Genomic DNA, 60,948 nt, shown 5'->3' on the forward strand with positions numbered 1-60,948 from the left:
TTGACAACTTTGTCTACGTCGTAGGAGGGCAGCACCTGCAGTACCGGAGCGGCGAGGGAGCTGTGGATATCTGCTACCGTTACGATCCGCACCTGAACCAGTGGCTGCGCATCCAGGCCATGCAGGAGAGCAGGATCCAGTTCCAGCTCAATGTCCTCCACGGCATGGTGTATGCCACGGGTGGGAGGAACCGGTCAGGGAGCTTGGCCTCCGTAGAGAAGTATTGCCCCAAAAATAACGAGTGGACTTACGTGTGCTCCCTGAAACGCAGGACGTGGGGGCACGCTGGAGCCACGGTAGGGGACAAATTGTACATATCAGGTGGGTATGGCATTTCAGTAGAAGACAAAAAAGCCCTGCACTGTTACGACCCTGCTGTGGATCAGTGGGAGTTTAAAACCCCGATGAATGAACCCAGAGTTCTGCATGCCATGGTCAGCGCAAATAATAGGATTTACGCTCTGGGAGGCCGCATGGACCACGTTGACCGTTGTTTCGATGTTTTGGCTGTGGAATATTATGTGCCTGAAACAGACCAATGGACAACGGTGAGCCCGATGCGTGCAGGTCAGTCAGAAGCTGGCTGTTGTTTACTAGAAAAAAAGATTTATATCGTAGGAGGGTACAATTGGCATCTGAACAATGTTACGAGCATTGTGCAGGTGTACAACACAGAAACGGATGAATGGGAAAGGGACCTACATTTTCCAGAATCTTTTGCTGGGATAGCATGTGCTCCTGTTATACTCCCGCAGGTAACCACCCAGAGATAACTATGCATGACGGCGTCGGCCTGTGAAGTCACCTCCTGTTGCATGTTATCAGGATGCTGTGGTGTTTCTTTGTTGTTTGCAAATGGTATTGTGCATTTTGTGGGTGAGGGAAGGAGAAAAATAGCTTGCGTTCCCTCCTCCATAAAGTCCCTCCTCCTCTTATGTAGTGTTCTGGCAAGCATGTTTCATCAGAAGCACTTGTCAGCTAGTTAGACTTCACAGATGTTACAGCTGGAAAAAGCCTTTCTCTTTTTTTATTTTTTCCTTTTTTTTTTATGGGGGGGTGCATTTTGCCAGTTTTTCATATTTTTAACAATGTTATACATTGCAAACATTGACAGCTCAGGAGTAACTTAAGTACTGTGGTTTGTTTAAAAGAGTTCAGGTGTGATTTTTATTAATAGCTCCGAAAATCATTGTATGTTGCTTTGTTGTTTTTTAGCAAACAAAGAAACCAAAAGCTATATAACATACTGACCTCCAGAAGCAATAAAGGGACAGTGGGAGCTAGAAGAGCTCAGGTGCTTGGATTATGAAAGCATATTCTTGCTTTTCAAAGGTGACTTTGTTTTTGCCTCTCCTCCTAAAAGGGGAATATTTATCCCTGCACACCTCTGGTCTCTGTTGGTTCTTCATTGCTTGTATTACGCTGCAATTCCAGATCCCTTCCTCACCACCCCCAGACAGCACCGTGATGCTCTAGTCCAGAAATTCTCCCTTAATCGGGGCATTCAGAGTTTGCAACACTAAAGCCATGCCGATAGCTTGATTACATATCAACAGGCATGATTTTTAAATTTTTTTTTTAATAACTGCCAAAAATTTATTTGGCTTCACTGGCAATAAGAGGTCTGGAGCTGTTCGCCTGGGCTGCCCCACTAAAGCAGAGAGCCCCCCCCCCCCCCCCAGTTTCTGGTTTGGGACCCCGTTGCCTTTGCCTACCCCATCGCTGCACCAATACGCATTCATCCGAACTCTTTTCGTATGAAAAGAGTAAAGGAGGTGGGTGCTACTTGCTCATAAGCTTGAAGGTTTTCTCCCTTGACTTGTAAATAAGACACTTGGCATCATAATACGATGGAAATCCAAGTGGAATGGGTTTTTTTTGTTGTTGTTGCCAGTGGGTGTTTTAAATTAAGAGATTCATTTTAAGATGACTCTGTCATTTTTGTAAAAATCTGTGTTTACTGCACAGAATACTGTTACTTCCTGAACTTTCCTTCCTTCCAAGCCATTTTTTCTAATTAATTTGACTGATTAATATATTGAAAGTTTCTCCTTCTATCAGGTATTCCGTTTCAAGGGCTTTGTTTTGTATCTGTGTAAGTTTGATTTTGATGTATGCAGTCTTCTTTTTAGAGAAACTGTTGCATTCTGCTGTTAAATAAATACTGTGCTGTAACCTTTAGAGACAATATGTAACGTCTGTTTTGCTAATGAATCATTGAGCAGGTCTGTGTAAAGCATGAACTCCATACCTCGGATTCACTGAAAGATATTTTTTCTGGAATAATGAAATTGAAGCACCTTTGGATATTATATGGTGAGAGCACATGCACTCTCAGTTAAGCTCTGCATTCTAAATTTTAGATAAAATGATGCATATTTTCATCTGTTCCTACCTATTTGCTGGTTTGCCAATAATAAATTAATGAAAAGTACTTGTTGTTGTATAGTATGCTAAAGTCAGTGGGCAAGCTCTATGTTCTAACTCTTAGGCAGTTAATTTACTCCATTCTCTGTTCATTTGGTCTGGCATAGAAGCCAGAAACACTGAAGAACAGTCTTGGCAGATAACAAGCAAATTTTGAAAGGATGAAATGTAACTCAATACAAGCTTCAAAGTTACAAAATAATGGATTTTCTTCTTTTAATGCTTCCATATGTTTATTGAAAGGGTCCTTTCTTAGGTTAGTAACAAATAGAAGGTTACTTCCTTTCCTATTTGCAGAATACCATTCATCCTCTGATGAGCGTGTCATTCCTTCATCATTGCCTTCCTGAAATACTTAAGTATTCTTCCCTATTTTATTTAAATTTTCCTACCAAAAGGATTTCTGTGGCAGCAGTTGATGCTTTGGCTGTTCTCTAATAACCTGAGTTTTTTTGAACACGCAGCCATAGTGCTCATAACCCACACCACATCAGATGGCGGGAGAACCCATGCAATGATCATAGTTGGCATCTCTTTGTAAGGAAGCGGTGCTTTATTTTTTCACTTCAAGCTTCTAAGGTACGTGTGTGTGTCGGGGGGTAAAGGGCAAAAAAGAAAAGAAAAAAAGCAAAAATGAAAAATGAAAAAGCGTGTTTTGTATTGCTTTTAAGGTCAACCTTGCAAAACCAGACTTCACCTCTGTATTCGTTCTTACTGGAATGGTGGCTTTGCAGGTAGGAGGATACACAAAGCCGTTCTATAACTGTATTTAAAAACAGAACAACTGTTGCCTGCCATGCAGCGAACTAGCCTGGTACTCGCATTCCCATTCCCTGGTGCTGCGGAGTGGGAGCTGGGAAAGGCTTCCAGATTCTTTCGCTGAGGCTTGCGACAGAGCACTGCTGTGTACCACCTCTCTTTGTTACTGGAATGTTCTTTTTATAGCAATATAAATAACTATTTTTCATAATGTTAGCTAGAAATATTCTAGCTGTTCTATCGCAGAGACTGACTAAAATATTTGTGGAAGTGCATATCATCCATATTGCTAATAAAATTTGTTTTATCCCTGTGAAGTATGTAGTTGTGGTTCTGGGCTGTTCTGTGCGTAACCCATCCGTTATTCTGAAAACAAATGGGTCTGATTCTTCTGCTCTATTGCAACAACTTGACTGCTTAGATGAGGGTCTTCACATAAATATCTTGTGCTTTGGAGCCGGGATGAAGAAAACACTTTATGGGATGCCCCACATGAAAAGCAAGTGGTCCTCTTCAAGAATGAGCAAAGCCACATAAATGTTTGATTGCACACGGAGTCATTTATTAGTCTCGGAGCAGCAATAAACGTTATAGGGGTAAACCTGATTTGGTACAATTTAAAATACCCTTGAACAGATGGGGAACAGTAAAAGTGCAGCATCATTAGTTCTAGGTATTTGCAGAGTATGCATGTCCCATCAGGGACTCCTGTCATGGCCAGGATAATAGCTTCTGTCTTTTCTGATGTTTTATGGGCCAGAAATTGTACTTAAAACTATAAAGAAAGAAAGCACTAGAACTCTTGGCAGGGTGCAGAATAGCTAGAGATTGGGAATGTCTGCATCCTATTAATGGTGTCATTGACCCTTTTCCAGAGGGTCTTTCGGCTCGGCAATCTGACTGTCGTTTCTCCCTATCCTAGAACCTTGCTAATTCACGCAGACGTGTCCTAGCTTTTATACCAAGGTCTTGGAAGTTTAATAGCAGTGGAAAATTTCATTTCTTTTGATTTACAATGAATGAAGGCACTCCTGCTAGCTCTTAGTACGCTGGTGCTGATTTAAAATGATGCTATGCAACAGAACTGCTCGGGACCTCTTGTAAGCCACATCAAACCCAGTCAGACGTTTCCACTTCCATGTCTGTGATAAGGTCTTTAGTTGCTGAAACTCTGCAAACTTTAGGGACATTCATCATGCTAGGATTATTGAAGCCAGACTACTGTCAGAATAAATAAAACATGTTTCCCAGTGCAACTCTAATTATGATTTTTAGCCAGTTGTGTAATGTGCAGAACTTTATTTACAATAAATCTTCCAGTTGCTTGCATAAATGAATGAGATTTCATCACTTGTGACTTAAGGACCAGGAAAAGTTAATGTGGCTGAATAAATTTACAGTCTAGCCTGGGTGTGTTGGCATGTCAGGCGAGTGAGGGAGCGGAGCCGGCTAGCGTTGCCTTCCTAAGAGGGCTCAGCTATCTTGAATTTCACCTGGGAGCATATATATATCATATAGACATCTCTCCCTTCAAGTTATTTTTTACAAAGACAGCTTAGATTCTACTTTGCATTTTAATGGCGAGTAGGCACAGTATCATCCCACAGACTCCAGAAATTTTTGTTTCTCATTCCAAACTAATAACTGAGTTTCAGTATACACAACTTTGGCACTTTTCAGTTTCATATTTCAACTTTAGGGAGTTTCACAGAGCAGTTTTACCATTTATTTGTGGGGCAGGTACAATTTCAACTGCTCCAATGTTGAACGTTCCATTAAATGAATACAAAATGTGCTTTCTGCTTGGAAACAGCTGCTGGTTTAGCGGTGCAACCTGAAATTACCCTCAGATTGTAAGAAAAAAGGGTAAAGATTTAGTTGAGGGGGATGGTGGGGGCCTGCAGGAGGGGCAGCATTGGAGTAGTGTGTGCAGTTTGCAATGGAAAGTAAGAAAAGCTGTTAGAGCAAAAGTTTTCAGAAGGTTTTATAAGCTGTAGAGAGAAAATCAAAGGTTCTTGGCTCGGTCCCTGAGGCTTTGCAGTTGCTGTTTCACACCCAGGCCCCTGTCACGTAATTAGCTAGAACTAGTTTATATGGCTTCTTAAAAAATGAAAATCTTTTCTTGCTTGTTTACGCAGGCTAGCAGCCAGTCTGCTCCTGGCTACACTGCTTTATATCTAGAGCAATTCCTTTGAAGTCACTGGAGTTGCACTACATTAACACTGGAGTATCTGGAGCAGAATTTAAACTTTTAGTCGTGTTTAATATTTTTGATGTATATTTTCCTGTCACAGTGCTTTGAAAAATGTACTAAAAACTATTTTACATATGGTTATCTGACATTTGTAATCAGGTTGCTAATCTGTGTCTCCCTACAAAGTTTGTAATTATTAGATTTAAATCCATTCTTCCCCCCCCCCCTGTGGCCTGGGGTCTTATTAAAACATGTGATCCTCCTTACAGATGCAGATTTACTCTTTGGCAGTATCTATACTTGCGTTCAGTATTACTGCCTTAAGGATAGTGGTTTACAACTGGATTTAGAAGGAATGTATGAATTTTACTGAGCTTTGGAAGAGACAAATTTGCCCTGTGGTGCAGTTAGCGTGTCTGGACCTTAATTTTGCATGCTTCAGGGTGCTGGTGTGGTGAAAGCTTCCTTGTGCCAAAAGCGTGTACTTGCTATTCTTTAGGAAGAAAGGGAGAGCATGTGTCATGGAAGGGGGGTCAGGTTTAGTCCTCGGATGAATAGAGACGCTCTCCACGTGCAAGCACATGTGTGTTTGCCCATGAGTTGTGCGGGCTGGGGCAGCTGTCCCATGCTACTTGCAACAGCCTTCCGCCATGTTCTGTGGGGTTGCACCATGCTTGGGGCTTTTTCTTGTAGCATCCAAGTCTTTCTGAAAGCCTGCTGCATTCTGTTGGACTGCAGCTGTGCTGTTACAGTGGGGGTAAGAGGAGGAAGGAAGAGGGTCCCTGTCCTTCTCGCTTTTATTGGTAGTAGTAGCCTAGAAATATGTCCACCCATTGTACCATGAAGGACCATTAAAGCAAACCTTGATGCCTGGCCAGATGTTCGGCAGGTTTTCGGCTGAAGGCTTATAGCTTGCAGTGGAGAACCTCCCGTTTTCACAGTAAAAACCAAGTTGTTACATTCCTTCTGAGGCTTTTTCGGGACAGCAGTTAGAGTTCAAGCAAATGACTCACTGCTGCTATCCAAGAAGCCTGAAAGGAACTTCTTAGAAACGCACTTTTCTTGAGACACAGACCCTTCGTCTGCAAAGCCCCAAGGCTCGCAAGCAGGGCAAGGCACCTGTGAGGCACTTCAGGGGGTATTTCAGTCTGGTGTAGAGTTTGCTGTTAAACGTACGTGTAGGTATTTTGCTGAAATAAGGTATAACCATGTGTTGGAAGTTGCCGTGTACTGATGCGTTGTGCTGAATTGCAGCCTTAAAATGGCTACAGCCAGCAACCAGATCTGCGCTACAGACTTTGCAAGAGAAATCTGCCAGTGTCCCTGAAAAATAAAATTTCATTTCTCTCCTGTCAAACTGTCCCATTTGGCAGGTTTATCAACACAGCTTGTTTTGCTTCAGTAGCAGGAAGAGGGAGGGAGAAAGGAGGTGCTTCTACTTTGCGGCTACAAAACAGTTTGCAAGCACGATTGTACTGTAGAAGAAATGCTTTGCTGTTAGGGCACGCTGCTGTTCCTGTCCGGAACAGTCCTCATAGCAGTCATAATCCAGAGCAGTCCTTGTAGCGATGTAAGCTGTGCTGCATTTGCACCCCTTGTTCATTTGGTGTGCAAATGCGATCTGTGTGCGTCGGGCAAGAGAACAGTTCAGTCCCAGAAGCCACAAAACAGGGACTGCCGTGGAGGTTGCTTAGTCTCCTGCTGAGAAATCGACCTTCTGTAATGCTCCTACTTCAGAGTGAAATGACTGAAACTCGGGATGTGCCTGAATTTGGCTGGCATGTTTGTCTAACTGTTCATCAGGGTTTCATGCAAAAATTACCATACCTGCAAAAAACCCATACTGAATTCTCCTCCGCCCTTAGATAGACTGATTTATTTTTAATACCTTCAGCAGGACAGTCGAGCCTTTAACTTGTAGGTAAACATCTGTCCCAAGGCATGGAAATAGCAGAGGTTGGTTTTGCGCTGGGATGTGAAGTGGAGGAGTAGGGAGGTAGTTGACTCTGTGGAGCCTGCTAGCCACGGCTGAAGCTCATGGTTCATGGTGTTGTATTTCTGCTGCTTTGCAATTCTGCTTGGTTATAGTAGGAGAGAGCAGGACAAGGCCTGATGCTTGTGTGGTTTCACACCAGGGATTTTTGCCTACCATAAAGCTGTTTTAATATACACGAGTGCTCAGAAAATGTCAGCAAAAGAAACCTTTGGATTTTTAATCTGTCACTTGTGACCCTTTAGGCACGCATCTCTGAAGCTGAACCATGAGATTTAAAAAGAAATTATTTTCTGCTACTTTATATATAGAATATCACCAAATTCTCTGAATTTTGATTTGACAGGCGGCTATGGAAGGAAACATCTTGCTCTCTGACATGCTTCTCTGTCTGATCTACAATTTGATTTGCGATGGTGTAATCTTATAGTGGTAAAAAAATATTTCCCGGTTTCCTGTTTGTTTCAGTAAAGTGCATGATTCTTACCGGTGCCGCACTTCTTAGTGCTGACTGTGAATATACCTGCATAGAAGACTTTGCCTACCATCCAAATGTTATCTTTGGAAAGACATAAACTAGCTGCCGCTTTACCGGCTCACCACATCACCTTAGCATCACGGGAATACTTCTTGCTTCAGTGTGGCGTGAAGCCAAGCCTTGATTCTGGGAAAAATAACCGTAACAGAATCCTCTGTGTGGTTGCCAAAGTATTTCAGAGCACCAGAAGATATGACTTGTAGAAATAAGAATAATATCTTCTAGTAGTCAGTGTTTGCTTGCTTTCTGTAATTGTAGAATTGACAGGGAATGGTAAAGAAACTAAACTGGAAGGATGACAAGGGAATACTGGTACAGACAGCAGAACCAAGCCTTCTATGCAGCTGTAACTTGGTTTGCTTGGAGTTCGCGTCAGATTTGATGAGTGGTGCAGAGAGGGTAATTCAGGTGCTTTTATCTGCCCTCGGGAAACAAGGATATCTTAAAGAAGTGGTCACAGATTCAGAGTGAAACAAGAGAATGTTTTCCTGAAATACATTCCTGAAAGCACAATTTGGAGCTCAGTTCAAAACAGCACTGGAACTAGGGACTGTGGACTTTGCAGGGTATTCTTCTCTGAGAATAATGGGAACTTCGTTGCAAACGTCAGCAGGAACGTTAAGTAGGAAGTGAGAAAGATCAAAATCTTTGTGTCTGTAGGCAAAAAAAAAGTCAGCTTATTTGTCGATCAAGGCATAATCTCATGCTGTCTGTTGTGTAAGTTCTGCAACCTCGCACCTTCCTCTGAAGCCTCTAAGGGAAAATACAGAAGTAGCTGGATCTCTTCTGTCCGAGCAATTCCTAAGGACCTGGAGGATAACAAACAAGCAATAAGTAAACACGAGTTCCTCCCTAAACCCGCTTGCTCTCAGGCTGCATCTGCTCTAAGAAGCTGCAGGTTGCTCAGTGAGGAGTTGTTTGCAACAAAAGCAGATGTGAACACCACGGCCCCGTCCTCCAATGACTCTTTGTTTGCTTCAGAGCAAAGCTCTGATTCTCAGTTACAAGAAACTTTTTCATAACACGTCTGGAAGGCTGGGGGAGATAGAGCTGCTGTCTCGGGGGATCCCATCACAGCTTTCTAGTGAGATCAAGTTGTTCTCACATGGCTCCATATGTGCTCAAGGTGAAGACGGCAGGAGACATAAATAATACTTATGGTATGAGCTCATCATTTTGTCAAAAGCATGGCATATCTCCTTCGGTGGAGGAAGAAGGAAACCTGGCACTCGCCTAAAATGTCTCCTTGCCAATGCCTTAATGCAGTCAAGATTTACATTGTCTGCTGGGTCATGCACTTAGCAGCCATTCGGATCCACCCACACCCCAAAAAGTGGAGCTGTGAGTGGGTGAGACATTCCAGAGGCAATGCAGCAAACACAAATGTTGTATTGAAGAGAAAGAAGTTTGTTATGCAAACTGTTTTAAAATCAGAGAATTTAAGAACAGAAGCAGGGTCCAGGTTGCACACTGGAATTTCATCTGATAAAGCTGCACAGGCAAAACAGTAAGAAAAGGAATTTTCTTAAGGGAGGAAGCTGTAACACACACACACACACACACACCCCCCCCCACCTCCCTGGCCATCTGCATTCCTTCCCTGCGAACCAGGAGCTGTCAGAGGGGAGATTTCACTGTCTTCAATCTCGGGAGATCCAAGAGGGTAAAATCTATCAAGTTTCATCTTAGGCACTTAATCTTTTGGTGCTACAGATGAGGCAGAGTGGCAGCTGGGTCTCTAGATGTTTGATATTACCACCTATGGTATAAAATCCAGGATAACTCAACAAACTATTTATCATCGTCTCGCTTCTTGAGCAAAACCAACACGGATAATAGGTATCTTAGTGTTGAATCTTTATGATTTATATGCTTTTAGCATGACAAGCCAATTTTGCAGGTCATACGCTGTTCATGTGCGCAGCTAGAGGGTATTTAACTGAATATGTGTGCCGGTTGTTTATTCCTGGTGAAAAATGCAAGAAGTGGTTAGACTAACATCTGTCAGGAATGACAGAGGAAGGGCTGATCCTGGCAGGGCCTAGATGATCTTTTAAGTCCCAGCTCTGTTTTCTGCGATGGTATCTCATACCATGTTATAAACTTCAAGTGCAAGCTGGCAACTAGAATTTAGGGTAGGACGTGACTTTGTGGCTAATAGTAATCCTCACAGTTGCTGAACTAAGTTTCATCCATCCATCTCTAACAGTCTTGCAGTGGTGGATAATTATAATCTCTTATTTTTATGTGGGCGGGAAATGCTTATAAATGACTGGTAAGCTGACTGAACCAAGGCCACAAAGGTGATCAGTAGTGGAAGTGAGAACAGTCTTGATTTCTTTGATCTGATAGTTTAACCATGACAGGATTTGGTTACTGGAGTAAGCACCATTCAGGGGCAGAGCAATGCACCAAAAAAGGAGAGTGTCCACTTTCTCTCTGTCGCTTTGTAAAAAAAAAAAAAAAAAAAAAAGCGTTAAAGGGCAACATGTGGGTATGGGGAAGCAGTACTGTCAGGATTTATTACTGCCTAATGCGTGTGTCCCGCATATCACAGTGCTTTGCACTCATCTGACGTTAACACAGCTGGAATCAATGCATAAGCCTAAGCTTATGTTTTGAAATGGCTGTACTCCCTAGAACTGCCCGCTCACATCCCAGCAGGGTCATCCCCGCCTGTCATCCCGTCCCTGTGGCAGATACGCTGCGTCCCACACACATCACTGGCTCGGTCAGTCAAGGTCCTGACTCCGTGGGGAGGGGGGAGCAAGTCTCTGGTGGTGTTGACGTCGAGTTGGGGTTTGCTGGGAAGAAATCTGCGTCTGCGGAAGGCCATGGGAGAGGGAGCAGGGTGGAGCTGGATGTGCTCGCAGGAGTTTGGCAGCAAAGAGTCGCTTGTGTGGGAAGACTGCGCCGTTTTGTTTCTGCATAGTTTAGAACAGAGCTGCGGTAGCATCTTCTGCTTTGCTGTACAACACACCTAAATGGTCTGGGAAAGCAGGAGACTCTCACAATTCCTAAACCTTTCTTGGAAATAATGCCTTTACTTGGTATCTTGGGATTTCTGCTGTACAGGTATGGCTCATCTTGGAGCTTCACATATCTTATCTTCCAGGAAGAGGCAGCAATCGGAAGAGTAGGAGCTGTTGCTTTCTTACAAGACTTGCTAATGAGTTTGTAAGTTGTTTCCCTTTCCCTTTCTCTGGCTGCTGCACATGCTGCTCCCTCCCTCCCAGCACTAGCAGGTGGAGGAACAGGAGCTGGATCTTAGACAGGAGCTGGACCTTTGTCACCTCATGCCTCAGCAGGGCCCGACTGGATCCACCTGAGGTGCTGGGACAATGGGTTCGTTCAGGAAATTCTCCTGCCTCCCATTTTGTGAAGCAGAGAAAAGCCCCTTTGAAACAAGCCCGCTAAGCTCTCAATGACTTAAAAAAAAAAAAAAAAAAAAGTAAAATTGAGGATTTAAATTTGCTGGTTACAAAATACCTGGGGTTTTAGAGGTTTGGGATTTACCTCCCCCTCAGGGGCAGGCCTGGCTGTTGGTGCGCACCCCGGGGCTCAGGCCCCGCCGCATTCCGGCGGGAAGCGCCCTCAGCCGCGAGGCGCGGGGGCCCACGGAGGCGGGGACACCCGCCAGCACCAGAGGGTGATGCCAGGGCCCTAAAGGCGGAGAGCCCGGGGGACGTGGCGGCGGGGCAACGGCAGGACCGAAGGGAACGGGAACCGGCCCCGGCGACGCCGCCTCAGCGCGCCCGTGGCGTCGGGGGAAGGCCCCGCCCTGCGCACGCGCGCCGCCCGCCACCGCCTCCCGCGCGCACCGCCCGCCGCCCCGCGCATGCGCCCCTCCGCCCCCTCGCCGCCCCCTCCCGCCCCGCGCCGCCGCCGCGCAGGCGCCCTGCGCCCCCCCGCCCGCCCGGCCGGCCCGCCCGGCGCATGCGCCTCGCCCCCTCCGGCGCGGGGAGGGGGATGCGGACGGGGGAAGATGGCGGCCTCGAACAACCCGCGGAAATTCAGCGAGAAGATCGCGCTGCACAACCAGAAACAGGCGGAGGAGACGGCGGCCTTCGAGGAGGTTATGAAGGACCTGAGCCTGACCCGCGCCCACCGGGTGAGCCGGCGTCGCTGTCCCTGCGGCCGCCTGCCCGCCCGCCCGCGCGCGCCCCCGGTGGAGGCGGGGGGGGGGGAGGGGCGGCGCCCCCCGCGGCGGCGCCCCCCGCGGCGCCCCTCGGTCCGGGGGCAGCGGCGGCGGGCGGGGCGGCGGGCAGCGCCCCCTGGCGGGGCCGGGAGGCGCCCCCCAACCCCCCCCTCCGCCCCCCCCCAGCCCCCCCCTCCCGTTTCCCCGGCATCGGGCCCGGTGCCCGCCGTGGGCCGGAGCATCCTCCGGAGAGCGGCACCTGCCGTCGGGCGGGCCGGGCCGGGGCGGCGCGGCGCGGGCAGGTGCGCGCCGGGGGGCGGCGGGGCAGGGCCTGCCCGGGGGCGTCCTCGGTACCTCCGTCGGAGGGGGGGGCTCTGCCCGCGGCGGGCCCCTCACGTCTTCACGGGTGGGGACTCCTCAGGGCTGGCTTGGGGGAGATCCCCTCTCCCCTGGGATGGGTCTTGAGGGGCGAGTCTCGGTTCCTCGCCCCGGGTCTGAGAGGGGTGTCTCGGTTCCTCACCCCGGGACAGACCCGGATCTGAGGGGAGGGGTCCTTGTTTCCTCACCCCGGGTCTGAGAGGACGGGTCCCGGTTCCTCACCCCGGGGCAGACCCGAGTCTGAGGGGAGGGGTTCCCTGGTCCTTCACCCGGGTCTGAGAGGACGGGTCCCGGTTCCTCACCCCGGAACAGGCCCGGATCTGAGGGGTCCCCCCAGTTCCTTCACCCGGGTCTGGGGGGGTCCCTGGTCCCTCACCCCAGGACAGGCCCCGGGTCTGAGGGGGAGCCCCAGCTCCTCACCCTAGGGCAGGCCCTGAGGCTGAGCAGGGGGGTCCCACTTCCCACACCCGGGTCTGAGGGGATGGGATCCTGCTCCCTCAGCCTGGGACAAGCCCAGACCAGGGCGGGGGTCCAAGCCTGCGGGGCAGGGGGTGCCAGCCTTGCAGCCGCCTGCTGAGGAGCGCTTCCCTCGGGGCCCTGCAGCATCCCCTGCTCCGTCAGGGGCAAGCAGGGCAGCCCAGGCCCCAGGGGAAGCCCTGGTTTCCCTGAGCTGCTGGACTCGGTGTCACTAATGTTGTTCGTGTTATACTCTAGTTATCATAGGTGCTAATTGCTGCGCTTCCAAATCCTCCTTGTCTTCTGATGTCTCTGCAAAGCCCATCAGCAGAAATTCCCGGCATAACAAATGCGCTTCCAAACATCAGAAGCCTTTTCTGGTTTAGATACAGGGATATCAGAGCTTTTCTCTATGATCATCCTCTCACCTGCTTGCTTGTCAACGCTTTTGTTTTTCTTTTAACCGTTTAAAGGAAATTTAGGATCTTGTTTGTGGCTGAACCTTCACAGGAATGGGAACAAGTGAACATGCAGTTGGATTTGCAGTAAAATGTTTCCTCTGTGTTGGGATAGGTTAAACATCGTTTCTGGATTGGTGCTGCTGCTGGTCAGGTGTAAGAGAAAGGCACACTGCTTCTGTCAGCTCCTGCTTGGGAAGGTGTGAGGCCAGAGCTTTTTTCGTGCTAAACTATTTGCTGATGTTTCATAGAGGATGCTGGTAGAGTTACTGTTAGTTGAGAGCAGAGTGAGGGCAATATAGAGATGTTTGCTGTCGCTGGAGTCATCCTGTTTCTTGCAGCTCTGTCGTGCCTGTGCAGCTCCATAGCGTGGGGTTTTGCCTGTTGGTGGTCAGTCCTTGGCTGCTGCTTGAGAGCTGGGCGTTCTTGAGAGAGAGATCGTTCTTGAAGTCTGCAATTACAGGTTGTCCTTCAGTTAACTCTTAGGTTTAACGTTCACCTTCCGCAAGATAAGTCAGAATCCTGTTTCAGTTTCTACTGAACCTGAGTGTTCCTACCCCAGGTTTTGCAGACGGAAACCCATCTTGTTTTCAAGAACCTGGTATTGAGAAAAGGACCCAAGATGAATAAGTTTTCTGAGGATTCTGGGTACTGAAGTGATGGAAACACTGACCAAATAGCTGAGTAAAATGTCTCCTTTGTAGACTTTTTCTTCTAAATTCCATGATTTCATCTATGTTTAAAATGCAGTATAAAAGCAAAAAGGGGTTAAGCACAACTTTGCTGTTTGCTCTCATTTTCATTTGGCAACCAACACTTTGCTGTCAGTTTGAAAACGCGTTACTCAGTTTGTGGAAGCAGCCCAAAATTTCTGTTGCCTTTTCATTATTAGTAATTGTCTTTTTGCAATGTTTACAGTTTTGTCTGTTTTATTGTTAGTTACTGGTCCTAGCAGAGGCAGAGAACTACTGTTCCACCATTTCTTGTGCGTACACATGCTGTTTCTGAGCTTGCTTTCTGACTTGGTAATCTTCCGCCTATTTATACTGTTCAGTTCATCTGAGATTTTAAAGTCATGATAGGTCTTTCTTGCCCAGGACAAAACAGAGCATGATATTAACTCTTTCTTTCTCTCATGCCCTCACCATTCAATTGATTAAAAAAAATAATAAATCCTTTGAAAAAGAAATTGCTTTGGTTTCAAACATGTTCCCCTATGCTCAGGAGCAGCAAGGTGCTGTTTTTCAGCTGGCAAATTCAAGAATGCATTTTAGCCTTTCTGGGAGACACAGACCTTGCAAAGAGTCATGGAGGTGGGTGGTCGGTAGAAGCACTGGAGCTGCTTAATTGTCTTGTGAGTGGGACCTTCGTATTCATAATCCAGAGATTTCTGTGAGTCCCATAGTAACAAAGTGGGTGAGAAGAGGGGGAGGTTTTTTCGCTGTGACATTGACTCTTTATATTTTGCTTGTGGTTGTGCTCCTTTCCTTTTTTTATGTGAAGCATGAAATTTTAGAACTGCACTGATTTCTGTGTTTTAAGCATGGGTTGTTTACTAGGGCCCACTCTCAATTTCTCTTGTAACATAGCCCAGTGATGCTTGCTGCGTTGCATGTATTTACTCATACAAGGCTGTCGCTGCCCTTTAAAATTGTAGTTAACAAAACATTAACATGCAGATAACACAGATAGTGCAGATCTTTTCAATGTATGACTCTCCATATGCTAGAAAGTCTTAAGAGTTTTAAAGTAAATTTGGGCATAGCTTGTGACCTGCATTTTAAAGGTGGGTCTTGTTCAGTTAGAGATGTTCTCAGGTTTCTAGGATTGGGGTTTTTTGTAATATACATTGTTAAAGTTACTCAGTTTTGAGGGATTTCATCCGGGGCTGTGTTTGAGCTCCCTCTTATGGACCTTGCGGTCTTACCTTAAAAAAAGAAAAAAAGCCCCCCCCCCCCCCAACCCCTAACTCCAAAACCACACCAACTAGTGCTGTCTCCCAGCCCCACCTGCCTGGAGAGCTGCGCTGATGCTACTGGAGTGAAAACAGGGAAGAAAACTGAGGTTAATGGTGATGTTTGGAAACATTCTGCAAAATTCCAGCACCGCTATACAGTCTTCTGCACGCAAAGACCCCCATGCAGGCAGCTTGCAGAAAGTGCCTCAGTGAGCCACTACTAACAGCACTTCTCAAAAAGAGGGTATTTAGTAATGACCTGTATTCCTCAGTGATACAAAACTTATTTTCTGTGTTGCCAGGCACATAATTTAATGCTTTGTCAATCTGTACGATGGTGCTGTGACAAGGTTTGCTTGCATATTTTTAGGTGCTACCAAAAGTTGTGTATGCCTGCATTGCTTTTCTGAGTTCTTGAAAGCTATGTGAAGAGTCAGTGTTTCTATTTTAAACCTGAATATTTTTAATGTGAAGATCCTGTTTTAGTTTATTTTTTTCAGATGGAATATATTGTAATAGCATAGCTATCCATAGGTGTCCATTTGACTGAAGCGAAATTAAATAAAATCCAAGTGAAAGCCCCATAGTTTGTGTTTGTGTGTATGTGTGTGTGTTAAAGAAACATACACAGGCACACACCTCCCTGTAACAAAACTTGTACTTACATATGAGACAGTCAGTCATTTACTTGCTCCTACTGGCTGTGGAAGAACTCAAAATGTCTCTTTGTACATTCACAGGTCATTGTTCAATGTAGATAGGATGCAAAACAGTATTTAAACGCTTAGCTAAATCAGGAATGCTAATCTGTGGTTGTAAAAATGAGAAACACTAATGATGATACAGTGTTGCAATGTTTCCTAATGTCTTCAGCATGTTTTTATTAAATAATTTGATAAAAAAGGAATTCCTGACTATGTAATAGTATTTTTGAATGTTGGAAAGATATTAAAGAAATGCATCAAAATCAGGACTGAGCCATCCAAGCATGGAAGTTAATGCTTTCAACTGGAAGTAGTTTTGTTCAAGTTAATAGTATCATGAGTTTCTCTCAAAAGAGAAATGTTAGTTTTTCAAGTTCTAGCCGGTGTTTTTCTTCTTTGTTACTTTCCCAGACAGGGTTCGGGCCCTGAATGTGCACATTTCCAGACAAAGAAATAGGTCGCTTAGGCTTCATCTGTGATCTTCCTCTAGTTTCTCTGATGAAGCAGGACACAGAACCAAGTCAGTTGGTTTCCGTACCACCAGACACGCTCCCCACATCGCAGTGTCTGTACCACTGGCAGTGGGCATCTTCATTCTTGTGACAAACACAGGCTGAAATAATGGTGCACTGTCATTAATTCTTTGAAAGAATTATTGTAAATCAAGAGAGTGAAAATGCAGAGGTGAGCTACTCGCAGGCGCACAAAGAATCTCTTGTCTGTGTGCCCCACGCGGCTTTCCTTAACTCATCTGAGCTGTCCAAGGTAAACATACAAATCGGCTTCTGATACGCCATGCTGGACAACTCGCATACTTCAGTTAGCAGTGTGACGCTGCTTCTGGTAAACCCAGTCAGGTTTTTGTTGTGGTTATTTTTTCTTTTAAGGAGACAATGACATTTTTATTATTATTATTACTATTCCATCATTGCCCTGCATTACAGCTGCTTGTTTCAGCTCTCAGTCTTTTTCTGTGCAGTGGCGAAGTCCATCTGTTTTAATGATGTAGCAAAGCCATGAAGGAGCTGTAGGCACGTGAAACTATGATTGTACAACCTCTCTGTTTCAGTGTATTAATTGTAATTCACAAGATGAACATGTGGAACTCAGCTCAGTGTGGTGCATTTCAGTTTTCTTTAGCTTCAGCGGTGGAGAGCATTTGCAGTAATTTGCATTTATAGAAGCTGCTCATTTAGTAAGAGAATACATTCTCAAGGTTATGTACAGTCAGCTCTTCCAACTCTTTGAGGGTGATTTGGGGTTTTCCCTCAAAGAGAATTACTGAGCTGCAAAGCCATTCTTGCAGAGGTGAGCTTTGCCTGGAGTTAAGATCCTGAAAAGTTTTACATCCAGATACTGATTTTCTTGGTTTTGTATTTGCAAATTGAAGTTTTGATGCCTTTCAGTTATAGTTGCCAATATAGGAGCTAAAAACCTCCTGTAGAAGTTACAGACATGGCAAAAACATCAGTCAACAGGAGGAGTTGTTGCTGTGATGATCTGAATTATGTGCTGGCATCAGTAGAAGGGCAGAGGTAAACGAGTGTTCTGTGCTTAAGTAAAGCATTAGACCACAAAACAGTACAAGAGGAGAATATGTTATACTGAAAAATTATTTTAGTAGCAGTGTGGCTTAGGCACAAGCTTTCTTCAGTACCCGTTAGATGAAATGGAAAAGAGCGGCTCTTTACACAGTGAAAAAAAAAAAAAAAAAAAAAAGAAAAAGAGGGGGAAACCCCTAAGCCCTGGAAAGCCCATAATATGATTGTGTAAGGATGTGGTGTTGAAAACCATTTTTAACTGTAGTTACGTTTCTCAATTGGATTACTTTTTATTTTAATTTTTTTATTATGTAAACTGCATTTTTATTTTCCTAACCATCTTGCATTACCTGTGCTGATTTTGAAACAACATTTATTTTAATCTGTTCATCCAACTGCTCCTTCTAGCACTAACCATGTTTTCAGTTTTATAATCAATTTATTGATGTCATTGATTTTAGTTATGAAGCATTTACCGTCCCTTATCAAGATCAAGACCCTGATTCTTTGCTGAGGCAGCAGCATTATGCACATTTAAGCTCCTGTAAGCTTTTCAGTCAGTGCGAGCTCTGGCATGGCTCAGCGGTGGGTTGCATCAGGATTGGCCATATTAAATCAAACCAATGGGTTTGGGTTTGTTTTCGGTTTGGTTTTTTTTTGTTGGTGGTTTTTTGTTTTTTTTTTTTTAAGGTGAGCTTTAGGCCAGGCAGGTTCCTGCTCTGACTAGCTGTGTAAGTTTTTCTGCAAGAAATGATCAGGTATTTCTAGACACTTTCATTGTAGCAATAATAAAATACTGATTTGGCAAAAAGTAGACATCTTCTCAAAAATGATCAATAGAGATTTAAACAAAATGTCTTAAAAGCTAAATATTTTTATTTGGTTTCTATTATCTATCTCTAATTGCAAAGGAGTGTTTTCTTGGGCTGTGTTATCGTGGTTTTGTTAGTCTCCCTGACAGCATCGATCAGTCTCTAATGGTATGTTCCACACTGACATCAGTATTTTTGTACCTGAGGTAGGATCTGAAACTCAAGTGTACTTCAGGGCACTTTTCAGCAAATGTAATACTGTATCTTAAAAAAAATAAAGAAAATAAGCTTTTCCTTGTTAAAAATAACATTTCTGGTTGCGATGGCTAAAATTTTACCCCAGTGTTTTTGTAGACATGCTGGAGTAGCTGTTGCTTTGTAGTTGAGGGTATAGGGTAGCAGACAGGATTGGAGTAAGTGGGTGAAAAGAAGCAAACTGTCAAAATCTGGCAGATTTTTTTGCGTGTGTGAACATCAGCTTGCAGCAGTGTTCGTTTTGTGACAGTGACTAGTTGCGACCTCAGTGCTGCTTCCCCTTTTTTCTTTTGGTCTAAACTAATTGCGTTTCAATAAACAAACGCGGTCCCAAAGGTTTCGGTGTAAAATTGAGGTGGTATTCAAACTTGTGAGCCTTTGTTTAACTCATTAGCCAAGATCAGTGTATCTGATAGTGCATAGGAGTTAATACTTAAAATGTCACTTTGATTTGTTTTAAATCATTTGCGTAGCATGTTCAGTGCTGTGTAAGTGATATCCAGGAACAAGATTTCTGTCAAGATCTCCATTGGTACTTGTCGAGCCAAATCAACATTGCAAAAGTGCATATTTGTTGACCAAGGATGTTTTTGTATGATCTCATTGGTACTTTATAAATTATAAAGTTGTAACTGAGTGTTGATAATAGTCTTGTTTTGCAAATTATTTCTTGGGGACTGAAACTTCTTCCCCTTGTACCAGAACAAGCCTTTGCAATAAAACAACAACACACACCCAGAAAAAAATGGGTCTTAAATAATGAAGTAGAGAAAGAAATGATGCATTCTGGCTTTAGGCTTCAGTAATAATTCTGCAGCACTTCACAATCCTGTCTAAAAGTCTGTATTTTACAGGCAGATGTTCTCAATGTGTATTACTTTCTTGCCTGCTCGGTCCATCGCTTTTCTTGACGACTGGGAAAATATCCTCTGTGATATCCCTGCTGGGCTACTAACTTGTGTTTTTTAGTATGGTTACTTATCACTACGTAGTAGTAAGATGTGTTAATGGCAGACTGCAGTTCTGTTAGATGAGTTTTCAATTAATTCTGATACCCAGCTATTACTATTTATGTTAGTATTATTTCCCCTTGGACAGCCGAGGTCTCAAAGGGGAAGGAATTTGAATTGATTTTCCAAAATACGTGTATTTCCAGGCAGATGGTGATAGTTCTCAGCTCAGAAAGCATATCAGTTATTTGTGACCTGCCTTTCTGTACGTCAGTGCCTCTTTTGACCTGTTGTAGAAGCAGCATCTTGTAGCGATATGAAGCTGTGCAGAAGATTTTTCTAGCTCTGGAGTCCTTAAGTGGTGTTTCGACATCCGTAAGCTGGATTAAGGGGGGAAAAACTCGGTGGCAGAAGGGAAGACGAGTGATTGTTTCATATACTGACTTCTCACCTATTCTGTGCAGAGTCTTAATGGGGATTGTATTCATGGCATCTGTTCAGCAACCGCTAATTATTGGAGTGGTGTCACTGGGTTTCTCTTGGTTTTGTCTGTACATGCAATGAGCAAGGATTGTCTTTTAATCACAATTCCATGAGAGCCTGTTCCCCCCCTTGTCACCTCTGTGGCTTTTCTCCATTAGTGAGGGAGAGCAAAATAATATCTTAAGTATTGTTAAAGTTTCCATCAGCCTACTCAGATTCAAATGTCTTATTGACCTTCTCATTGTAATTAGATTTTTCTTTTGTGCAGTGAATGATTACATTGTAAAGCCTTTTGCATTCGAAGAATTTTGACTCTAATGGCAGATATTTTTAATACCTAGGGAATTGTCTGGTGCCTCATGAGCTACAAACAAGTTCTTGAGCTGTAATAGAAGGGCTTAAGGTTGAGCTGCAGTGGGAGGAATTGTTGGGAGGGAAGAACATGCTGCAAAGGCCATGGTGGTTTTGGGGACTGGTGAAGTGTTATCTTGGTCTCATGGGCTGAAGGTCAGCGTGAGATGGCTTTCTCTGCGTGTGCACCATCAGGAGACTCGGCAGCAGCTAAATTGTGCATTTATTCTGTACAAATAGGTTTTTAATGGAACCAGCTGTGCTTGTGGCTGCTGTCAGTGCAGAGTTAGGTTCTCTCCTGGTCGCTGATAAACTCCAAAGAGTGCAAACATGCCCTGCTTGTCGCCTAATTTACGAAACTTGTAGGGTTACATAACTGAATTTTCATTCTTCAGCTAAAAATAATAAATGGAACATAAAAGCTATTTTTATCTTGCTTAATGAGGGCATCTCTGCTTTTATTTCATCTTTTCTGAGACATTTCAATAGAAGGAATGGGGTTGGTTTAGGAACTTTTAGACTGGTCATTCATTGTCCATCGTTCTCTGAAGTCTTGTCCATCAACCAGCAAAGAGAGATGTTGGCCTGCTCAGAATGAGTGTTTTCTTTAAAAGTACCTTGTTAGCTAATAATGATTATTAAAATTAAGTAGATTTTGAGTGTGTTATGCTAAATTTAAATACAGCAAAAAGAATTCTTTGCCTTCTGGATATCAAATAATCAATAAGCTTCAAGTATGAGGCCTCTCTGATGTATTACATTGCATTATCAGCAACATACATGCCTCCTTCTTTTTGGAAACCCTTTCAGAAAAGAAGGGTGGCATTTGCAGAAGTGACATGGGATCTGGTTTGTTTTTAAAAGCAGTGCAGATTGGGTTTGGTTCATATTGTAGCTTAGCTTGGCTCTCTGCCTGGTGATAGAGCAGAACTCTGAAGAATAGTCACTATTTTAAGTCTCTAGTTGTGCTGTATCCTGTTTTTACTTGCTACTCAGTTGTGACTGTTAAATTTTAAACAGTAAACCTTTGTTCACCAGAAATAGCAAAGTGTTTTTAAACACAGAGTGACAGCCCATGTATTAAATGTTACTATTTATTATTTGTCATTATTACTTTATTTATTCAAGTTCTGCGAGGTGGCCTCTGACCAGTTCTTTGCCCTCCAACCCCCAAAATATCAAATAGTTTATATCAGTTCATGTTTTGGAGAAAGTTAGATGCAGCTAATGAGTGAAGAAGTGCCACTGTTTAAAAGTTCTGCTGGTGTGAAACAAAGAAATAATAATTTTTAAAATTGCAGCATTAAATGCTACTACCTTCTTCCCTCTCGCCTCCTTTCTCTGCAAGTTAAACATTCTGGTTTGTTCTCTTCGGGTTCACAAGAAAAAGGATTTTTGATTTCGAGTGTAATGTGGGTTTGGGTGGTTTATAAAGTGTAAGTGTACGTTAGGGGGTGAGAGCTTTTCACTTTCACATGAATTCTAGAAGACATCTGGGGGTAGAGGTCCGAGTATGTGCATAATTTTTATAACCCCGTTTCCTCACGGTTTTATAGCTGAGGCAATCTGGGGAGTTGGTTGCAGCTCCTGAAGGAGAATCTAATGGTGCCTTGGAATTTGTAGATGACTCATAACAGGACAAAACAATCCAGTTAAGCGATTTGAGGTCTTAAATAATCTCTCCAACAGGAAGGTGAAGAAAACATGAACTCATGAGTAATAATTGGCTCTCTCAGAGTGCTAGAAGTGCAGTGATGGCTAGTTGGCAGGGATTCAGATGGTTCCTCTTTGAGCTTTGCTGATCAATATATTTCTCAGCTCTTATGAATGAAATTTATTTGACTGGACTGTAGTGCTTTTAACAAAGCAGTATTACGGTTACCAGTTGGGAGAAGTTTATTTTAAGTTGGTTTATAGCAGTGACATGTTGCGCCTCAGCTGCGTGGGATAGGGCTGTATCTAATCTTTTTGGGTTTGCTTTTCCTCCTGTTCTCTGCTGATCTTTTTGGGTTTGCTTTTCCTCCTGTTCTCTACTCACTACAGGAATCGGCCAGGTGACAGGACAGTTTTTCGATGAAGAAGAGCCTGCCATAACGGCTTTCTTTCCATTTTGTGGTGCAGCCATCTTTGCCTTGGCAGTTCTTCATGGACATGCTAGCTACAAAGATTAAATGGTTTTAGATAATCCCAAAAATAAACCGATAGGAATACCTCCCTCAAATGACTAGCATGGCCATAGAAACTGGAGAAAAGAACTTACTCCATCGTCTCCTTTCTCCTTTTTGAAGCACAGAATCATTCAGGCTTGCTTTAATTTTGTAGGGGCTTTTATGCAGCTGCAAGGAACTCACGCAGGTGTTCAGTAGTTGTACACCCTTTGAGACCTCACAGTTGTACTGGTAAGCAAGTGGAACTGCAGCATATATGTAATACTATCAGGTAACCTTTAAGCTTAATCAGGTTTGTAAAATTTTAAGTTAGCTATCTTGCTGTCCCTGTTCCTCTGAGTAGCAGTTTCATTACTCTGGTGATGAAAACCCCTTCTTCTGATTCCCAGTTTGTTTTTTCACGGCATCTGGAGAGAGCTCCTGTTTCATGTCAAGCTCTGGCTCCGTGAGATGGAGGGGGAGGATTCTGCTTCCCCTCCCCTTTGTGCAGACCCTGGCCCTGAGTTCCTGTGAGCTGGGACCATTGACGGGCTGTAGCAGAATCCCCTTGGTTCTGGTTCTTGAATATGTGGCCTTCTGTTTTGTTGTTAATTTCTGAAGTCTTTGAGAAAATTTGGGTATTTCAGTGCATTGGGAAAACCCTTGATCCTTGAACAGTATATTTGGTAGCATACTATAGCTATCCACTGGTAAAAATCGAGTGCTGGCCTTGCGTTTGCAGCTCTACTATGAGTAGAGAGTTGGTTGTGAAGTGTCTCAGTGTGGCAGGAACAACGCCATTGCTCTTTTGTGGCTGCTAAATTCCAACATATTACAACAGATTCCTTCCCTAAAAGGCAGAAAAAATGGATTTCTTTTTCTTTTCTTGAATTTTTCTTCTTAATGACTGCGTTGGGCTGGCCTGCAGAGTTTTTCTGTTTGTGTCCTGACATGTCCGTGCGATAATGGAACAAATGCTTGAAAACGACTTAAATGATGTTATGTTGATGGAAGAGTAAACAATGATGTAGCAGTTCTAAAAGCATGGGTTCAAATCCAGTTCATACCATATGTCTGAATTTTTTTGTCATAATTTTCACTTGGTTTGTAGTAGACATTTGGCTTCCTGTTTTGGCTTGGTAGCACTTTTCTCTGCAATATTTATTGCGCTAGGATGCTAATAGCATTAGGCCAAATATGATTGGCAGAGGCAATGAGGGAAACTTTTGCTCGGCTTGTCTGCACTTGTCTGTTCCTAGCCAGTATTAAAATCTTCACTTTTATGAAAATAAAAACATACTAAATTTTTTTTCAAAAAACCCCACCATTGCAAACATCTTGTTACAAAGCCGATGATGGAATATTTTAAATCCCAAGTGACCCAGACAGAGCAGCTGCTATCACTGCGGATTATACCTTTCCTCTAAACTTCAGACTTCATTTCCTTTACCAGTCTTCCTGGGAGGAACAGCTGTGCCTTTGGATCCACTGCTGCGGTTGGATCAGTACTTGAAACTGCAGGAAATAAGTTACTTTAGAAATCTGGCTTGATGGTGTTTCTTCCTGATTGTGACAGCCCAAATGAGAGAGAAATGCAAGGGATTCTCTTCTCTTTTTCTTTGATAAATTAGCCTGTGTAGTCTGTCTCCATTAGCCAGGAAGGTTTGTGAAGGAGCTAGCTATGCTTTTCTAGCGTTACTTTGTGCACCGTGTTCGCTTTTCGTTGTTGCCACGAATGGCTGATTATTCAGAAATAAAAGAATGGTGTCACTTGCTTTGCAGCAGGCACGTTTAAATGTGTTCTGATGGTGAGAGGAATGTGGCTTTCTGAGTTCCCTTTTTGTATCTACGGCGTGCATTAGCTTTAAGGGGCTGATAAAACCACCTGTATACTTGTAATTCTATATATTTTTTTATCTAGCTCTGTGGTCAAGACTTTTCCTAGAGAATCAGTGTCTTTCATCAAAGAATTTGAACAGCAGTTTCCTGATACCACATCTTTTTCTTTATATTAGGTAGAGTAGCATTAGGTGCTCTGAAAGACAATTTAAAAGAAGTGGGTTTACACCGTGAGGTTTATTTTACCCTATCTCATAGGGCATTTGTTGGATTGAGGAGAAACATCTATCCTATACAGACTTCTGTGGGCGCATGCTCAGATGAAAGGGAAAGTATTGATGTTACTAGATTTCATCATCTAATTTTTAATTATTTGGTAAATGAAAGTAAATGGCTAAAATTTCAAGTAGACATCCATCTCTTCTTTAGCCCCCTATTCAGCTATTAGATAACATGCCTAGGTAGATTTTAATCTGTAATGTCTAAATAGGGGAAGTTTTTTTTTTCATTATTTGCAATAAATGGCTAAAAACCTGATAGAACTATGAAAATGGTCAGTATTAACTTAGCAGTTGTACTCAAACTATAGAAGCATTATATGGATTAAAAAGTCAAGCATTCCAAAAGTCTTTCCAATCTTCATTCATCTCCTTCTGTGTGAGCAGTATGATGGTCTTTAACTCATTTATCGCATCTTCCCCCCTCCCCTAGTGAGACCGAAACCCCAGCCTCTTTCAGCACTGAAATGGATAATGGTGGTTTACTGGAGGTTGTAAAATATCTTGATTTATCCACATTGTTCCGTGTATAGCTCTGGGCCTTGGAGTGCACCCGTCCAACTTTGGTTTGCTGATAGGATAATTAAACCCGCAGAGAAGTGCTCCGCGCCTTTAGACTGTTGAGGAGCCTGAGTAGTTCAAAACCAACTTAATCTTTACGATATTCTTCTGGTGTGATTATTCTCATTTTATAGGAGGATAACTTAGATGCGAGCGGTAAAATAGAAGGAATTGATACTCTGAATGTCCAATTTGGTACTCAGGAGGAAAACCCAACAGCAGGTCTTCAGTTTTTAAAGTGCTTTATCCACTCACAGCACAGGTCCAGCTGACTCCAGGAGTATAGTACTTTAGACCCCATTGAGTTAACCTGAAAATTAGCAGCTGCCTCTGAAAAAGTCCTTAATTGCTCAGCTGGTGTCCTGAGGCACTTTGGTAGCAGAGGGAAGACAGAAATGCCGGGGTGCTGTAACACAAGGCCTGTTCTCTTGTTATTCTTTTCATACCTTCCAGCTTCCGTGAGAGTGAAGATGAGGTTTGCTCAGGCACCACTTTCAGTAGGCAGCCCTGAATCATAGTGTGAGATCAGAGTGTCCGGCTGAGTTAGTCTGAACGTTGAAGAAATCATCCTTTTTGTGGGCTCCTACTCTTCTCTCCCATTTCCCTTCTACTATCAAAAATGCATCTGGTTGTGGAGTGAGCAAGTTAGGAGAAACCAAGCTAACCCACAAAGTTTCTCTGCTAGTTCAACCTTCTTTAACCAGATTTCTTTCAGGTCATGAGAGTTCTGGTGCAAGGAGAGGGGCAAGGTTATACAGCTTCCCTGGGAAAGAAGAGGCAGCCAGAGCACTGGGACTGTGTTCTCCACGGTGCGATCTGCTTGGTTGTGTTATAAAACTACATCCTCCGTTGCTCATGAAACTTTTTTTCTGCTAATAACTTTCTGTGTCTTCTCATTATTGATATTAATTTTAGATTCTTGGCTTTAATGAGATTGTGTCTGGGTCTGTTGATGTAGAGAGGGACTGGCAGCTGAATACCTGCTTATAATTAATGAAATTGTGGCTAACATTTAAATTTTCTTTTCCTTGGCTTACTAGGATTCTCTTTTATTGATTTATGAATCCTTCCTCGTTTAATTAAATAAATTCTAGACAGCTTTCTTGAAGGGTGGTTTTAGTAAATGAGCAGCTATTTTGATGTATATTAATTTTAGAAATTGGTTGGGTAGCAAGTGCAGGGTTTATAACATTCAAATTCTAATAAGAACTTTGGAATATTAACAGAAGAGGATTAGTGTGAGGGAAGGGAGGAGCCAAACTCTTGGTGGCCAGGGCAGTTATTTAATTGTTGGATAGTTTTTGGCAACTTGGACAGAGACATAAAGAACATTTTAAATGTAATAGTTAGATGGGTAATTAGGTGATTTTTAGCTAGCGGCTATATTGCCACTAACTCTAAATGCAATAACTATGATCATTAAATTGATGTTAACTTATCTTTCTTTTTAAGACTGTGTTTGTTTTTCTTATCAACATGAGGATTGTGAATGGGAAGAAATCTCCCTTTGAAGAAAATACTTCCACTGGGATTCCATTGAGTAACTGATGTGTCTTGAGGGTTTGCTTGACTTAGTGTTTAATTTCACGTAGGAGAAAGAAACCAGATTAGTTTGGGAGACTCTCTGCCTTCTCCTTGCTCACAGAAGAGGCAGAGCGTGCACACTTAACTTGGAAAGTTTCTCTCTTGTTGCCCTACCTGTGTAACTTGAAAAATCCAGTTGTGAAGATAAAAAGGTGCTTGGTCTCTACTGTCTATCTTTGGCGATTCTGCAGAGAGGCCAGGAATGGTAATATAAGTGCCTTTTCATTGAGGCAGAGCTTACTAGCAAGAGTTGGGCTGTGAGTTCTTTCCTAGGGAGAGACAGAAAATAGCAGTGACATACTACTGAGGATGCCAAATCGATCTGTCAGTTTAAAAACTCCAGGCAACTGTCTGTTCTTTTCTGTGGCAGGTCCTGCCTGTGGTCGATTTAGGAGAAATTTCAGACATATCCAACTGGGAAACTTTGAACCGATTTGAACAATAGGATTTACCTATAATGTAGTCTCTAAAACTTTCAGTTAATCCTTTAAACAGAATTTAATTTCCAATTAAGCTTTAATAATACATTTCCAATTTTAATCTGCACTTATTTTTGCTGCTTATTAGCCTCAACATGCTGAAAGGAAAGCTTTCTAAAGTGAAAAGCTAAAATTTATAAGAAAGCATGGTATGGAAACTGCAAGACGGCAAAAGAGCAGTTATCATGAAATCTTACTTCCTGTATTCATCAGATATCTTAGGGTTTTTTATCAAACGGACACTCCACCCTTTTATTACAGTTATGGGAATCAAATGTTTATGTATTAAAAAGGGCATTTAAAAAGAAACTTTCATAGTGGGTTTTGATTGACTTAATTCCAGTATCAGATTTGCTGTTCAATTACAGTTAAGTTCTGTCCATAAGATTGTAATTTGTCCAGAATTTTTTGGGAAGAATTTGGAGAAGTTGAAGCGTTGAAATACTTCCTTTGATTCCCATCTGCATATTTTGGACACTTAGAAAGTCTGTAAGAAAACTGGATATGCTTTTAGGGATATGTTTCTCCCTCTCTCTCTCTCTTTTTTTTTTTTTTTAATGTATTGTATAACTTGAATCTCTCCCTACAAACACAGCTGTATATCCAACAAACTTTAACCCAGTCAAAATGGAAAAATTGAGGTAGTTCATAGAAATGTGTTCATATAGAAGCTAGTATCTGGAAGAATGTTCCATTGTTAGCCAGTAATTGTGTTAAATCTAATATTTTTTATTTCTTGCCAGAGTTGTGTGTGTCTTTACTTCCATTCACCAGAGTAAGATCATGTCATGTTACTGAGCTGTTAGCTGGGTTAAGAATGTAATTGCTTGCAGATTCCTAATTACTACATGGAAAAGTAATGATTCCTTTCCTGTTTGCTCTGAAGGTGCTGCTACTGCCTCGCAGGTACCTTTGCAGAAATTTATTTGTTTTAACATAACTTCAAATCTGGTGAACCAACAGTGTGTCAGCCTTTTATTTGAGAACATTTTCAGCTATTCTAGAAAACTGCTTGTACAGAAGTATTTGATTTTTAACGATCAAATTGGATTTTAACTTAAAATCTTCGGGGTTTTTTTTCTTTAAGTAGCATAAGAGAAATGCTGGTGGAGGGAAAATTACAGATTCAGTTAGGATCTGTCATTTGGGAAACATTTCTTCTGAACAAGAATACCAAGCAGAAATAAAATGGTTTAACAAGCAAAAGCTTTTTCCTTACCAGAAGCTTTCTCAGGAAAGAACCGGAATATTTAGCAATATTTTCAACTGTCAAGGAGCTATTATCTTGGCCACATAATACATAAATGGAAAAGCTGTAATGTAGAGTTGCTAAGTTCTCATGGTTCAAGAAATTAATATATCTGGTGAACGCTAAGTAATTCATTATTGTACTTCACTGTCTAAATTCATATAGAAAGCAAGTTTGTTACTAATTGAATCTAACCCCAGGAGATAAAAGCTAGAGTTGTCATGAGACTTGTTAACATTTTAAGAGTAATCTGAATTTTTCTATTAAGAAAAGGCACTCTTTTTTTTTTTTTTTTTTCCCCTTGTAAAATAAAACCCCACAATCTCCCTCTTCAGACCTAATCCCCAAACCCCAAATTGTGCAATACACTTAATTCACCTCACTAGGTACCTGTACAGAAAAAAAAAAAAGAGGAAGTGTTCATTATAGTCACAGCCGATGTCTGTTTTCATTTCCAGTGCTGCTTTTCTTTGTGCACAGGTCCCCTTAGTAAGACTCGAGACTCCTGAGTTACCTCAAAGCATGACAGTGAAATTTGCAGGTTTTTTTGCTGATCCTCTGCTTCGAAAAATGTGAGCTGGTTTTGCTTGAGGTCTTCCGTTGGAATGACAGTAAGATCTAACGTCGCAGTTATTTAAAAATGCTTTCTTCCCAGCTGAAAAGCTGGAATTTTGAGGCACTCAGCAAACTGGCCTGCTCAGCTTACGCTTGATCTTCATAGATTGCAAGTGGCAGTTGTTGATGGTCTCTAATAAACCGCGTAGTCTGGGGGCCGCTCGTTGTTAAAAGGCAAGGAGGCTGGAGAGAGGAAGAAATACAGATCTACACGCTGGTGTAATGATATATGATAGCAATAACAAGCAATCAGTTTTCTCATTTTTGGCACAGATCTCCAAAAGTGTTTATCGAAGGTAGCGTTACTAAAATTAATGATACAGCAAAGCCATTTAACAAGCTCATTTCTGAGAACCGCTGTAGTTCGCGATCTCTTGTGTTTCCTCGTTTCCATGTTTAACTGTAGTGGAAAGACAAATGGTCGTGACCTCCCTGTTACATTATGCTTTGAGGTAGGTATATACCGGGGAAGGCCAAACATAAAAAAAACCCAAAAAAACCCCCAACATAGAGCACCCCCACCCCTGGGTGCCTTATAGTAGGTTCTTTAAAAGAAATCAACACCTGTTGAAATAGTTACTTCAATGTTTGGCACGAATCCCAAGCAAGCCTTTTTTAACAACAAAAACATATGTATGGGCCAGGCAAAAAGCACAGCTAGTTCTGATATTGTGCTTTTAGCGATCTGCAGCTACAAGTTAGAGGGGCTGTGACTCATTAAGTGATAGCAGCGCCGAGCGTTTCTCTAATTTCATGTATGGCTTAGAGAGCGCTGGATTGTCATTGCATGTCAAAGGATAGCAGAAGGAAAGCTGGGGGGGGGGCTTTCCTGCTTTTTAGATGGGCTCTTTTTCAATTGTTTGATACAGCACACTGTGAATCTTTTATAGGTCTTGGGGCTGGGGGGATTTACCTGCCCTTTTGTTAAGGAAAGAACCATCAGCCGCTATGTGCCACATAGTTGAGGCTTTTGAGAGCGCCCGTTCCATAGAGAGGTTTCATCTTGAAGAGCCATCTTGTAAGTTTGGGATTTATTTGGTCCCTCAGCTGAAGCATAAAGATTTTGGCTGTCTGTATATTTGGAAATTGGTGGCTTCTAGGGGAGATACTGCAAATGAAAGGTACTTGAGTTGCTTTCCTAGGGATAGTTTTAAAGTCAGAAGAATGCATGCAGTTTTCCTTGGGGTTATGTTGTTTTCTCCCCCTCTATTCAGGGACTATTTTAATACATATCCCCCTAAGTGTTGGCACGATAACAAGCAGAACCGTCCCTTTTCTCTCTATCCTGTCTTGGTGCTATCAGCATGCAGCGTGGTGTCTTCGCTGTCAGCACTGCTCAGCATCCCTGCTGGTGTTACCACTGTTTTAGCAGAGGACTCCGCATAGATCATCTTGTCAACACGGAAACTACTAGCTCTTCCTTCCGTTTGCTAGGAACATCTTCACTCAACCTCAGGGCCTTTGTGGTAAAACTGAGGAGGCAGGGCCACTTCTTTCCATCCCTCCATTTCCTTTGCTTGAAGAAAGTGTAAAGAAAAAAAAAAAAAAACCACCCATGTAAACATCCCGTTTTGGGGATGCCACATTTTCTAGTACTTCTTCCAAACTTTGCTCTTCAAAATTCTGGCATTGTGAGGTGAAGGCTTTCAGATCTATTTGAATGAAACTAAACCAAGATTTGTTGATGTACACGCTAAAGTACCTTAGCAACCAACCTGCATCTAGTCCAAGATCTGAACATTTAGTCTTTAAACAATTCTTTGCTACCAATCTAGGAATGTTCTTGCATTTTAGAGTGCAAAAACAGCCAGTTGACATCTAGTGAGGAACAACATACATTATAAAATATGTACTCCTCCACAGTGGGAGGAGAAGGAGCTTATGTAAGCTCATTTCTTTGCTACTTTAATTGTAGTTTCTTGAGTCCTTGGAAGATGCATCCCTGGGAGCAGGATTGTTGTGTTCAAATGATTGCAAATTCTGCTTTTTCAGTGTAAAATAGGGCTTTGGTGGCAGTGTGTTATTAAATCTATATGTGTTTGCTGTGAACATTACAGAATTGATGGAGAAATTATTTTAAATATTGGTGCTACTATGCTAAAAAATCTATACAGGTCATTAACAAAAGATTAATCAAAAATTGTAGCTCTTAATAAGAGCTCTTGAGACAGTATAGCCTTCTGAAAGAAGTGACAATGAAAATAAGTGGATGTTTGAGTAGAAAAGAAACAACTTTCTCTTGCACACTGTTTTTTTGTACACCAGAAATGTGTACAGCTATGGGAAAGCATACTAGAATATTCTAGTAGAGAGGTGTCATTCAGAACTAAGGAATGATATCTGGCATTTATTGAAACTTTGTAGTCTGTAACGTTTATTTTCCTGTATACCTGTTCAGTAAGGAATTCTTCACTGTGGGTTTTTTTTTTGTTGGGTTTTCTTTGAAAACCTGTGTCTCCACACTTTCTAGTCTAGAGAGCTTTTCCTGATGCAAGAAACCAAAGCAGTTATCTAATGGTGCAAAGCTACAACGTACTGTAACATCTCTGTTACCTGGGCTGCTAAAAGGTTGAATGTTTCTTTAAACAGTATCCTCAAACTAAATCAAGATGACTTTCTTATTTCTATATCACACACGTAAACAGCTGGCTAATTCTGATATTAGTGTCATGATCAGACTGACACAGGTTTTTTACATCCTGGTTTTCAGAATAGCAGCTGGTGGAAGAACGGTGTGGTTTCGCATGGTGGTTATTTGTTGGAAATTAAATACGATCGCTGACTGTGGAGTTGATTTTTCTTCCATCACTTTACACTATCACACAAGACCCAGCGTGGCAGTTTGCCAACCGTGCTTTGTGGAGAAGATCGACGTTCACTCACAGCAGTTGAATTTGTGCTGTTTGTAGATAGTATCCATTCTTGGTGATAACGGACATGGTGTCAAGTTGAGTCAGTTAAAACAGTTGAAAAATAAATGACTTGCCATAAGTGACTTTACCCTTATGCTTTCCTACTCCTTTTCTTTTAGTTACAGCTGCAGAAAACCCAATATTTGCAACTGGGACAGAGTCGTGGCCAGTACTATGGTGGGTCACTGCCAAATGTGAATCAGATTGGAAACAGTGCCATGGATCTCCCCTTTCAGGTGAGTTTAATAGGGTATTTCTTTCTTTTTGTTGATTAATGCTGTGCCTGGGTACTACTTTTTCCTCACAGGTCACCATGAACTAGCTGCTGGTTCAGAACATAGCACCACGGCCTCAGCAGCTCACCCTGTTTGCAAAATTTTTGCTCTTTTGGAGTGGAGTATAGTTGCGTATAGGATGTGTGGCTATTTTTGTATTGTATATATCCAGTGGTAGATATTAGTTCTCCTGTCCCTGGTCATGATGCATTTGTATCAAGAATACACAGAGGCGATGCAATTTCTTTTTGTCAGTGAATATTCATCGTGATTGGGGTTGTTATTTTTTGTTCAGTACCAAATTCATAATGAAATCTTCTGCAAAGATACTGTAGATTCAAAGCAAAAGTGGAAGCAGATAATGCAAGGTGATGTGGAAAGCGCTGGGAGATGGGGGTGTGGAAGAAGGTTCCCCATAGCGTGTTCCAGGGGAGTGATGTGTGGATTTCAGGAGAGGAGAAGGAGGAATGCGGTACAAACTGATATCAGAATAGTTGTTTTTCGTTGGGCTGGCTGAAAAGTAAATGTAGGGATGTACTGGCCTTTTTTTCTTCTTTTTTTTTCTTCTTTTTTTTTCTTCTTTTTTTTTCTTCTTTTTTTTTCTTCTTTTTTTTTCTTCTTTTTTTTTCTTCTTTTTTTTCTTCTTTTTTTTCCTTCTTTTTTTCCTTCTTTTTTTCCTTCTTTTTTTTTCCTTCTTTTTCCTTCTTTTTTTCCCTTTTTTCCCTTCTTTTTTTCCCTTCTTTTTTTCCCTTCTTTTTTTCCCTTCTTTTTTTCCCTTCTTTTTTTCCCTTCTTTTTTTCCCTTCTTTTTTTTTCCCTTCTTTTTTTTCCCTTCTTTTTTTCCCTTCTTTTTTTCCCTTCTTTTTTTCCCTTCTTTTTTTCCCTTCTTTTTTTCCCTTCTTTTTTTCCCCTTCTTTTTTTCCCTTCTTTTTTTTTCCCTTCTTTTTTTTCCCTTCTTTTTTTTTCCCTTCTTTTTTTTTCCCTTCTTTTTTTTTTCCCTTCTTTTTTTTTCCCTTCTTTTTTTTCCCTTCTTTTTTTTCCCTTCTTTTTTTTCCCTTCTTTTTTTTCCCTTCTTTTTTTTCCCTTCTTTTTTTTCCCTTCTTTTTTTTTCCCTTCTTTTTTTTCCCTTCTTTTTTTTTTCCCTTCTTTTTTTTCCCTTCTTTTTTTTTCCCTTCTTTTTTTTTCCCTTCTTTTTTTTTCCCTTCTTTTTTTTTTCCCTTCTTTTTTTTTTCCCTTCTTTTTTTTTTTTCCCTTCTTTTTTTTTTCCCTTCTTTTTTTTTTTCCCTTCTTTTTTTTTTTTTCTTCCTGCTGTTGTGACTCCAGAGGTGAGGCACTATAAACAGAAAATCAGTGTTTTGTGTGAAAGCTTTGCTGTTAGTAAGCATGTTTGGACAGAAGATGTATAGTGGATAGGATTACGTGATGGATACTTTGGGGCTTCTGATTTCTGTAGTTAGTTGATTTAGGGGTTTTAAAATAATTAAAATTTCTGAATTAGTTTTTTTGAGCAGTAACTTTTACGATTTTATCTCGCAAGGATGGGTTAAGAATTAAATTTTGCAGTTTGTGGTTTTCTGATGAAAGCTGGCTTTAATAAATATGGAGAAACTACTGTTGATGTCTGACTAGGCCTTTTGAAATACACGTAGACAGCTGAATTTGTGGAGGTTAAAAGCTTGAATCTTGTGCAAGAGGAGAGGCAAATGTCTATTTTAATCTGGTTGCCGTAAGGGAACACAGTACAGAGGTTTGTAATGTTAGTATTATTCCACAAGCATCTGGTCTCTTCAAGATTTTCTCTTCTTTTTAAGGAGGTTCATGGTTACTGTTCTTTTAAAGCAATAGTATTCAGTATTTTGGAGCTTGATGGCCATTACTGATGGTTATTACATAGACTGTTTTAGTCCTGAAACTAATAGAGTGCTTGAAAGTGAATATTCAAAAATTTATGAATGGTTGGAGGAAGATTGTCCTTAAACTCCACCTTTCTATATATTGTTTTTCACACACACTCTCAGAAATCCAAAACTGTTACAGATAACAAATGGTGACAAGCAACAAAATAAACCCATGTATTTGTGTCAGTGATGAATGCTTTCCAGGTTTTTCACTTTTAAGCTAAAATACGATGAAATTGCCAAAAGATATTTGTATGATGTGCCCGTCAGGTAAAGCCTGTCTGGTTGTCTCTGGTGAGAGCGTTAGTGTCTGAGAATCTTGGTTCTTTGCATTTACAGCACAACGGAGCTCTGGCAGAAGCCTTTGGAGCAGTTCCTGTCTCTTTGGTAAACAAGTATTTAGGTTTGTGCAAATACGTATTTAGGACTGGTGTACTGTTTGCCCAGGTAGATACGTATTTTAGCACATGTTACACTTTTTCTGGTATGCGCAGTATTTATTTGATTCACCGTCCCAGCTCCAAAGGAGTTATGGTCTGTCACATAAATACAGGTTTTGCCATGCATCCCGGTTTGGAACATGCATAATAATTCCTATACAGACTTCCTGGACTTGCTGTGATCTGCCATGTGATTATTTATGATTTATGGGGGATTAATTTGATGCAGACGGTGGTTTATTTGGCACTGTCTTGGCCTGTGATTAAAGCCATCTCTGAGCATGTGCACTTAGCCTGCATGTTGAACTCCATCGGGAAAGGCAGAATGATTACCCAAATGCTGCTTGTCACCAGGAGGCACTGAAATGTAGACTGTCAGTAGGTACTGCTCCTCTCTTTCCCCCTCACCCACCTTGCTCGGTTTTATTTCTTAATGTCTTGATAAATCTTAAAGGGACACTGGTTCTTTAGAGCACTGAGCTTTTTCCTTCCTGTCTGTATTTAGCTGCCCCCCCCCCCCCCCCCCCTTTTTTTTTTTTAATGTTTTGTGGAGTTTTGGTTCTGATCTCAGATCCCTGAATGTTTTTCAGGGAAGCAAAACAGTTCAAGTTCTTAATTTTCCAAATAAAATTGATGCTTGGATCTGTTTGGGTGGTTTGGGTTTTTTTTTGTGGTTTTTGTTGTTGTTGTTGTGGGGTTTTTTGTGTTTTTTTTTTTATCACAGTTGTTTATTATAGTTAAATATCATGTGCCCTGCAGCGATGGGGTTTCTAATGAAGGCGTGTTGCCTGGTGTTTGGTCCAGAGTAAGTTTCCTTGGATAGTTGCTGTGAGAGAAGCCAGACCTGTTGGAGGTGATACCTTTTTTCTCAAGTGTTTGTATTTTCTGATTTCCCTAAGCAAGTTAGGGATTCACTTGGGGTCTTTGTTCCTGGAAAGCCAGAAAACAGCATTGCCCAAAAATTCCTTGCTCTATAAATTGTGGCCTTGTGATGGGGCATGGTCCATGTTTACTTGTACCACTGTTGCACTCAAATCAGATTTTTGTTGTGTTTTTAATGCAGAAGTTGTGCCTGAAAAAGGGAAGACTTTTTAAAAATTACTATTTTTGAGTTCAACTTTTTTGTCTGTATACTCATATGCATTGGTTCCTTTTCAATTCCAGGTGAGGTCTGCATTCTGTATGCTTCAGGCTGGCTTCTCCTTTTTTAGAAACGTTGTGGTTGAGACCACTGGCATAGGAAATTGCTTTTCCTGTTGACTGTCCAGGCACGCATATATTTGCAAATTTTGCTGCCTTTTGGGGTAGATCTGATGTAACAGCAGTACGAGGAAGAGTTTGAGACCTTTTGTTGTTGTTTTGGAAGTATGAATATTCCTGGTTCTGTAAACAAATAGATTGCTAGTGTTTGCAGCAGAGATGAAACCAATGTGTTTTAATGTAAATTATTTAAAATTGAAATGCTGTGACTTGAGGTTTCTAAGGCTTCGTACAAGAAAGTTATGCTTGCTAAGGAACTGAAGCAAAACACCACGATCTTAATAGCCGAGAGTACAGTAAAAAGTCACTGTGCTCTCTCTAGTCCCATGTTGACTTAAGCAATACTCTGCTGCATATAAAGTGTTGGCCCTGAAATGAGAAAATAAACACCACGGCCAGTTTGTATCCATTTATATTAACACAGGTTATGTGTGCATAGAGGGAGAGGAGTCTAATTGCTTAAATAGAAAAGAGTTTAAAATAGTAGAAAGATTCTTAAAAAAGTTACTGCAAACAGAACATTTATAAAACTTCTTAGAAATAATAATTTAAACAGCCAAAGCCAGATACTTTAATCTTTTTTTTCCTTCTTTTTTTTTCTTTCTTTTTTTTTTTTTTTTTTTTTTTTTTAATATGGAAGCCAGATGGTTTCATGGCTTGGCAGACAGGACAGTGCATTTGCCACGTGCAGCACCTGAATGGAGGAGGAAATTTTGGATTTGCAAACAGATGGTGTTGAGGGACTCAGCAAAGCTGTTCACATTGGCAAGGAGTGGAAGACTGTGTAGCTTTTTTTTCCCCAGAGACCCATATATTGCTGTTGAAGTATGAGTAGAGGTTGACCATTCAGTACTTCCTTTTTCCCCCCCGCAGGTATATGCTGGGAAAGGCTTTTGAAAATGTAGAAGTTTTCCAGTTTAGCCTGGGAACTCATCATCCCCGTCCTTTCTCTGCCATCCTTATTCTCTGAAATCACTTGCTGACAAGTAAAAACTCTCAAGTTATTGGTGCCAATAAGATTCAAGGTGGAATCAACGCACCTAGGTTCACTGCGCAACCTAAATGAAATGAAAATCACTTAAATATCGGATACTGAAACTTTTTCTAGACAGAGGAGGAAGGAAACTGCTTTTCTTTTTCTTTTAATTCTATCAGTGTCCCCTGTTAAATAATGATGTTGAAAGGAGGAGTGAAAGGAAGTTTTGAGAGAACATGGCATATTCTGGTGAATGTTAGGCTCACCGTGCATCTTCTTCCTGCATCTCCTGCCCTTGTAGTTTAAGCTCTGGTTGCCAGCATGTTCCTTCTGGATGCATGCTGCATGTTACACCAAGGGAATGTAAACAGCAGTTGTCAGTAGGCTCCCTGGCACACTCGCTTGTGGTATTTTAGAGACACAAAGGTTGGAGAGCAGTGCTGATTTATGAGAGGGCAGGTCTAGCATGGTCTGCCTCCGCTTGTCTCTAATCTCTGCCTGGAAGAGATAGCCTCGGTAATTGCTTTCCATGGCTATAGTAAAAATGTTGCTGGGGAAAAAATTTACATAGTTACACTTGTCCATGGCTTTTTTGAGTTTCATTCCTTGGAATAATACAGCCTTGCATACAATATGAATAGTTTCTGGGCAGACTGCTTGCATAGGTATTTTTCTGCTTATAACTTCATGTGTGTGTCTCAGACTCCTTTTCAGTCATCGGGGTTGGACACAAGCAGGACAACTCGGCATCATGGTCTGGTGGACAGAGTGTATCGTGACAGAAATCGTCTCGGCTCCCCGCATCGACGCCCTCTCTCTGTGGATAAACATGGAAGACAAATATCCTTTGGTTCATGAGCTGGCAGTGAACACCTATCTTTCCAACAATATCACAGTTTTCAGTTTTTATAGTTCCCTTCTTCCTCCCCTCCTCACCTGTCAGCAGAGTTGCTTCCCATCTCAGTTAATGTCATCTGCTTTTTCTGAACTGTGATCTAGTCTATAAATACCTACTGTTCTGTAAAGTAAGCATTTACCTTTCTCAGTTTCCTCAGCTCTAATTGGGGATAATGATACACGTGAGGCTGAGAGGGATTGAGATCCTTTGATTGATTGGTGACAGCGAACACGGCTTTGCTAAGGGCAAATCCTGCCTGACAAATTTGATGGCCTTTTATAACAGGGTTACGGTGTTGGTGGATGAGGGAAGAGCAACTGATGTCATCTACCTGGACTTGTGCAAAGCATTTGATACTGTCCTGCACGACATCCTTGTCTCTAAATCGGAGAGACATGGATTTGATGGAGGGACCACTTGGTGGGTAAGGAATTGGCTGGATGGTTGCACTCAAAGAGTTGTGGTCAACAGCTCGATGTCCAAGTGGAGACCAGTAACGAGTGGCGTTCTTCAGGGGTCCGTGTTGGGGCCAGCGCTGTTAAACATTTTCGTTGGTGATACGGACAGGAGGATCGAGTGTACCCTCAGCAAGTTTACCGATCACACCAGGCTGTGCGGTGTGGTCGACACGCTGGAGGGAAGGGACGTGACGCCATCCAGGGGGACCATCACGGTGTGAGAGATGGGCCCGTCTGAACCTCGTGAAGTTCAATAAGGCCAAGTGTAAGGTCCTGCATGTAGGTCACGGCAATCCCAAGCACAGATACAGGCTGGGCGGAGAATGGGTTGAGAGCAGCTCTGAGGAGAAATACTGGGGTGTGTTGGTGGATGAGAAGCTCAACATCATCCAGCAATGTGCATTTGCAGCCCAGAAAGCGAACTGGATCCTGGGCTGCATCAAAAGCAGCGTGGCCAGCAGGTTGGGGGAGGTGAGTTCTCCCTCTCTGCTCCACTTGTGAGACCCCACCTGCAGTACTGCCTCCAGCTCTGGGGCCCCCCATGTAAGAAGGATGTGGAGCTGTCGGAGCAAGTCCAGAGGAGGCCATTAAGATGATCAAGGGGGCTGGAGCCCCTCTACAGGCTGAGAGAGTTGGGGTGGTTCAGCCTGGAGAAGAGAAGCTTCGGGGAGACCTTATAGCAGCCTGCCAGTACCCAAAGGGGGGCTACAGGAAAGCTGAAGAGTGATTTTTACAAAGGCACATAGGGACGGGACAAGGGGGAATGGCTTTAAGCTGAAAGTGGCGAGATTTAGATCAGGTATAAGGAAGAAATTGTTCCCCGTGAGGGCGGTGAGGCGGTGGGACAGGCTGCCCAGAGCAGCTGTGGGTGCCCCATCTCTGGCAGGGCTCAAGGCCAGGCTGGATGGGGCTCGGGGCAGCCTGGGCTGGGGGGAGGGGTCCGTGCCCATGGCAGGGGGCTGGAACTGAATGATCTTTAAAATCCCTTCCAACCCAGACTATTCCATGATTCTATGAAAAGGCAGGGCAGTCTTGGTGAAACTGAGTTTCTTTTCAGAACTGAGTAAATCCAAACCAGAATAATTCTTTGCAGTTCATTGTGTGTTTTCTTGCAAGTTGATTCATCAGTTTAGTATTTGCCAAGTGCTGTTTCTTCTTGCCGTTTGTGAGAGTGAATTAGGTTATTATTTCTGGCTGGCTTAAAATCTGCCACAATTGGATGGCTTGATGGAGCTAAAGGGAATGTATGTGTGGGAGAGTGGAAGGATGATGGCTTTTCAGGGAAGAGTTAGATGCTCAGAAAGGGAAAAGAAGGATGGTTGTCCTGTTGCTCAAACATTACAACAATCCCGATAATACTTCGAGTGTCCTTTTAAAGTCAGTGTGTTCCCTGTAGGGAATCCGCTTGCCTTTCTCTTGTGAGCTTAGTGGTTCTGACGGGGCAATTTGAATTATTCCTTGGGAAAAGAATTCAAATAAGCCTCCTACTTAAATGAGAAAGCAATGTTCTTCCCCTTAACTGATGGAATCACGTGGACAGCTGTCCGTATGGCACTGTGTATCTGTCACCTCCCTCAGACACAAGCTGGAGAAGGTTAGTGGCACAGTTGTGTGCATGTGTCTTAGTATTTGAACTGCATTCTCCGATACAGGCTGTTATTGTTCCTCACAGGAGTTGGCCATCCGAGTTGCCATGCCTTCCTGAATTTTGAAATTGGGTTTTTTTTCTTCTATTATGCTTATTCTTTTAGATGACCTGCTTTTAAAATTAAGATGTCAGCTCATGTGATCTGTGTGAAGGTAAATCTTGCCAGATGGTCGAAGACATACCCCCAAAATCATTGAGTGGTAAATTGGTATTTTTGATAAATTGACTTGGATATTTCTCATGGCACAGAAACTGGGTTAGTCTGCCCTCACGAGCGTTCCAGTGGAAAGGAACAGAGTTGCCTGTTCCTGCCCCTTGAGCTCCTGACACTGGAGGTTCTGGCTCGCCTAGGTGGTGGCCTGCGTTCCCGAGCAAAGGACTGTTCGTCATGAGAGATGTGTTGACCGTGGAGGTTCCTGTCTCCACGTGCATCCTGAACCAGTCATTTTCCCTCCCTATGAAACAGGGATGCTTGCTTTTCAAAGACTAGTGTAACCAAAGTATGTATAAGCAGCTTTCAAATTAAAAATTGCATTATTTGATCATGCATAATCTTAACAAAGCATATCAAATTATTTTCTAACAACGGCAACCAATTTATCCTGTATTCCTCTCAATCCCATTATTGAAACAATTGCTCTTCAAACTTGAACTAATTTGTTCTGTGAATTGATTGTTTCACAAGGAAAATTGTGTCTGGTGTATGCCATATATAGATTTTGGTTTTTTAATGCAGAGTATTCAGGTTTTATTGAGTTGGTTACATTTGTCTGGGGTTAAGCATTCTTTTATTTAGAGAAACTGACAGTAATTATTTTTTTTTTTGCCTTCCTTTCAGGACAAATTCGGATTCTGCCTTGCACCAGAGTACTATGACTCCAGCTCAACAAGAATCCTTTTCAGGAGGGTCACAGGATATGCAGCAGAAGAGAGGTAAACAGAGAAAACCAGTAAAAATATTTGTAACTATCAAAGCATTGTACTTCAGATTACCTGCACATGTACTGGTGTTAATCTCTTTCTATAAATACACATGTACATAACACTTCCTAAATTCAGTTACGCGGGAATTGAAACAAAGGACCCCATTTACTCTTCTGGGTACTGAAATCCAGAAAAGACTACAGAAATCTAAGACAGAACATTTTCCTGAACCCTGTTTTCTGTTATTCTCAGACCTATGGGGAAAAGTAATCTGGGCTTGTGGGACTCTGGCGGTTAGACTTGCTCTCAGCGGTACTAGAGGTTTGTGATAACTTCTAGACAAATGTAGAGCTCACAGGCATTTCATAGTTGGTGAAACAATATCGTGAGGTGGCAAGGCTTCATCTAGGTTTTATTTATGGCATTGAGGCCACCAGTGGATATACCCTCTTGGCTGCAATGCTTACAAACGGGTCTCTCCAGTAACATTTCCAGTTACAAGCTGGAGCAGCGCAGCCCTGCGGCACTAACAATTCGGCTGCCCTCTGCTGGCCTCTGCTCCGGCTGTCTGTTCCAGAAATACCTTAAAAGCTCTTAAATCTGTGTGGAGAAATTTAATCGTTCAATAAGCACCCAGAGACAGGTGAACGCACAAGTTGGATGCATGTACCCTGTACTGCAGCTCTTCCGTATACTTCTACAACAGCAAAATATTAAACAATGATCAACTTAAGCAGTATTACATAAATACAGATTTATGGTTGTTGTTGAGAAAGGCTTCTGTTAGATCTGACTGGGCTTCCTTTTGATGTTTCTTCGTCACCTTGATGTTAGCATGATGACACTGTTGTTTGCTTTGAACAGACATACTTGGAATATGGAGAAATAACAGCTTTAGAGCATTTCTCTTCCCAGGGGAGATGGTCTGGATTTTTCCCCGCTGGAATTGTCCTTTTGGCCACCTGTTAGATATACCAGGTGTATATATATATCACTTGTGCAAAATTCAAAATATAGGAAAAACTAGGTCCCAAGATACACTTTTCTATGTAGATCTGAGCAGACTATATTGGAGGCCAAATTTTTTTTCAGTATTATTTGTTTTTTGGTTGTTGTTTTTTTTTTTTTTTAAGCCGATAATGCCTCCTTGCTAATTAAATACAATTTTGGTCTCTGGTCTTTGATTTTTTTTTTTTTTTTTAATTTTGATCTCGTAACAGTAGAATGCCACTGTTTCATATTCATTGATATTAGATTACTTAAGAGTTTTCAAATGGTTAGATTTCAAATCTGAAAATTTCTTACTGAGACACTTAATATTATATTATGATTCCTTTTGTTCTCATTTCTTAGTTTTATTACTGACTGTCCCTGGAATGGAGGAAACCACCTCTGAGGCAGACAAAACCCTCTCTAAGCAAGGATGGGACACTAAAAAGGTAGGAATCTCCCATTTCAAAGTGTAAAGATTTTATTTTCTGAAAGTATTAAGTAAATTAATGCTCTGAATATTGTCAACCAAAACAAACTACTTGCAGAGATTAGATTAAATGCTGTATTGGAAACAAACCACTCAATGTTAATTAGATCAGAAAGGCACTTTATATGTATGTATGCATGCACATGTTTGATTATATCAGGAGAAACTTGAATTTGAGCCTTGTTGGGCCAATAAAGCAAAAAAGGTGACAGACGTCTTCCAAGAGCTTCACAGAGCTCTTGTGTAGAGGAATAGCTCTTCTGTAGAAACATGTTAAATTGAGTAAAACTTATTAATTGAAGTATATCCTAAGCATTAATCTCTAGCAGTATCTTTGCTTTTAAAAACATCTTCCTTCTATTTTAGACTGGGTCATCAAGACCTAAATCATGTGAAGTTCCAGGAATCAAGTAAGTTTTAGCAATTTATTTTAAAGAGTATTGAGGTCTTTAAGAGAGAATGTTTTGTATTGAATGTCCTCTTGCTTGTGAGGTTTCTGAAAAGTTCTTCGATGGTGTAACACTGCAATAGATACTGACAAGCCAAGCCAGAACCTCTATAAGTGACCCACTGGCTATTACATCTCTTATTAGTTTATCCGAAATACAATATATAGTTCTGTATATGGCAACTTCCTTTTTAAAAAACAATCTTATAAAAATCTGTCCAGACTGAAATATAAATTGAGATATGTCTTTTTTTTTTTTGTTTTATTGTCTCTCCCTTATTTAGCATCTTTCCATCAGCTGACCAGGAAAACACTACAACACTGATTCCTGCTACGCATAACACGGGTGGCTCCCTGCCAGACCTGACAAACATCCATTTCCCCTCCCCTCTTCCAACACCGTTAGATCCTGAGGAATCCACATTCCCAGCCCTGAGTAGCTCCAATAGTACTGGAAATCTTGCTGCCAATCTGACTCACTTGGGCATCAGCACTGCCAATCAGGGTAAGATCATAACACTCAGGTGTTTTTGCAGATTGTCCGTAATATGTCACTTGTCTTAAATTATGGAAGTTCCCTTGCTGAATATTACTGTTTTGTCTGAGAGGTAATTGCATTTTGCTGTTGATTGACGTTTCTTTGTAAACAAGTTGTATCAAGCCATTTCTGTACAAAAGAGTGAGACAGCTGTATTTAGTTATATGACTTACAAATTGTCTTTCATTTTTCTCATGTTCTTGGTGCCCAAATCTGCTTTTTTTGTTGTATTTTATGTATAAGACTACAGGAGAGACTAGCATCCAAAGTGTGCCTCTCTTGTAATCCATTGTACTTAACACCAACAGCACTTGTGTTATGGAAACATCTTAGAGTAGGGCTTTTGTTTTCGTTCCTTTGGAATGTTGGGTTGTTTTTTTTCAGTGTGAGGATTCTTTTGGGGAGGGAACACTGCTTGCTTCATCTGAAGCAGATTTTCTCATTTGGGCATTTAAGAATGATATGGAGCCATTACAAAGTGTGCTGGTTGTTGTGAACTTGACTGCTTAAGTTTTGAAAATACCCTGAATATTCAGGCAACATAATAAGCAGGGCTTTGGGAAATAATACCAAGTGCACACCATAATTTCTCAGAGCTCTCGCTATGGTGCCTTTGTGTTGAAATTGTTGCCTTTCTAGCAGTGTAGGTTTTGTTACAAATTCTTCTCATGTGCAGTTGCTGTTTGAGCTGTTCAGCGTGGTGAGTCTGAGTTGTGGTTGTTGGGGTTCTTGGACTTGGGCAGTACTGATAATTTTTATTTTTTACAAAACAACCCCACAAACCAACAAACGTTTGTCATGCTGGCAATTTATAATATTCATACTGATCACCTGATAATTTCAGGACACATTAACTTTATAGGCAAATAGCCTAAACTGGCGATGGTTATTTTTTAAATAATTTCACTGGGTCGTACTGTAATAGTTGTGAAGTGGGTTGCATTCTTTTGTTGTCGGTGACAGTTGCAGTCAGTTGATTCCTAGAATAGAAATGAGGCATTGTATCCAAAAAATGCCAGTGTATTTCCTGTGTTAGGCAGGATTCCCTTACCCACTTAAAAATCCTCTCATATATTGGGAAAAGGAAATAATTCTAATCACGTTAGCATAGTGTTACGACTGAGCAGTTATGTCTAAGAATGAAGCAAGAAGGTGGTTTAACCGTTTTAAGTACAGAGTAGGGCAGCAGCTTTCAGCATCCTGTGACAAGTTTTCTGGTCTCAAAAGAGACTGTGCAGACTTTCAGAGATGGGCTGTTGCTCAAGTAGAATTTAGCGAGTCTGTGCAGACAGAACTGTTGTTTGTATAAAAAGAAACAAACTACTTGCATGGAGTTAAGCCAGATCGGGTCACTAAATTTTTTGCTGTACCTATAATTAGCAGAGTAAACGGTATAAAACCAAACCGGTAAGTATATAATTGCTTTGAAAACATTTCCTGATCTATCAAAGACTAACAAATATAAAAAAATATACTCATTGATGATTTCGCTGCTTCTCTTTGGAGACTATCCCATAGTTTAACCGTTGGCATAGTCACTGTTTGGCGCTTTTTAAAACTGATTTCTTCAAGCTTTCCTTGCCCTTCTTCTAGCTCTTCAGCAGAAAGTGTAAAGGCTTTTGAACCTTTTGCAGGAGCTGTGTGCCTTGCACAGGCATGCCCTCAGCAGCCCCAAGAAAAGGTGGGGGAACAAACACCTGTCCGGTTACAAAGAACTGCCAGCAATTTCAGATTACACATCAGTGCATTTGAGTTTGTCAGTTCGCTGACATGTTCCGTGAGACAGTGTCGATTTTGAAAACATCGCAGGGGAAGCCAGGCAGTCTTCAGAATCTGTGCCGTTTGAGCCAGTTTGCCTGCTGGCTCCTTGGCAGCCCGGACTTCCTGGCTCCCTGGCAGCCTGCCTGGAAGCCTTGAACATTTGCCAAGTGCCTAGGAGCTCACAGGCTCTTGTGAATTCCTCCTTTCTGGCAGCTCTAGAAGAACAGCTCACCAGCTAGATTGTCCTGAAATCACTTTCCAGGGTGTCTCGGTTCCTCTGGGGTGAGGCAGAAAATAGAGGAGGTTGCAAAACTTGCAGTTTTTTGTCTTGAATTTGAACAAAATTAAAATGCTTGAATTGTTTATCCCGCCCCCCTGCTAGGTCATGGATCTTTAGAGTGTGAAGGATGTTTCCTGCCTTCCTGTGCATTGGTATGCCGTTAAAAATGGAGTACTTCCTGTGCAACCAGTTTTTCTTCTGCATTTTCCATGAAATAGGTGTTTGCTTTTATAATATCTCAAGTGCCCTCTGATTATTCTTGTTATATGGTCTGTTATCTTCTTTCTGAAGTTTGAGCCCTTACGAATAGAGCAGAATGTGCTTTTCTGGGTTCAGTGCGTGCGGCCCGGGAGGTGTGCGAGAATGATACCTGTTGTTTCTGTAAACCGCTGAAGCTGCTCTGCTTATTTCAATTTCAAGTCAGTGTCTGAACGAACCTGAACAACCATGACTGGTTTTGGTCCAGGATAAACCACAAGGATCTTCCACTCATCCTACTGCTCTTCAGCCTGACAAAATTAATTGCAAATTAGCTAGTGAGTTCAAGCCTGATTGGCCAAGGTGCGTTCAGTGCTTTGCATTAAGTAGTTGTCCACTCACACCGTTAATTTTTCATCCTTTAGGTAATCACCCCTGTACAAGTATCAATACACCATTGCTCTGTTCCCATTTAAGCTGGTTGGTTTGTTCCTGGCAGGAATGACAACGACGCCAGCCCCTTCCCAGCAGCACCGCCAGCCAGCCGTCAGCCCTCTCTCCTTGAGTGCAGACTCAAGACGACCACAGTCACAGCAGATGTCTCCTACGCTTTCCCCTTTGTCACCGATTACTCAGGTAGGACCTTCCTTGGAGAGCTCAAAGTTTTCAATCACAGATTGTTTACTGAGGAGAAGCTGGCTGTAACTTCATCTCTCTTTTTCTGTAATTTTCTTCTGTAAATGTGTTCGTTAATTCAGAGCCCTAACAAGGGAGAGCTTTGTAGAGGGGACAGATTTTACTTTTGCTTTTCTTGAACCGTGGTAAAAAACACCTGTTAGGACACTTTCCTGCAGCGTTATCATCCCAGAGTTAGTTGTGAAATTTTGAAGATACTTCTCTGATTTATGGGAGAAACTCAATTAGATTTTTAAATTGAATTCCTGAATGTGAGACTGCTGTTGACTGGGTTATTGACGTCTGACCTGGACATTCAACTGGGCTTTTAGAGTATTTGCTTAGTGTACACTGGAGGTGATACTAAGCCTTTTGAAACCTGGTCCTGACTGTTTCTGAACCTTTAGGAAACGTTTCTTTAAATGCAAGATGAGATTGACTTAGTACAGTTCCCTTGGTGTGAAACTTGATGGGCTTGAAAATGAAGGGAAATTACCTGCCAGCATGGATGATTTTGATTCTTCTTTTTAAGGCCGTGGCTATGGATGCATTGTCTCTGGAGCAGCAGCTTCCTCCATATCCATTTTTCACCCAGACAACTTCCCAACAGCAGCAGCAGACGCAGGTGGCAAGTACCCTGCCTCAGAATACTCCTTTAATGCAGACCTCTGGTTTACAGCGAGGAACACAGCTCCCCCCACTCTCTGTCACGGTACCTTCTACCATCCCACAGTCACCTCCTGGTAGCCAGACCCAACCATCAATGGGAATAGACATCAACTCGGTAAGCTTGGGCACAGCTGGAAATGATAGAGCTTCCATTTCCTGCAGCGTAGTGTCAGAGGCCAAGCTGGACAGCCCTTGTAATAATTATACTTTTAGGCAGAGTCTGAAGCAGACTTAGGATGGTTTTGGTTGAATCCACGTTTAAATGTTTTATAGAGGAAAATTTGGTTTTCATGTGCGCTTAGGGTGGCTGTATTTTCATAAAGTGGCGTCCCTTACCACTCCACGTTTGATTAGAGCAGCTTAAATAGATCAGCGTTTATTTAGTGCCTCGCCGCTGCCGTGGCATCGATACGTTTGCCGGCTGTTAAGTGTAATGCAGCCCCAACACATTGTATGTTACACAGTGTGCTATAGCCTGGAGGAGGTAACAGAACTTCAATAAAGAAACCTGCTAGCAAGCATTTTCCAAAAGTTGAGAGAACCAGGTATTTTCTATACTTTTTAGAACCCTTTCATTTTAAGGAATTTTAGAGCATACGTTATGATCTTCAAAAACTGGGTTTGTGGCTGCCTTCAGATGCCCAGAGGAGGTAGACTGTATACATACATACACCGATGATTTATGGACAGGTTTCTTTTTCTTGCTTGTTTTAACATGGTCTGTTATGAAATGTTCTGTCTGTCTCAACATACGAAAATCTGAAATGCAGAGCAAGGTCAGAGTTCCAGGCTATCGAGGGAAGAATTTCACAGCTCGTTCTCTGCTCATCCTGCCCTGCTGTGTAGGATCTCTGGTGTTGTCTGACCTGTTGTGTCCTCCTGGCAGTGTTGTAGTGACAGCAATTGGTTTGAGAATGAGATGAAATCGTTGTCTAGTGATCTAGCACTTGATCGGGGGTTTCATTTGTGGATCTAACTTTTAACAGTTCCTGCTGATGAGTGCTTCTTGAAAGAAGTTGCTTCCCTTTCAGAATTGGAAGGGGAAGGGGGAAGGACAAACCCAGCAGTGGAAAGGATACCAATCCGCTCAAAATGTGTTAGAATTAAAACGCTGGGACGCTCCTCATGTAGCTACTAGTATAGATGATTCTGATTTTCATTCTTTGCTTTCTGTGTTGCTTTCCTCATCCTAAACTTATTTACGACCTTAACTTTTAGGGTGCTGTGCTTATCTTTTTAAAGCAACTGAAACAATTCATAAATAAATGTAAGTTTAAAGCTAGTTTATCAAAAAGCCGTTGGAGCTGTGTTACGGTCTAACTGACAACTTCTGTGCAGTTTTTGTAAAGCAATATTGAAATTCTTTTTGCTGTAGTTTGGATGTCTGCTTAAAGTTTGTAAGGAGCAATGCATAGCAGGAAGGGTTAAGACACATTTTCTTGAGATTTACAGAATTCGGTGTTGGGAAGCATTTGTAGTACAGCGTTCTCCCACGCTGCAAAGCTGTCTGATTAAATTACTCCTTTTCTTAGAACTACTGGATTGCAGGTTTTCCTCAATCATCTGTTAATTTCTAGAGGAAGTATGATGAGAAGAGCTGTACTTACTATTTATGCTAATTAGTGCAATATTCCATTAAATGCCAGTAAGATTATTAATTTGCTCAAATCCAGGGTTCTTTATGCCCCAAAAAGGTAAATCTTTGAAAATGTGTTCTCAAGATGACTGGGAACAATGGAAATGTTACTAATATAAACCTGCAAAACACAGTGTGAATTCTCAGACAGTGTCTGTTCCATGTCCTGGGGTAAAACGCAGCGTTGCGAAGGATTCCAGCCGGGTGTACACTTCCATCTGGATAACGCACCCGGGCTTTAAGACTAGGCAGAGTAATAGGAGAAGGATTTCTAGAGCAATGTAAACACAGGTTAAGAATGTGTGGGTATGGCAGTTGAAGAATAAATTACATTATTTTTGAGTTATTCCCAGCTTTCAAGGCTTCTTTTCCCTGAATCATTGGCTGACCAGATTTTATTTTTTATTTTTTATTTTTTATTTATTTTTTTTTAATTGAGTGTAACTGAGAACAGGGAGGAAATAGTTCCGCAGTTTTGCTTATACAACAGCGCTGCCCTGCTCTCAGCCCTTCAGTCAGACCAGACCATGCCACGCTGATACCTTAACTCTCCTTTTTGCGGCATTGTTCACAGTAATCGTGTCTTCATACATAGCCAAGAATTGCTGAAGAGGATGGTTTCTCCCAGCTTCCTCGAGCTGTATACGCCAGAAGTTTATAATTTTCCAACCTTCCATCAATCCCATGGTCTTTAATTCTGTGTTGTTCTGTAGGCTTCACTCCAGCAGTACCGCAGTAATGCTGGATCCCCAGCCAACCAGTCTCCCACCTCTCCTGTCTCCAATCAAGGCTTCTCTCCTGGCAGCTCCCCTCAAGTAAGGGACTCTGTGCTTCCACAGGCCTTGCTTCTTGTGTTTGTTTTTAGTTGAGTCTCTCCATTACTGACCCATAGTTGTCTCACTGTAATTGTATGTGCCTCATACATTACCGATGTCTCATCTCGTCTGCAGTTCCATTCAGTTCCAGAGTTTTTCAGTAGCTGGTGAATTGCCTTTTGATTGATCAAAGCTGCTATTTGAATGCTCTTAAAACTCAGTTACCTCTTTGGGGTGTGCCATGGACAGAACCTCCAGGTAGACCCCTTCCAATTAGCGGTGTCGGGTAGGAGCTGAGGGCTGAGGTTGGGAGGGCAGGGGGGAGAGAGAGAGAGGGAAAGGCAAGTGCCTCCTGCAGCAGGATAATTCCTGTGGCACCAAATACCCCTCGTGTGGCCAAATGCATTGACATCAGGACCTTTATTTTACATGGGAACGTAGACTTTGACAGAAAACACCAGAGAAAACGCTCTTAAAAATTAGCAGCTGTATCTTGTGGCTTGCAAGCAGTGGATTAGTAAACATGCTTTCTTGCATGGTAGCTGGTTTTTCTTCCTGTGTGTGTATCTACTCATACATCCACATGTCCTATATGCAAGTCGTAGCTTGGTATGTGTGTTAATCCTACGAAGGGAGATTTTTATCTGCCCGCAGCAAGACAGTTAAGCAGCCTTTGGGGGTGCCCCTAGCGTAAGGGAGTAAGTGCATTTGCAGTGCAGAAATAATCTGACACTGCTAAAAGAGCTCCGTATGGCTGCCCTTTTCCTAAATCCCACCTGTAGAAATAAGGTGCAGGAAATTCTTTCAGAGCATCACAACAGAGTCTGAAAATACATTTTCTGTTTCATCATTTAACGTTTTAAGGCTGTAAGGAGGATCCTATCTAAATAAGTTCTGCCCCTTCATGGTTCCAAAGCAGAAGCTTCGTCTCTCCTTGCCATTAGCCAGAGACAGGTCACTGGTAAGCTCAGTAACAGATCCGAGTGTCAGGACTGTCTGGATTTTCTTAACCCTTGCTTAATTGCTTCTTAACTTCTCTCTTCTGCCTGCTTCTGTGACTTCTGCTGTGTTCTGTGTGTGGCTCAAAGAAAACAAGCAAACTTACTCCTCTAGGCTGTCATGTAGAGCAAAGCTGTTGCCAAGTCCTGCTGCAAATTCTCAGGTCCAGTTCTCATTTGGGCAGTGCATCCAATTTTGATTTTTGCATTGATTTTTCTTTCCCCCTTGACTTCTCAATAACTCCTCCTTGGTTTTGTCCCACAGGCTTGTTGCCACTGGTCAGTCCAAAAGTACTGGAGTGCTGCAAGCGCTCCCCAGTGGAGCACACACTTGGCTGTAATTTTTCCTGCTGGGCCCGTTTTATCCTGTAAAGCCTTGCTTTGGTTTTGCTATTTTCAAGTGGGATGCCATAACTGAGTGAAAGGAAGAGGTTTTATTAATGCTGCTTACTTTAGTATTGGCCACTTAAAAATACCCACACAATTCTTTACTTTCGCTAAATTAAAAATGAGACAGCTTTCCTGCCTCCGTCAATGAACCAAAAGCTAGTAGTGCCGAGCGAGCTATCTGTGGTAGTCGTTGCAAATATGAAGCGTGGAGAGAAGCAATGGGGGAAGAAAAAAACAGTTTGGAAGAAAAATTTGGGTTGGTTGCAATTATGGGGGCAGCTCCCAAATAGCAGGATCCATTAGACTGTAGAGTCATCTACTGCCAAGCATAAAGGCAGATTGGTTCCAACAGCAGAACATGCCCGTTGTGGAACAGTCTGGCACTGGCTGACAAGAGTGGAATAAAGTAGGTGTGACCGGGTAGGCGTCCTCCGCTTGTTCCTGTTTCTCTGATTAATTTTAGGTTAAATCGTTCTGCAGCGTACCAGTATGATGAGTGACACGCTCTAAAAATAGAAATCTGTCGTTCTGATTTTTATCACATACGGTTCATTCACCAGAAGTTATTTTTCATCTTTCCACATCTCCAAATCTATTTGCTCTTCTGTTTTGGATGTGTGTTTGTTATATGAAGGTCTTCCTGTTCAAACACGAATTGAAAAGCTCTGCTTGTAGTTCTCAGCTTTGTGTTTGCATGGCTTTTCATTGACAGTGGCTTGTTTATTACTACTTTGCTTTTCTCCTCTAACACCTGGCATACTGTTCCAATTAGATAGAAATCTGTTTTTTTTAGTAGACTGGCTCTATACTGGATAATATGGTATGTATTTTTAGATTAATAATTTAAGCCAGGGGTTTTGTGGTTTGGGTTTGGTTTTTTTCTTGCAGTCACCACATCATTAACCCAAGAAGATGTACTGTTGACAAAACAGACCTCATCTCGCGTTTCTGGAGGAGATGGTGTTAGCAAGATGTTTTTCACAGAGTTGTCGATAAATTATTCTAGGGCTCTGAAGTGTTGAAGTAATGACATTTCCAGTTGATTTCCTTTGGGAGTTTCAGTGCTTACAGATGTAATAGCCGGTATACTTCAGAGCTGAGGGATAAATATGGGCTTGTATGTTTTGTTAGGAGTTACTAGCCTAGACTTGCACAAATAGATTTTGGTCTCCTGTTTATTATATTTCATGTTTTCCACACTTTTTAGGATGGGAACAGTGCTTAGTGGCATGCAAAGGTTTTAGGTTTTGCCCTAGTTCTGAAAAGCTCCTCCGTGAATGAAATGTCAGAAGTTAAAGGAAGAAAAATACCTTGATCCTCGTTGGAGCTCTCAAATAGTGATTGTGTTTCTAGTGTTGGTCCGAACTGGCTTTGATTCATGTTGAGGATGTGACATCCCGAAGCGCAGATTTTTCATTAGAAATTGTTATAAAACATCACACAGCTCCGAAGCCGTGCCTTGTCGCTTAAAATAGGAACAATTTTCCTGTGATAAGAGTTAAGCCTGGCTGGTCCTGATCGGCTTGCTTGAGTCAGCTCTCACTTCTGACTCTGTTTTCTTTGTTTTTAGAAGAAAGTGTCACATGTAGCAGGTCGAGTAATGCCGAGTTTGAGTAGTTGTTCAACGTGTGACTGGTCAGCAAGCAAGATAACAGTGATTTAAAGAAGAGTGAAAAGTGTGGTGTTTTTTTATTTATTTAAGTAGTGCTTTGCCTTTTCCCTGATGAGGCATGAAGCGGCTCTTGCCTGTGATGTTTGATGACTTCCTTGTAACCTGGTCTCATGTGAGGGATAGAGCAGCGACAATAGTTTTGAGGACCAGATGATAAATCCGAAGACCTGTTCCAATTATAATCGTTTTCAGTTTTTCCCTGCCTCTAAGGAGGGCATCAAGTAGGGTGTTAAGCTGCAAAGATGCCATTATTGTTCTGTGGTTGTAGCTGTGACAGATCATAAATGCGCAGGCAAGTGAATCAAAAATCTTAATCTTTTGCCCATAAATCCCTCTTCTTGGCTCAGGCTCTACTTAGTCTTAAGGATGAGCTTCATTTAGTCAAACCATTGCTTACGGAGAAGTTACCGTGTGACCTCTGATGAAGATCTGGAGGCAGCTGTCTGCTCCTGTTTCTGCCTCTGCCAGTGTCTTGCTCTCCCACAGCGCGGTGGTGGTCCGTCAGGCTTGTGTTTCCAGCGTTCTGACGTTACCCAGCAGCGCTGCTCCGCAGCAAATTTCTCCCTTCCTCAAGGGCACTCAAATGGTACCTGCAGCCTCGCCTGCAGCCGGTGGAAAGTGCTTCGCGGCGGTGCTCAGAGCAGTTCTTGGATCAGGCAGGATCTGCTCAGCGAGGAGTTTTGTAGCACGCGCAGCGTGTGCTGACCTTTCAGCCACCTTCCCCCATGGGGTCTCGTTCTCGAGCTGTGAATTCCTCCCTTTGAATGCCACATTTATCCCAAAGCATCCATATAACGTGATAGCCGAGGATTCTGGCTGAAGGTGGGAAGGTTTTTGTTTGCTTTAAAAAGAGTATATTGTTGCTTCTTTCCTGGTAGTCCCCTCTCCTGGAAGTTGTGGGCAATTTAGTTTTTCTTTTATACGAGACTTCCCTTCTTTTCCTTGCATGCCACCTGCAAATAAGCTGCGCTGAGATATGCTGCTGATGCAGGAGGGAGAATGTTTAAAATGGGATGTTTGCTGAAATGTGGATGTTCACTGTTGTGGACATCGTCTGCTGGTTTTTTGTGTATCTTAATCTCTGGCTGCGTTTAGTGCTTTTAAGTGGTGGCTCGTATAATTCTGTTCTGATATTTCCTAGGCTTTTGTTGAATTTCATGTGCTGCTTAGGTTTTTAAGGAGAAAAATTGTAGCCTTCCTCTTTTAACGTGTAGATAAAGCAGCTGGAAAACGCTGTGCAAGTTTTTTAAGACTGATACAAACTCTCCGTGCAAGTTGTCTTTTAGAGACACCATCTGTTACAGCTGCTGTCTTTGTCAGTGGATGTTTTTTCAGCTGGAATATCAGGATTTGTGACAGTTTAAAATAAGAGGTGATCTCTCTGTGATTTCTGTTATATCTGGCAATTCTTTGGGACAATATTGAATAGTATTACAACTTCAACATCAAATTCTCGGTCACCTTTAGAATAATTGATAGAGAATAACTGATAAATGCTTGTTGTGCCAAAGGGGACAGTAAAATAGCAAGGCTGAGGGATGCCTCCTGAGATTCTTGCCTTCAAACTGCTGATAACATGCTTTCCCAGGCTTTCTCGTTAACTTTTCTGATCCGCAGCAAAAAGAGAAATGACTTTACACTGTCAGTTTGGCATGTTGTTGTCTCAGTGAACTGGCTGTGCCGTGAACACGAGGTTGCAGAGGCAGTGAGCTAGTCGCTACCTGCGTGCTGGTGAGCAGCTTTGCATTGCATTTTGTTTTTAACGTGCAGTTTACTTCTGTGTGGGGTTTGTCTTTCACACACCCCCTCAAAAAAAAAACCAACCTTCACAAAAAAGCTGAAGTTGCAGCTTGATTGTGGTTTTTTCTTTGATTTATTTCTTGTGTTACCTAGCGCACTCGTCTGTTTTCATAAATCAGAAGTTTTCTGTGTTGTATGTTCTCCGTGAGGAAGTTTGTTTGGTTTACTTGACTGTATTTTTGTGCTTACCAAAAGGCAGCGTAACATGGAAGGATTTGCGTGTTGCAGGGAAATACCGAATGTTTGATGAATTTGCTGATGGTTAGTGGTTGTTAATAATAAAGGGCACTGCTAACTAACATTGAGAAGAATCAGTTGGAAGGCTCGAGTCACTCGCACACCGTGGGTACGTCTGTTTGTGAGATTTTTGCACCATAAAGACTCTGTTTTGTTTTCAGCATTCTTCCATTCTGGGGAGTGTATTTGGTGACTCCTATTATGATCAGCAGATGACAGCTAGGCAGGCTAATGCCCTATCCCATCAGGTGAGCAAATTCATCTCAGATTTTCAGCTATATTTCGGCCACTTTCAGCTTAAAATAAATACAGATCAACTTTTGATTATTTTATGTGAGATCACATTTTGTCCATATAGTTTTACTTCTGTTATTTTTAGTTTGCAATACTCTGGGATTGCTTTTCTTCTGCCTTCCCCCCCCTCCTCCCCTGCCTTCCCCCTTGTCCCTCCGCCATTGCAGCAGATGTTTTTAAAGGTGTTCTGCCAAGTTTATTGGATTAAAAATAATGAAAATAAATTTTAAAACCCCCACGTTTCTGGCCGTAGTTGCATTTGGGAAGGATTTGCTTGTAGGTGGTAACAATATTTACTCCTGAATTTGGCAAACAGCTCGTGCACGGTACCAAAACGCAGCGAGCAGACCCATGTGCCTTCGTTAGTTTGGCCAGGCAGCGCAGTGATTCATTCAGCTATGAAATACACGCCGCTAGCGGGAAAACCCGAGATGGCTTCTGAGAGGCAGTGCTTGATGGGCAGATACCTGAGTTAGTAGCATGAATTACGTTTGGTTTTTTTTTTTTTATTTTGTTCTAAAGCTACCTTTTCTTTTGTTGTTATGGTATCAAAAGCAACACTTTTATTTTTGCATCCACCCTCATTCCCCTGCACTCTGGATTTGGCAGAAAACTATTCTGGAAAGTTAAGTGAAAATAGACCGTATTTTGACCAACGAAACCTAAAGATGAATTTGTTTGCCTGTCTCGATATTGCTTCCCGTACTTGAGCTTTGTAAGTTGTTTTGCTGTTCTTTCCTGATGGTTAGAAGTAATAATTCCTTTGTGCCTTGGTCTTCAGCTTGAACAGTTTAATATGATAGAAAACGCCATTAGTTCCAACAGCCTGTACAGCCCTTGTTCCACCCTTAACTACTCCCAGGCAGCCATGATGGGACTTACCGGCAGTCATGGCAGCTTGCAGGACTCGCAGCAGCTGAATTACTCCAGCCATGGAAACATCCCCAACATCATTCTTACAGGTAAGAATCAGAGCCTGAACCGGCAACCAGACCATGTCGGTGTTTCTTTGTTGTGCAGTGGCTCGCTTCGAGCCGAGAAAGGAAGAGGGTGTCATTGCATGTGAAGGTTTTGTTTCACCTTGGGCGAACGCTGTTACCGGTGTGATGTGTTTCCCGAGTGCCAGCGAGCCCGATGGCTCTTGTTTAATCCCAGCAAACTGGTAGAGCTGCAGTGGCAGCGCTGATTGTCTTACAGACTTCCCCTGCCTCTGAATTTACAGGATCCTCCGCCACAGCAAAGGAGAAGCTGCAAAAGCCAAACTTCTTCCTCTGCTGCTCTGGTCGGGCTTGCCAACAAAGGGCTTTTTGGTGTCACATATGGTGGCGAATCTGGCCACAGTGGGATGTTTGGAAACAATTTCTGCGCAGGCCACTGAGAAAACCATCATTCAGTCCGTATTTCAGCCAAGAACTCTTGCTGATTAGAATGATGCAAATGAAGGTTATTCCTCCTAAAGCCAGAGGAGAGAAAAGAGACTCGAGTGATGCCACTTTGTGGCCCCCAAATGTACATATATGATTTTTGCTTTTTGTTAGGCCGTTACAATGGCTTTGAGATGCGCTGACAAATCTGTAATTCCTCCGGCTGGAAACGAGGATAGATGTTGCTCCCCTTAGTTCGATAAATCGTTCCAGAATTTTTGCAAGCTGTTTTATCCCCTGACTGCCTGGCGAGTGTGTATTTGCTAAGCCCTGCCAACACCTTTCTCTTCCTCTTCCCTGCAGTGACAGGAGAATCTCCTCCCAGCTTATCAAAAGAACTGACCAGCTCTTTGGCAGGAGTGGGAGACGTCAGCTTTGATACGGATTCCCAGTTCCCTCTGGATGAACTCAAAATTGACCCTTTAACCTTGGATGGACTGCACATGCTGAATGACCCAGACATGGTCCTCACCGACCCCGCCACAGAGGACACGTTCAGGATGGACCGGCTGTGAAGTGCGGACGCCAGGAGCGTGGGAATGACGCTTGTTCCTGGAGCCCAGCCGAACTAGAGAGTCCAGTGGGTCAGTCGTGTCAGAACAGGAGCTGCCGAGAGCAGTAGCTCTGTCCTGTACAACATGTACAATGAGTAAAGCTTGTCGTTCTAAGCTTGCAGCGCTGCAGACCCCTACTCCCTGTCGCGCCGTATTTCACCCCTTATCCGCTCATTGCCATTAATGAGTAAGGAGTTTCCATCAGCCTTTTCCTCTCCAGAGCCCCCCCCTTTCCCCCCACCAAGGCTCCAGCGTTAAGTTGTCAGTTTATCCTTTTGCACTAGAAAAGGGGTGGTTTTGGGCAGGCGAGGAAGGTTCAGAGCCAAGGGCAAAGAGATTCTGTCGAACGAACCACGCCGGTGGCTGCTGTTGGAGATGGGGAGGGGGACGCGCCGACGGCACCCCCCCCTCCCTCCCCCCGATTCGAAAGCAAATCTCTGCATTGGCACCTCTGGGAGGGGCTGGGGGAGCTTCGGCGGTTTTGACTCTGCTTTGTGACACCTGCTTCGTAGAGTAAAACGCTGCTTCTTCCCTTCTCGCTGCGCCATGTTTGTTTGCAGGTTTGTCTCCTTGACTGTTGTCCTGCACCCGCTGCCTCTTCTCGTGCCCCGAGCAAACTCGCCCGCTTGGCAAAGCGGCAAAGCAGCCTGGCAGCCCGATGGCCTTTGTAGCCGGCCAGTCATGAAAGGCGACTGTAAACACTAGTTTCAAAGCTTTTTTTTTTTTTTTTAAATATATATGTAATATATATATTTATATATATGTATACATATATATAGCATTTCTGAGCACACAAAAAAGTACTATAATTCATTACTTGATTAGCACGGAGGAAGGATCGGAACATTTTAAAGCAGCTAGAAGAATATAGGAGACTAATGTGCAGAGCATATTTCTAATTTTACTTTGTGAGAGATTCCTGGGCAACAGGAAGGGCATTTCTATAGCAATGCCTGGCTCAAGTCACGATGACTATTTTTTATTTTTTATTCTTATTCATTACTTATTCTGTTACCATTATTTATGATCTTTTTGGTTTTTTATTTAAGTATTTGGATATTAGGAAAGTAGCTAAACTACATACAGCCAATTGAAGCACTCTACATAATACTTGTACAGTACATTTTTTTGTGTTTTTATTCCAGAAATATATTATATATATTATATATATAGGTATTTTTAACTAACTGGAATTTTAAACAGATGTTGAGCAGAAGGAAGCCTAAGGCAAGTCTAGATGTTTTCCTTTTATATAGTCAAAATAGGGTGGCAGGAACTTAGATATTCCTTCTTTCACCCTGGGGAAAAAATAGCTTGCTCCACAGCAAACAGTACTGTATCCTCGAACAGGTTGAGATTCTGTTAAATTTATAATAGACTATTTCTGTTAGTCCTTGTTAATATTCTGTGCTGCGGTATAACGGACCGGTGAACAACACTTTATCAATGGAAGATTAAAAACAAAACAAAACACCCCAAACCCACAAAACCCAAACCATCCATTGACTCCAAATTGGTGGTTTCACTTAAATGTCATGGCTGAATTGATAACGATTCCCAGTGAACTGATAATGATTCCCAGATCTCTGCGCTTGGGGCTCTCATCACATTTGACAACACAATTAAAGATTTATCGAGAGCCCACCAGGCTTACAGCAGTTGCTAAAAGGTTGTCTTTGTTACACTGGAATCTGCACAGTAACAGAATAAGTCCAGGACCCTTCTCTTCAGTAGAAGTTACAAATTAACATTATTTTTAGGCTTAAATTAAAAATTACGTTGGGCCTAACACCCCAAACGTGAGGTGATCGAACACCTGCTAGAGGAAGGCATTTCCACACAGCAGGGGTTGAACATCCCCATCTATTTTTGTTAAATACGGCCTGGATAAAAGAGCCATTCTAGTCTTCATTTCAAGACGAGTTGCGTTTTGTTGGTCCCCCCCCTCTGGCATGGTAGTTCCACATCTGCTCTCTCCGCTTGGTCTGCATCAGCTGGATTTGCTTTTTCATATAAAAACCTGTCCGTTCTCTCTCAGCTCTCATGACTTTCAAGCAAAAAAAACCAACAAAAAACCACAAAAAAACAAAAAACCAAACCCAACCAACCCCAAACCAAACCACCCTCAGCACTTCCACCCGCGCCCTTCCCCTGGCGGCAGCTTTGCCTTGCTGTTCCCCGCTAACGAAGGTCTGCGGAGGAGCTGGGCTGCTCTTAATGAGTTATACTAGGTTTCTGTGTGCTTCCAGAAATCCGTGGGACGCTGTCCTGAGATTCGGGCAAACACTGCTGAGCAGAGTCGTTGTTGGGATCTCTCTAATCTGGGTGCGTGTTTGCTCACGTTTGTGCCATTAGTTGACCATTTGCACTAAAAACGTTTTGTTTTTGTTTTTGTTTTTTTTCTTTTTGATCTCTTGGCTTAACGTGTGTCTTTTCTTTTCGTGGTCCTCCCCATGCGATTGAAAGTTTATCCCGCATCTTCGTTGAAATTTGGGTTGTTTGGGCAGGATTTAAGCCCAGTAGTACTGGTTAACTCCTGGTGTCTGCTTGTTTCGGATCGCTTAATGCTTTTTCAGTTGAAGAAGGCAGAAGGGAGAGGTAGCTCGGACCAGGAGGATACACCGGGAGAACCGGAGTCCTTCGGGCATGGGTGGCTCCGAGTCCTTCGCTTTGGACAGCCGAAGGTGCAGTGCGAGTTCAATCCGCTTCTTGCAGTTTGCGTAGTTCCTGGATGGGATTTCTGTCTGTATCGCGCTCTCGTTCAAATGACTCTCATGCATGTACATTCTCGTTTGTGATCTATTTTTTTAAAACCAGAGTCACTTCGGAATGAAGCGGCCAAGCAGGAGATGTGATGCCTCACTGGAGACTTTTACAGGGAGCTGTTGCTAAATGCTACCTTCTAATTTTTTTTAAACGACATGTGTATATAAGAGATCTTGTTTATTAGACTTGTAAGTAGACATTTAAAATGGCCTTAATTTAAAAATAACACGTCTGGATGCAACTGTCAAAATTAGGGACCATCTAGTGGAGAGAAATCCAGGTTTTGTTCCTTTCCTGTGGGGCGAACGGTGAAGGGTGCTCTGGGAGTGGGAAGGCGCGAGCCGGAGTCATCCCGGGAAGCAGGTGACGGTTGTGTGGGACAAGATGCGCTTCACCCCCTGCGCCCAGGAGTGGGCAGGGAGAAGCTGCTTTGGGTACCGACCCTTTGAGAACCGGAGCAGTTATGGCAACAGCGCTTGCGTTTTGCTTCCCTGGCTTCCCGACAGTGTCGTGTGGGAGCTGCGCTTCGAGAGAGACGTTTCTCCCCCTCTCCCCATCAAGCTGATGGTTTCATAACGCGTGTTTGCGCGAGGCTGATGCGGAAGCAAAACCAGGCGCTGGGGTTGTCGGAGGTGAACGGGGAGCGGGTGCCCTGGTATTTTCAGAACCCGTAATTGTGATTTGGTTTGAAAATGTAGTAGTGCCGTTTTCATGGGAAACGGCGCGTGAAGGGGTGAGAGCTGTTGGGAGCGGCTGGCCCTCCCCATCCAGGGACGGATGAGTGGAAAGAAAAACGATCACTTAGCAAAAAAAAAAAAAAAAAAAAAAGAAAAAAAAAAGAAAAAAAAAGTAGTATTATTTATAACTTTTTGAGTTAAATGATATTGAAACTGTCTGGTGTCTCAAAGGGTTACTGTCCAAACATACCTGCTGAGTGAACCCTACCCCCTCCCTACAACGTGTGTTTTTATATCTCTCTCTCTCTCTATATATATATATATATAAAATTTCCCAAGCTAGACTGTTGCATTTGCCAATACAATGGGGAAATAATAGGAATAAACCTTCGGTGTATAAAATACTGTGACTTTCAACAGAAAACCCCCGAAGTCCAGCTGTCGGTGGCAGTGCGGGTGGGTGGGAGGGGGGAGGCTCTCGGTGTACATAGCTTCCTGCATCCCCCCCCCCCCAGCCGCCCCGAATGAATCTGCACAGGCCGGGGTCGGTCCCTCCCGACCCTCTCGGCTCACTACTGCTTCTGCATGGCAGTGACCACTCACCCAGCGATCTCTAACTGTGCAAAATCTTCCCTGTATAGAGAACCTGTCATTATTTTTTTTTTTAAAAAAAGGAAAAAAAAAAGAGGGGAAAAGGTTTCCAGAAAGAGGCTGCGAATTAATTTCAGAAATTGTCAATTATTTGTACGTTGTTATACCTTACTTTGAATTTAATTCATTTAAAAAAAAAAAAAAAAAAAAA

At 42.4% G+C, this 60,948-nt stretch overlaps 2 protein-coding genes across 9 annotated transcripts in view; both read left to right on the forward strand.

Moving 5' to 3' along the window:
* The window catches only part of KLHL26 (kelch like family member 26), an 18,307-nt gene extending 16,132 nt beyond the window's left edge, over positions 1 to 2,175 (forward strand). For all 3 annotated transcript variants that reach the window (XM_055804803.1, XM_055804804.1, XM_005234985.4), the window contains one exon: positions 1 to 2,175. This exon is cut by the window's left edge and continues 809 nt beyond it. In XM_055804803.1, coding sequence (XP_055660778.1) covers positions 1 to 773 — 773 coding nt within the window. In that variant the 3' untranslated portion in view covers positions 774 to 2,175.
* Positions 2,176 to 11,835: 9,660 nt separating this feature from the next.
* On the forward strand, positions 11,836 to 58,174 carry CRTC1 (CREB regulated transcription coactivator 1). Of its 6 annotated transcripts, XM_055804792.1 has the most exons (15): positions 11,838 to 12,022; positions 32,178 to 32,294; positions 34,570 to 34,617; positions 37,609 to 37,746; positions 39,795 to 39,856; positions 40,749 to 40,843; positions 42,188 to 42,273; positions 42,681 to 42,724; positions 43,047 to 43,267; positions 46,039 to 46,175; positions 46,747 to 46,998; positions 49,233 to 49,334; positions 54,593 to 54,679; positions 55,507 to 55,687; positions 56,453 to 58,174. In XM_055804792.1, the coding sequence occupies exons 1-15, from the start codon at positions 11,897 to 11,899 to the stop codon at positions 56,662 to 56,664; spliced, it is 1,908 nt and encodes a 635-aa protein (XP_055660767.1). In that variant the 5' UTR covers positions 11,838 to 11,896; the 3' UTR covers positions 56,665 to 58,174. The 6 variants fall into 6 exon arrangements, with proteins under 6 accessions (XP_055660768.1, XP_055660770.1, XP_055660767.1 ...); XM_055804793.1 differs by lacking the exon at positions 34,570 to 34,617 and having other exon boundaries at positions 11,836 to 12,022; XM_055804794.1 differs by lacking the exon at positions 49,233 to 49,334.
* The last annotated feature ends 2,774 nt before the right edge of the window (positions 58,175 to 60,948 follow it).

This window comes from Falco peregrinus, chromosome 5, assembly GCF_023634155.1.
Source record: "Falco peregrinus isolate bFalPer1 chromosome 5, bFalPer1.pri, whole genome shotgun sequence".
Taxonomy (NCBI): Eukaryota; Metazoa; Chordata; class Aves; order Falconiformes; family Falconidae; genus Falco; species Falco peregrinus.

Coding starts and splice junctions, on each gene's coding strand:
- CRTC1 (XM_055804792.1), top strand. CDS start 11,897: ATGGCGGCCTCGAACAACCCGCGGAAATTCAGCGAGAAGATCGCGCTG. Junction 34,618..37,608: donor GAGCAGTTCCTGTCTCTTTG/GTAAACAAGTAT, acceptor TGTGTGTCTCAG/ACTCCTTTTCAGTCATCGGG. Junction 39,857..40,748: donor TCAGACACAAGCTGGAGAAG/GTTAGTGGCACA, acceptor CCTTCCTTTCAG/GACAAATTCGGATTCTGCCT.